Source organism: Odocoileus virginianus, chromosome 33, assembly GCF_023699985.2.
Source record: "Odocoileus virginianus isolate 20LAN1187 ecotype Illinois chromosome 33, Ovbor_1.2, whole genome shotgun sequence".
In the NCBI taxonomy this organism is placed as follows: domain Eukaryota; kingdom Metazoa; phylum Chordata; class Mammalia; order Artiodactyla; family Cervidae; genus Odocoileus; species Odocoileus virginianus.
Window position 1 is genome coordinate 17,384,049 of NC_069706.1, and position 72,089 is coordinate 17,456,137.

At 40.5% G+C, this 72,089-nt stretch overlaps 1 protein-coding gene across 4 annotated transcripts; it reads left to right on the top strand.

Annotated features, from left to right (window-relative positions):
• Window positions 1–27,555: 27,555 nt before the first annotated feature.
• LOC110150437 (acyl-coenzyme A synthetase ACSM2B, mitochondrial-like) lies at window positions 27,556–55,256 on the top strand. 4 transcript variants are annotated; one of them, XM_070460965.1, is made up of 15 exons: window positions 27,556–27,665; window positions 29,090–29,274; window positions 32,445–32,655; window positions 35,290–35,497; window positions 36,972–37,115; window positions 38,603–38,759; window positions 44,898–44,977; window positions 45,192–45,315; window positions 46,553–46,633; window positions 47,795–47,896; window positions 49,371–49,498; window positions 49,621–49,720; window positions 50,721–50,840; window positions 51,484–51,631; window positions 55,041–55,212. In XM_070460965.1, the coding sequence occupies exons 2-14, from the start codon at window positions 29,098–29,100 to the stop codon at window positions 51,604–51,606; spliced, it is 1,755 nt and encodes a 584-aa protein (XP_070317066.1). In that variant the 5' UTR covers window positions 27,556–27,665; window positions 29,090–29,097; the 3' UTR covers window positions 51,607–51,631; window positions 55,041–55,212. The 4 variants fall into 4 exon arrangements, with proteins under 4 accessions (XP_070317066.1, XP_070317067.1, XP_070317069.1 ...); XM_070460966.1 differs by lacking the exon at window positions 55,041–55,212 and adding an exon at window positions 54,860–55,015; XM_070460968.1 differs by lacking the exons at window positions 51,484–51,631; window positions 55,041–55,212 and adding an exon at window positions 54,860–55,015.
• The last annotated feature ends 16,833 nt before the right edge of the window (window positions 55,257–72,089 follow it).

The window sequence follows — 72,089 nt, forward strand, 5'->3', positions numbered from 1 at the left end:
AGAGCTGGCGGAGGAGCAGCAGCCGCTGCAGTAACTTCACCGGGCCCTGGATCGGGCATTAAGGCAGCCTCTGGTCCTGGCGGAGCACTGGGCAGCGGGGGCGTCATTATCCAGTATGGGGGAGGGGGCAGGTCATCTCCGTCCATATCCTGTAGAAATTCCTTTTCTATCATCAGTCAGTTCTTGTGCCATTAATATTTTTCCCTTTCCCTTCTGGATACAGAACCTTGTCCAAGTAAGAGGGTCTTGAGCTAACCCTAGCCATGAGTCGATATATGGATATTGATCCAGGTGTCCTTGCTCTCCTGTGACTACTGTATAGACGCTTCCACTATTTTTAAGTTCATGGTGTCCTCTGGTGGCCATCCAACTCCCATAGGGGCCCATTCAACCTCACAGAGTATGTGGAGGTGGTTAGGCATCATCTTCACCGCATCAGTTCAGTTCAGTTCAGTCGCTCAGTCGTGTCTGACTCTTTGCGACCCCATGAATCGCAGCCCGCCAGGCCTCCCTGTCCATCACCAACTCCTGGAGTTGACTCAAACTCATGCCCATCGAGTCAGTGATGCCATCCAGCCATCTCATCCTCTGTCGTCCCCTCCTCCTCCTGCCCCCAACCCCTCCCAGCATCAGGGTCTTCACCTCATAGTCTCCTCCAAATCCCTTCTTTAAATTTTTAATCATGCACTCCAATACAGTTGCCTTAGATTCACTTCCCCCCATCTTGCTTACCTTCTCAGACCTTCTTCTACTTCTCCTTTTCTTTCTGTCTACAAAGTTCTTGGTACCCTACGTACTTCTGATATTTCCACTCAATGAAACACTTATATTGCCATTCTGCCTCCTTCCTAATTGGGGTGAGAAGAGCCTTACCTGCCAGATCCCAGAGGGAGAAGGGGGATCGGCGTGTTGGCATGGCCGAACCAGAACACTACATGGTCCAAGACTGTTTCTCCCTTAACTTTTAAAGTCCGTTGTGCCTTGGTGGGTTTGATCAGGTCCGGATGAAAACACAGATGAGTTAAATACCCCATGGCCCAGGCCATCTCCGGAAAAGCCAATTCGTACTCACTTATGTATCCCCCACCTTCTAGCCTGACAATTCCAAGGAGATCAAGAGTTTCGCAGCAGATAGGACACCTCCTCAGGGAGGGCAGAATACGAGCACACAAAGACCAAATTTCTTCTCCTAACAATCCCCTGGCGATGGCTTGGTAATAATTTTCCTTGAGACGGCATGGACACCACCTCCTAAATGACATTCACAAATTTCCTTCCTAAGCCCTAACACACTCGTCAACCTGTGTACCAAGCAATCACTGCTGCCTGCCTATTCCAGGCTCCTATGGATCTATGCCCCTTCTAATCCCTCCCAGGGGGGTGATCAGGCCTTTTCTTCTACCCTGACGGGTGGGTTCCTCCTCACCTGAGTGCTCAGTTCCCCTGCTGCCATCCACTACCTCCTAGCATGAAAGGTCTGGGCATTGAGAAGCAGAATTCGTCCAGAAGGGCGAGGCACCATCCCCCTTCTAGAAGATTCGAGTTGCAAGGCCTCAGAGTAGTCCCAAATGGGAGTTGTCTCCCAAAGTGAGGAGTTTCCTGGCCAATGCATGAAATGTTGTAGCCACGCATTCTGGGAAACAAACTCACTCAGAAGGACAATGCAGATAGTGGAGTGTAGTTTATTACACCAGCGGGCCCAAGGCAGAGTTTTCTCTTAGCCAAGGATCCCAAGCAGTTTTTGTGAAAACCTTATATACCTTAAGTGTATGTGCCCAAACTCACTTCCCCAAATTCCCTGAAACTAGTCTGAACAAAAGAAAAGAAAGATACAATCAAAGATAACCCATGATTCATATGTCTTAGGCCTAGGCAGTTAACAGTGGACAATTATCAATAGCCTGTGGTCATACTCAGAAAAGCCTAATAGAATTTATGATTCTTTTCAGTTGCACAGACAATTAGGGTATTCTTTAACGTGATGGAGAGTCTAGGTATGAGCCCTGGGTCTCTTCCATCCGGGGGTCTGGTTTTCCAGTTGGTATGTCCTTTCCATAGATACTGGACATACAGCTCAAATTCCACTGTCTGGCCCAAGATGGAGTCCTGCTTTCAATATGGAGCCTGTTCTGTCTGTTTCCCCCTTCAACACTACCCTTGTGTCTAATGGTGATGTTGATATCATCCATCAAAGAATAATGCAAATAAGACATGGATGTGAAAAATGTCATGAAGCAAAGTGTACTGTTAAAACACAGATTGGGAGACTGATCAAGAATACAGAGGATTCAGGGTTTCGAGATCAGTTTCCATAAGGAAGTTCCCAGTGAGCTGGTATCAAAGGAAAAGTGGAAGTAAACTAAGAAAATTAGGAATGAGCTTTCTGAACACAGGATACAGTTTGTGCAAAGAGCTTGGTTTGGAAAAGACAGGTTTCGTGTTTCTAATAACAGCTCACACTCAGCTCAATTCTTAATTTTTAAATTCTCAACCATTCTGTTGGGCAGGTATTGATAATACTTTCATTTTATAGATATGTCAATTGGAATAAAAATACATGTAAAAACTGTAAATTTCAGTTTTATTTGGAGACTTACTGAGGACTATAGTCCAGGGGCAGTCTCTCAGATTGTTCTGAGGAACTGCTCAGAAGAGGTAGTGGGAAGGTAAAAGGATATGTGCACACAAGTGCACATTTCAGCATAAGATTGCTGCTAGTCATGAGGAAAAAATATCTCAGTTACTAAGTCACGATTGATTCAGGATAGCCTGATTTAGGAATTTTGTTCTTCTGTGAGTGCTAGAGAGACACTGAAGGTTTATGGCAGAGAAACATACCTCTTAAAATTTCAGTAATCCTTAAAAAAGAAAATAACTTGTTTTTATATCTTGTCTTTACAACATTCCTGGACTGGGCAAATTTGCTTTATTATTGTATGAAGGTGGAAATTCAGAGGACTTTGGCAATTTGCACAACAGCTAACGGGAGGGGTCACCAGAGGCAAAGAAAACATGCATGTCCAACTCACATCACCAATGCTCTAGTAATGAGGCTTGTAGTCTTGGTTGGGTGCTCCTGGAATTCCTAATTGTTTTGCCTGATGTCCCAATTCCCGAGCGGGAAGAGAGAAGGCTTCTAAGACAATGCAACTCGCAAAAAAGGGAAGTTTATTGCTGACTCGAGCCAGGGCTCCTGCCGCGCGTCCAACACAGTGGTACGGGGTCAGAGAGCCCTGAGCAGAGGCGGTTACCCAAATTTATAAGGTATGCATAAGCGGTTAGTAGCTGGCTTAAGCGGATTGGTTACATGTTTGCAAAGCAATTTTATTGGTACAAACTTTCGCGGGCTTTTGTTCAAACTTAGGCGACCGCGGGCTTTTTAGCTCTCCCTTTGTTTCTTACTGGGCGCATGTTGATTGGCTGGCTCCAGGTTACCTGATGAGGGCGGGGAATCCCACCATTTCAGGGGAAACCGAAACCCAGGTCCGGGCCGCCTGCCAGCCCCAGCAGCCCCACATTCCCCCCTGTCTTTGTTTCTATGGAAGGCCCAATCAAGGGTCTTTTATATCATCTGTGGGGACAGTCGAATATTGAGATCTGAGTAACATTAGGTGGACGGACAGGCAGTGTGTTTTTCCTAACAACTCCCCCTTGAGAGACTTTATACTCAAGATGCTTTTTGGGATTTGGGGTGGAGGTCTCTTTTTTCTGTAACTTTTTCCTGCTGTGCCTGGGCATAGGCCTGCCTAGCAGAGCAGAAGTCTCTCTATACCTGACCTAAGTTGGGGTGTTTTATATCTGAAACCAGCTTTTACTCTTGTAATAACTGCAACTTAGTTTGAAATTGTCGGCGCCTCTCAGAGGTAAAATAGACAGGGGCCAAACAGGAGACCTAACAGGATGGTCATCACTGGTCCCCAGAAACAGGAGGCACCGCTGGGATGATTGGCTGGTGGTCAAGCAACAGAGCTGTGTTTTAGGAATCTTATGTTTAGTCTGAAGTTACCATCTTCCACCTGGGTAGGGGCTCCAGTTCTGTAGAAGAACTCAAAAGACATTGTTATGTATATATATTTTTTTTAAGAAGAATAGGCCTGAAACCCAGTCTGGACCTGGCACTCCAGGAAGACTTGTAGCCAGGTGGCCAGTTGTCTAGTTTTATAAAAATTAAGGTAGAAGTTATTAGCTTTTAGCAGACATTGTTTTGAGAATGGTGTTATCTAAGCCTGACACGACTCAGAAAACTCAAGTGTTTAGCAATACAATGTCTAATCTGAAATTACACCCATAGTAACATCTGTTTATTTTTCAGGATGTCTGAACCATAGCTGAGTACTCTATTTTGACTTTTAATTGTATGTCAGTGTTTCTCTAGGTATGAGAAGATGCAAGAATTGGGACTCATAAAATCTCTTGAAAAGATCTAACTATCTGAAGGCCTGTTTTGCCAGTTTTTTTCCAGAGCACGGAAGGCCTCATTCTTGATCTTCACCCTGAACTCTTCAGGGCTGTTGAAAGTCAGCAGTTGCAGTGGCCATGATATAATCTCCATAGATGTAGATGGCAAGTGTCAATCTTCAGTTGGCAAAGCCCCTTTCTGCTCACAAACTTGACCAGGACTTTGAGGGGGGCATTTCATGACCATTTTATCCCATGGTGCTGAGAATGTCCTTTTTCAGGTTTGGCAAAGATTTTGTCGACCGACCTCTCAATGTGCTGTTATTGGACTAGGCCATAAAACAGTATCTAAAATTCTCTGGACCACCTGTCTTACTAGCCTCTTGGTCTAGGAAAACATTCCCTCTTGTTTCTTTTCATATCTAGAGTTACATTGTCATCATCGTCTATCTCATAGGGAACTATATATCATTTTATCAGAGGCCTCAGTCACACATTTGGCACTGTAAGAAATAGCAATTTTGTAAAACAGGTGAAATACAAAGAACATAGCCAGCAGTATTAGTAAAGTCACAAGTAAGACCTAAGAGCTTCTATTAGATGTAGCCCAGTATATCTCAGGTCATCTGACTTAGTCTACTCTGTATGAATCTTTATCTTTTAGGGAAATTATACATTGGCACCACCATCTATAAGGCACACAGCCCAGTTTTCTAGTGTTACTAGACTGATTATCTTTAGTATGATTTAACTGTTTTTAACACAGAGGAGACTTTAAACCTAAATTACCATAGCCTGGTGTTATCTATATAAATCTATCTCATAATTGTGGGAGATTTTTTTTTTTAACTTTTCTTGTTGCTGATTGTGCTTGAGGAATAGAAAAAGGCTCAAATTTATAGCCAGAGTCAGAGTAGGCATTATTAGTTGGTCCAGTGAGGGGATCCCATCTGGTAGTACCATAATAACCTGAATATGACTACAATTTTTTCAAGTAAATTTCCTCAGAGCCAACCAGTTAGAGTCTTGTAGTAGAGAAATTTACCAAGGTAACCCAGAGCTAGATACAGGTAATTGGCCACAAACCCAACAATTGGATTGATTTTTAAAACCAGCATAGTATCAAGCCTATGATAGAAAAGCATTTGATTTATATGTAAAGGTCTAAGAAGTCAAGAAAACACTATAAACGATCATACGAATCAGGTCCAGCATCTTGAACAGGATGTCTACCTCTGATGTCGTTGCCTTTTCATCCTGGTGTACTGTAGTTTCTCTTGTTTGAGCATCATTTTAAGGTGAGATCAGGTCAGTTGTCTTCTCCATAGACCAATCCAGTGTAGGGGCCTTTGGAAGTGGGAATTAATATAAGAGTTAATTTTTCTTTAGTTTCATTGTGCATGAGCTAGTTAATAGTACCTGATAAAAAGTCCTTCCATCCAGGTTGGAGACAGTCTTTTAAATTATGTCTTTTTCCAGTCCTGGTTGCAGGTCATGAGGCATCTGATCTTCGTCCAAAGATAGATTACTGAGATAAGCTTCAGAAACAAACTTTTACATTAATGTCACATAACAGAATTGATCTTAGACTTTTTATTTTGCTGAAACACTTATAGGATCTCAGACTGAACTTTTAATATAAAACAGGGCTGGGAAACACACCAAAGGCTTATCACAGATTTGTCTAACAAATCTAGGTGAAGTCTTTTTTTTTTTTAAGGTCTCAAAAATTTTTTGAGATTTTTGTACCTGTTAGTGAGATAACCTTTTTAGCTCATTTGATAAACTTATTGGAAACTTAAGAGTTTCAAATTTCTGGAGGAGTCAGATAGAGAGAAAATATAGTTGTTTTGTTTATAACGTGTAATTTTATCAATTTATTTTATAATTAGTTTAAGAGGAAGGTTTTCTCTACTCCCGGAAAACACGATTTAAACCTGTAATTTCTCAGATAGAAACCATAAAAGTTATAAGCATATTCGCTGGTTCATTCAGTCCTTTGTTAACTTTTGTGAAGTCATCAGGTTTTTTTTTTTATCATAATACCAAGACATATCAAAATGTTAAGAATTCTACATAATTTCTAGGATATCTGTATTAGTAATTTTTCATACATTATAACATGAGCGGATTTATTACTCATTTGATAATCTTTTATATGTAATTTAACCAACCAAATAAACAGTTTAATATTTCTCTTTGGGATGTTTCAGGGGCCCTCTGAAACACCCCAAAGTTAGCTAGATGTCAAAGGAACTTCAAAAGAATTCGATTCAGGAAGTTTTATTGAAAATATCAATTAAAAGCTTAAGAACATTTGGTCAGATTTAGTCAATGTTGGTGGGTGTATCATTTAGCTTGTTGATATGTCACAATGGGCGCAAATACCAAGGCTCAAGGTCTAGTGAAAGTCAGCTCTGCCACCTTGGACCTAATTGGCTCTAACCAGTTTTCTTATGACCGTGTCATTCTTAACAAAATTCATTTATCTAACTAATTGTAATCCAATTTTAGAAAATCCTGATCATGCATAACTCTTTTTAGTATTTTTCATATTTTTTTTTTTTTTTTTTTACTGAAAGCACACTTTTGCTTTTCTTTAGCAACTGAGAGCTAACTTTTATATTAGCATTTTATAGATTGGTGAGCATAAATACCAGTGATAATTTTTAAAACCCTTGCTTTCTTAAAACATTTTAGGATGGCATCAAACATTATTCATTTATAGTCCCAAATCTCTTTAGTTTTTCTGTAAAAGGAAATCAGTGTTTAGTAGTAAATGTTTCAAAATCTTGTTTTATTTGGAAATGACCTAATTATTTAATAGACTTTCAATACTTAGTTTAGCACAACTCTTAGAAATTCCAGTTACACCAATCTGGAGAGACTATTTTAAACAGATATTCTTAAAGAATAATTATTTTTAATAGAGTTTATATACAAACTCATACCTAATTTATACCTTTTAGAACATTTTTACTCTAGGTAATTTCTTTGTCTACAAACCTGTAACAGGCATAATATTTAACTTATATTAAACCTAGGTACAATGAAAATACTTTACTTGATGTTAATTACTCTAAGACATGTCTATATTAAATAGGTCAACAAACAAACATTAATATCAGATATTTAATACTGAATATCTCCGAGTTCACCTGAACCTGGAATTTATTGTTTAATTTAAAATTATTTGATTTGTAAGTGCTTACCCCTTCTTAAGCCAATTAAATAGAGCTCATTTACAAATTAACCTAAAAATATTTTCTAGAGATAAAGACATACCAAAACATATTTACACAAACACAGTGCAAGATCTGTCTTCATTTTCTTTTTCTTTTCTTTTTTTTTTTTGGTTCCTTTTAAAATCAGGTTTAGATTTTTTTTTTTTTTTTCATTTATTTTTATTAGTTGGAGGCTAATTACTTTACATCATTGCAGTGGTTTTTGTCATACATTGAAATGAATTAGCCATGGATTTACATGTATTCCCCATCCCGGTGCCCCCTCCCACCTCCCTCTCCACCCGATCCCTCTGGGTCTTCCCAGTGCACCAGGCCCAAGCACTTGTCTCATGCACCCAACCTGGGCTGGTGATCTGTTTCACCCTAGATAATATACATGTTTCAATGCTGTTCTCTTGAAACATCCCACCCCCGGGTTCTCCCATAGAGTCCACAAGTCTGTTCTATACATCTGAGTCTCTTTTTCTGTTTTGCATATAGGGTTATCGTTACCATCTTTCTAAATTCCATATATATATATGTTAGTATACTGTAATGGTCTTTATCTTTCTGGCTTCCTTCGCTCTGTATAATGGGCTCCAGTTTCATCCATCTCATTAGAACTGATTCAAATGAATTCTTTTTAATGGCTGAGTAATATTCCATGGTGTATATGTACCACAGCTTCCTCATCCATTCGTCTGCTGATGGGCATCTAGGTTGCTTCCATGTCCTGGCTATGATAAACAGTGCTGCGATGAACATTGGGGTGCACGTGTCTTTTTCAGATCTGGTTTCCTCGGTGTGTATGCCCAGAAGCGGTATTGCTGGGTCATATGGCAGTTCTATTTCCAGCTTTTTAAGAAACCTCCACACTGTTTTCCATAGTGGCTGTACTAATTTGCATTCCCACCAACAGTGTAAGAGGGTTCCCTTTTCTCCACACCCTCTCCAGCACTTATTGCTTGCAGACTTTTGGATAGCAGCCATCCTGACTGGCGTGTAATGGTACCTCATTGTGGTTTTGATTTGCATTTCTCTGATAATGAGTGATGTTGAGCATCTTTTCATGTGTTTGTTAGCCATCTGTACGTCTTCTTTGGAGAAATGCCTGTTTAGTTCTTTGGCCCATTTTTTGATTGGGTCATTTATTTTTCTGGAGTTGAGCTGGAGGAGTTGCTTGTATATTTTTGAGATTAATCCTTTGTCTGTTGCTTCGTTTGCTATTATTTTCTCCCAATCTGAGGGCTGTCTTTTCACCGTGCTTATAGTTTCCTTTGTTGTGCAAAAGCTTTTAAGTTTCATTAGGTCCCATTTGTTTATTTTTGCTTTTATTTCTAAAATTCTGGGATGTGGGTCATAGAGGATCCTGCTGTGATTTATGTCAGAGAATGTTTTGCCTATGTTCTCCTCTAGGAGTTTTATAGTTTCTGGTCTTACATTTAGATCTTTAATCCATTTTGGGTTTATTTTTGTGTATGGTGTTAGAAAGTGTTCTAGTTTCATTCTTTTACAGGTGGTTGACCAGTTTTCCCAGCACCGCTTGTTAAAAAGGTTGTCTTTTTTCCATTGTATATCCTTGCCTCCTTTGTCGAAGATAAGGTGACCATAGGTTTGTGGATTTATCTCTGGGCTTTCTATTCTGTTCCATTGATCTATATTTCTGTCTTTGTGCCAGTACCATACTGTCTTGATGACTGTGGCTTTGTAGTAGAGTCTGAAGTCAGGCATATTGATTCCTCCAGTTCCATTCTTCTTTCTCAGGATTACTTTGGCTATTTGAGGTTTTTTGTATTTCCATACAAATTGTGAAAATATTTGTTCTAGTTCTGTGAAAAATACCATTGGTAGTTTGATAGGGATTGCATTGAATCTATAGATTGCTTTGGGTAGTATAGCCATTTTGACAATATTGATTCTTCCAATCCATGAACACGGTATATTTCTCCATCTGTTTGTGTCCTCTTTGATTTCTTTCATCAGTGTTTTATAGTTTTCTATGTATAGGTCTTTTGTTTCTTTAGGTAGATATACTCCTAAGTATTTTATTCTTTTTGTTGCAATGGTGAATGGTATTGTTTCCTTAATTTCTCTTTCTGCTTTCTCATTGTTAGTGTATAGGAATGCAAGAGATTTCTGTGTGTTAACTTTATATCCTGCAACTTTACTGTATTCGTTGATTAGCTCTAGTAATTTTCTGGTAGAGTCTTTAGGGTTTTCTATGTAGAGGATCATGTCATCTGCAAACAGAGAGAGTTTCACTTCTTCTTTTCCTATCTGGATTCCTTTTACTTCTTTTTCTGCCCTGATTGCTGTGGCCAACACTTCCAAAACTATGTTGAATAGTAGTGGTGAGAGTGGGCACCCTTGTCTTATTCCTGATTTCAGGGGAAATGCTTTCAATTTTTCACCATTGAGGGTGATGCTTGCTGTGGGTTTGTCATATATAGCTTTTATTATGTTGAGGTATGTTCCTTCTATTCCTGCTTTCTGGAGAGTTTTAATCATAAATGGATGTTGAATTTTGTCAAAGGCTTTTTCTGCATCTATTGAGATAATCATATGGTTTTTATCTTTCAATTTGTTAATGTGGTGTATTACATTGATTGATTTGCGGATATTAAAGAATCCTTGCATTCCTGGGATAAAGCCCACTTGGTCATGATGTATGATTTTTTTAATATGTTGTTGGATTCTGTTTGCTAGAATTTTGTTAAGGATTTTTGCATCTATGTTCATCAGTGATATTGGCCTGTAGTTCTCTTTTTTTGTGGCATCTTTGTCTGGTTGTGGAATTAGGGTGATGGTGGCCTCATAGAATGAGTTTGGAAGTTTACCTTCTTCTGCAATTTTCTGGAAGAGTTTGAGTAAGATAGGTGTTAGCTCTTCTCTAAATTTTTGGTAGAATTCAGCTGTGAAGCCATCTGGTCCTGGGCTTTTGTTTGCTGGAAGATTTCTGATACAGTTTCGATTTCCTTGCTTGTGATGGTTTTGTTAAGATCTTCTATTTCTTCCTGGTTCAGTTTTGGAAAGTTATATTTCTCTAAGAACTTGTCCATTTCTTCCAAGTTGTCCATTTTATTGGCATAGAGCTGCTGGTAGTAGTCTCTTATGATCCTTTGTATTTCAGTGTTGTCTGTTGTGATCTCTCCATTTTCGTTTCTAATTTTGTTAATTTGGTTCTTCTCCCTTTGTTTCTTAATGATTCTTGCTAATGGTTTGTCAATTTTGTTTATTTTTTCAAAAAACCAGCTTTTAGCTTTGTTAATTTTTGCTATGATCTCTTTAGTTTCTTTTGCATTTATTTCTGCCCTAATTTTTAAGATTTCTTTCCTTCTACTAACCCTGGGGTTCTTCATTTCTTCTTCCTCTAGTTGCTTTAGGTGTAGAGTTGGGTTATTTATTTGACTTTTTTCTTGTTTCTTGAGGTAGGCCTGTAATGCTATGAATCTTCCCCTTAGCACTGCTTTTACAGTGTCCCATAGGTTTTTGGTTGCTGTGTTTTCACTTTCATTCATTTCTATGCATGTTTTGATTTCTTTTTTGATTTCTTCTATGATTTGTTGGTTATTCAGAAGCGTGTTGTTTAGCCTCCATATGTTTGAAATTTTAATAATTTTTTTCCTGTAATTGAGATCTAATCTTACTGCACTGTGGTCAGAAAAGATGACTGGAATGATTTCAATCTTTTTGAATTTACAAAGACTAGATTTATGGCCCAGGATGTGATCTATTCTGGAGAAGGTTCCGTGTGCACTTGAGAAAAAGGTGAAATTGATTGTTTTGGAGTGAAACGTCCTATAGATGTCAATTAGGTCTAGCTGGTCCATTGTGTCCTTTAAAGTTTGTGCTTCCTTGTTCATTTTCTGTTTAGCTGATCTATCCATAGTTGTGAGTGGGGTATTAAAGTCTCCTACTATTATTGTGTTACTATTAATTTCCTCTTTCATACTCATTAGCGTTTGCCTTACATATTGCGGTGCTCCTATGTTGGGTGCATATATATTTATAATTGTTCTATCTTCTTCTTGGATTGATCCTTTGATCATTATGTAGTGTCCATCTTTGTCTCTTTTCACAGCCTTTATTTGAAAGTCTATTTTATCTGATATGAGTATTGCGACTCCTGCTTTCTTTTGGTCTCCGTTTGCATGAAATATTTTTTTCCAGCCCTTCACTTTTAGTCTGTATGTGTCCCTTGCTTTGAGGTGGGTCTCTTGTAGACAGCACATATAGGGGTCTTGCTTTTGTATCCATTCAGCCAGCCTTTGTCTTTTGGTTGGGGCATTCAACCCATTTACATTTAAGGTAATTATTGATAGGTATGGTCCCGTTGCCATTTACTTTGTTGTTTGGGGTTCACGTTTATACCACCTTTCTGTGTTTCCTGTCTAGAGAAGATCCTTTAGCATTTGTTGAAGAGCTGGTTTGGTGGTGCTGAATTCTCTCAGCTTTTGCTTGTCTGTAAAGCTTTTGAGTTCTCCTTCATATCTGAATGAGATCCTTGCTGGGTACAGTAATCTAGGTTGTAGGTTATTCTCTTTCATTACTCTAGGTATGTCCTGCCATTCCCTTCTGGCCTGAAGGGTTTCTATTGATAGATCAGCTGTTATCCTTATGGGAATCCCTTTGTGTGTTATTTGTTGTTTCTCCCTTGCTGCTTTTAATATTTGTTCTTTGTGTTTGATCTTTGTTAATTTGTTTAATATGTGTCTTGGGGGTGTTTTGCCTTGGGTTTATCCTGTTTGGGACTCTCTGGGTTTCTTGGACTTGAGTGGCTATTTCCTTCCCCATTTTAGGGAAGTTTTCAGCTATTATCTCCTCGAGTATCTTCTCATGGCCTTTCGTTTTGTCTTCTTCTGGGACTCCTATGATTCAAATGTTGGGGTGTTTCACATTGTCCCAGAGGTCCCTGAGGTTATCCTAATTTCTTTTGATTCTTCTTTCTTTTTTTCCTCTCTGCTTCATTTATTTCCACCATTTTATCTTCTAACTCACTTATCCTATCTTCTGTCTCTGTTATTCTACTCATGGTTCCCTCCAGAGTGTTTTTGATCTCATTTATTTCATTATTAATTTTTAATTGACTTTTTTTTATTTCTTCTAGGTTCTTGTTAAACATTTCTTGCATCTTCTCAATCTTTGTCTCCAGGCTATTTATTCGTAACTCCATTTTGTTTTCAAGATTTTGGATCATTTTTATTATCATTATTCTAAATTCTTTTTCAGGTAGATTCCCTATTTCCTCCTCTTTTGTTTGACTTGGTGGGCTTTTTTCATGTTCCTTTAGCTGTTGGGTATTTCTCTACTTTTTCATCTTGTTTAGATTGCTGTGTGTGGAGTGGGCTTTCTGTATTCTTGTGGTCTGAGGTTCCTTTTTATTGTGGAGGTTTCACCCAGTGGGTGGGGTTGGACGATTGGTTTGTCAAGGTTTCCTGGTTAGGGAAGCTTGTGTCAGCGTTCTGGTGCATGGAATTGGATTTCTTCTCTCTGGAGTGCAATGGAGTGTCCAGTAATGAGTTTTGCGATGGGTCTATGTGTTAGGTGTGACTTTGGACAGCCTGTATGTTGACACTCAGGTCTATGTTCCTGCGTTGCTAAAGAATTTGCGTCGTATGTCTTGTACTGGAGCTTATTGGCTCTTGGGTGGTGGTTGGTTTTGATGTAGGTATGGAAGCTTTTGGCTGGTCTCTTATTCCTTAATGTTCCGTGTAGTCAGGAGTTTTCTGGTTTTCTCAGGATTTGGGCTTAAGTCTCCTGCCTCTGGATTTCAGTTTTATTCTTCCAATAGTCTCAAGACTTCTCCAACTATACAGCACTGATATTAAAACTTCTAGGTTAATGGTGAAAAGATTCTCCACCGTGAGAGACAACCAGAGAGGTTCACAGAGTTACATGAAGAATAGGAGAGGGAGGAAGGAGATAGAGGTGAGCAGGAGGAGAAAAAGGGGACTCAAGAGGAGAGAGACAGATCTACGCAGTTATCTGTTGCCAAAGTGTTCTCCGTAGCCCAGACACCCACAAAGATTCACAGAATTGGATTGGGAAGAGAAGGGGAAAGGAGGAAATAGAGGTGTTCTGAGGTAGAAAACAGAGAGTCAAAAGTGGGAGAGTAATCACCACACTCCTGAATAGAAATGGCAACTGAATATTGGATTCTTAAATGACCAAAATTTATATCACATACTACTGAAAAACAAAGATTAAAAATCTAGCGTAGAGGTTAGACTCTTTGAAATACAATATTTAAAAACAAAAACAAAAACACAAAAAAAAAATTTAGAAAGGTATATGAAGTTCGATTTAAAAATAGGGTTTCTCACTCTCTCTCTTTTTTTTTTGGCAAGGTTATAGTGAAATGAAAATGAAAATTAAGGAATAATAGAGGAGTATTAGAGGACTTTAAAAGGAAATAGGAGAGAAAAACAAGAAAAAGAAAGAAAAAGAAAAAAAAATTTTTTCCTAATTAAAAAAATCATAAAAATATATGAAAATGAAAGTTGAGGAGTAATGGGGAGTAATAGGGAATTTTAAAAGAAAATAAAAGAGAAAAAAATTTTTAAAAAAAGGAAAGAAAAAAAATTTTTTTTAATTAAAAAAAAAATATATATATATATATCTAGGAATTTCTCTGGAGTTGTTGCAGTCAGCATAGGTTCAATTCAATTTCAGATAGCTCCTCTTTTCAGCTTACACTTCTCGATATCTGTAGGCCCCTTCCGGTGTAGTCGGTGTTACCTTCAGGGATTTTCATCTGTTGCACCAGTCCTTTCTAAAGCGGTTCCCTTTGTTTATTTTGCTTCTGTTTGCCGTCTCTTTGGTGTCTAATTTCCGCCCTGACACAGGCGGGTGGAGTTGATCTCTTATTTAGGTTCGCTAGTTCAGTTCAGTCCTGCTACGGGGAGGGCGGGGCGCTGCAGACAGATACCGCTCTGTGTGGATAGCACTCACCGTGTTCCGGCCACACTGGGTTTGCCCCGCTCACGGGTGTCAGTGCTTTCGCCGTCTACACTGCTCAGGCTCCCGGCTGCTCTATATGGAGCGGGCCCTGCGTTGAGTGCAGTTCCGGTTTTTGGGTACTCCACAAAAGCGCAGATTCGGTTGCGCCTGCGTTTTGTGCCTTCCCCGGCCTGAGCAGTTCAGGCAGCCAGAGGCTTGGGCGCACTCTCCCCGGATGTGGCGCGCCTTTTCCCTCCACGGCGAGCGGCTCAGGCAGCCAGAGGCTTGGGTGCAATCTCCCCGGTTACCGCGCGCTTTTTCCCTCCGCGGCCCCAGCGCGCACCACCAGTCGGGTCTCAGGAAGTCTTTAGATAGGAACCGGAGGCCTGTTTGCAGTGTGGGAGGGGGTGGCTTCTCTGGGGCTGAGTTTGCCCTTTTCCCCTCCCCCCTGCCTCCTACCTCCAGCGGGGATGGGCCGGCTCTTCTCTGGAGTTTCTCAGTCCCTTTGTTTTGCGAACCGCTGGCAGTGTGTTCGGGCCGGTTAATTTTGACCCTTGCTATCCCACAGTTTAAAAAGCTCCCTCCGATTGCTCTCAGGGTCTTCGGGCCGGTCCTTACCCTAAGCAATGCCGCCCGCTCCTCTCCGTTCCGCCCCCGCTTGTTGCTGGCGGCTGCCTCCCAGCGCGTCCGCTGGCCTCGGGCTTACGCCAGCTCGCTCCCCTCTATAGAAAGTTTTCCCACGGTGTCGGCTGCCTCCCAGCGCGTCTGCTGGCCTCGGCCTTACGCCGGCTCTTTCCCCTTTATAGGAAGCTTTTTTTTCTGCGCCAGATACCTTCCTGCTTTCCAGCAGGGCCTCGGATTTACACTGGACTTTCCTGTTCTGCCTGATCACCGATGTTTTTATCTATTATTCCCCTCTGTCCTGGAAGTGTTCTCTTTCCCTGGGGTACTTTTCTGCTGGGAGTTGCTTTTAGGCACGTAATCTGTGGGCCTTGTTTAATATTTCCTCCCAGTTAGATTGCCAAAAACTTCCCCCAGTCCCGCCAGTGCGAGGGTTTCCTGGTGATTGGAAACTTCCTCTATTAAGACTCCCTTCCCGGGACGGGTCTCCATCCGTAGCTCTTTTGACTCCCTTTTTATCTTTTATATTTTGTCCTACCTCCCTTTGAAGACAATGGGCTGCTTTTCTGGGCGCCTGATATCCTCTGCTAGTGATCAGAAGTTGTTTCGTGAAATTTGCTCAGCATTCAAATGTTCTTTCGATGAATTTGTAGGGGAGAAAGTGGTCTCCCCATCCTATTCCTCCGCCATCTTGGCTCCTCCCTATCTTCATTTTCTAAGTTTGATCATGAATTTAGATATTACAATATAAAATTTAAATAAATAACATTTTTAAAGATTTCTAAAGGAGGAGGACCAGAGACAATGCCGGCATACACAAATACACAAACACGGAGAGCCGAAGACAGACACACAGACAGACAAACGTCGGCCGATAACATAGCGCTGGGTTTCAGGCCCCCTGAATTCTCTTGCCTCCAGGTAGCAGGTTCACCTTACCGAATGGCGTCCACTGTTCACCAGACTTGGGGTAACTTTTTTTCCCACAGAATTGGCTGCCTCCCAGCGCATCCGCTGGCCTCGGCCTTATGCCGGCTGGAACGTTTAATCCGTTTCCCCCTTTAGACAAAGCCTTTCCGCAGAGTCGGCTGCCTCCCAGCTAGTCCGCTGGCCTTGGCCTTACGCCGGCTCGCTCCCCTCTATAGAAAGTTTTCCCGCGGTGTCGGCTGCCTCCCAGCGCGTCTGCTGGCCTCGGCCTTACGCCGGCTCTTTCCCCTTTATAGGAAGCTTTTTTTTCTGCGCCAGATACCTTCCTGCTTTCCAGCAGGGCCTCGGATTTACACTGGACTTTCCTGTTCTGCCTGATCACCGATGTTTTTATCTATTATTCCCCTCTGTCCTGGAAGTGTTCTCTTTCCCTGGTCAAGGGATCCCGGACGAGCCCCCAAATGTTATGCCCGATGTCCGAATCCACGAGCGGGAAGAGAGAAGGCTTCTAAGACAATGCAACTCGCAAAAAAGGGAAGTTTATTACTGACTCAAATCAGGACTCCTGCCACGCGCCCAACACAGTGGTACGGGGTCAGAGAGCCCTGAGCAGAGGCGGTTACCCAAATTTATAAGCTATGCATAAGCAGTTAGAAGCTGGCCTAAGCAGATTGGTTACATGTTTGCAAAGCAATTTTATTGGTACAAACTTTCGCGGGCTTTTGTTCAAACTTAGGCGTCCGCGGGCTTTTTAGCTCTCCCTTTGTTTCTCACTGGGAGCATGTTGATTGGCTGGCTCCAGGTTACCTGATGGGGGCGGGGAATGCCACCATTTCACGGGAAACCGAAACCCAGGTCCGGGCCGCCTGCCAGCCCCGGCAGCCCCACATTGATTTGTTCTTACTTTCAACATATGTCATTTGTAACCAATCAGCTTAAAGGTCACAGTATTTAGCTAGACATTTTTACAACTTCTTCTGATCCTTGGAGTCTTAGTTTTCTTAGGCATTAAGTCACCATTCTGTGACCTTTTCTCATGACCCGCAGCCATTTTACAATGGACCAGATATATGGGGTAAAGATTAAAGATCACTAGTTGGTTTTTTTCCCTCAGGCATATGAAGCAGAAGTTAAGTACTACCCATTTCGGGATTTGAGTGCTGTTGATTTATCAGACCACCAACACATTCCTCTGAGAGACAGAAATTTGGGACAAAGGGTATAATTTTAGGTTAATGGAGTAGGATTTTTATTGAAACAGGCCGAGATCTCAGAGTTCCTACAGTAACTGCCTAATAATGTCTACCTCAGTAAGATGTATGTTTTCAATAAATGAAGGTGGGAGGAATTTTTAAAAACACAAAAAAAGTTGTGAATGATCAGGATTTTCTAAGATTGGGTTGAATTTATTTGGGTAAAGGGATTTTGTTGGGACTGGGCTGAGGTAAGACTGGGTTTGTTTTCTTCCAGAGTTTTATTGAAAGATTGCTTTTAATAACAGATAAGTATTGTCTCATAGTGACCCATGATTTTATTTGACCAAGTTTTAAAACTTTTTGGCAAATTTCCCACATGCCAAATTTTAATTAAGTTTCTTTTCATTTCCAGCTAATTTGGGGATGCTCTAGATGGCTCTTGCAGTAACTCAAAGAGAAATGTTTAACTCTGTTATTTGGTATGTTATGTTATACATCAGTTCAGTTCAGTTACTCAGTCGTGTCCACCTCTTTGTGACCCCATGAACTACAGCGTGCCAGGCTTCCCTCTCCATCACCAACTCCTGGAGATTGCTCAGACTCATGTCCATCAGTTGATGGATGCCATCCAACCATCTCATCCTCTGTTGTCCCCATTCTCCACCTGCCTTTAATCTTTCCCAGCATCAGGGCCTTTTCCAATGAGTCAGTTCTTCGAATCAGGTGGCCAAAGTATTGGAGTTTCAGCTTCAACATCAGCCCTTCCAATGAATATTCAGAACTGATTTCCTTTAGGATGGACTGGTTGGATCTCCTTGTAGTCCAAGAGACTCTCAAGAGTCTTCTCCAACACCACAGTTCAAAAGCATCAATTCTTTGGTTCTCAGCTTTCTTTATAGTCCAACTCTCACATCCATATATGACTACTGGAAAAACCTAGATGGACTAGATGGACCTTTGTTGGCAAAGTAATGTCTCTGCTTTTTAATATGCTGTCTAGGTTGGTCATAGCTTTACTTCCAAGGAGCAAGCATCTTATAATTTCATGGCTGCAGTCACCATCTTCAGTGAGTTTGGATGATTAAGATCATGTTATACATAATCATTTATAATTTTGGTTGTTGTAACCAAGTTTCATTATCAATTACACTATAATAGATGCTTAGCCATGTCTTTTAAGTCTGTTATCATTTATAGATATTTTTGTACTCTGGTGCAGTTACAAAAAAAAAGTGCTTTCTCATCAGAGATTCATAGAAAGGCTATGGAAGCAATTATCAAAGTTCCACATCAAGATGATGGCCGTGTGAGGATTCCAGCCCATTGTTGTTGTTTAGTCACTAAGTCATGTACAAATTTTTTGAGACCCCATGGACTACAGTCTGGCTCTACTGTCCATAAGATTTATCAGGCAAGAATACTAAAGTGGGTTGCTATTTCCTTCACCAGGGGATCTTCCTGACACTGGGATCTAACCTACAACTTCTGCTTTGGTAGTCAGATTAGTTACCACTGAGCCACCAGGGAAGACTCTTCCGGACCATACTGACTTAAAAAGCAAAAAGACCTGTCCTACCTCTGGGGTCCCTAGATCAGGAATTCAGAGATTTTTACTCCCTGACAAGTGAGAGAGCTAATTCTTATGTAGGTTGATAAGGAGTCTAGGGCCATTGAGGAAGAGGAAGGGACAAATGTTTTTTTCTACATTCCTCGTCTTAGTCATATAAGACATTTATTCTTAAGCTCTAAGTCGTTACAGTAAAGATCTATTTCACCTAAGACAAACTTTCTTTAAGCCCAGCACTAAATTGCCAACATCTGCTGGATCATTGAAAAAGCAAGAGAGTTCCAGAAAAACATCTATTTCTGCTTTACTGACTATGCCAAAACCTTTGACTGTGTGGATCACAATAAACTGTGGAAAATTCTGAAAGAGATGGGAATACCAGACCACCTGACCTGCCTCTTGAGAAACCTGTATGCAGGTCAGGAAGCAACAGTTAGAACTGGACATGGAACAACAGACTGGTTCCAAATAGGAAAAGGAGGACGTCAAGGCTGTATATTGTCACCCTGTTCATTTAACTTATATGCAGAGTACATCATGAGAAACAATGGGCTGGAGGAAGCACAAGCTGGAATCAAGATTGCTGGGAGAAATATCAATAACCTCAGATATGCAGATGACTCCACCCTTATGGCAGAAAGTAAAGAAGAACTAAAGAGCCTTTTGATGAAAGTGAAAGAGGACAGTGAAAAAGTTGGCTTAAAGCTCAACATGCAGAAAACTAAGATCATGGCATCTGGTCCCATCATGTCATGGGAAATAGATGGGGAAACAGTGGAAACAGTGGCTGACTTTATTTTTCTGGGCTCCAAAATCACTGTGGATGGTGATTACAACCATGAAATTAAAAGACGCTTGCTCCTTGGAAGGAAAGTTATGACCAACCTGGACAGCATATTAGAAAGCAGAGACATTACTTTACCAACAAATTCTAGTCAAGGCTATGGTTTTTCCAGTAGTCATGTATGGATGTGAGAGTTGGACCATAAAGAAAGCTGAGCGCAGAAGAATTGATGCTTTTGAACTGTGGTGTTGGAGAAGACTCTTGAAAGTCCCTTGAACTGCAAGGAGAGCCAACCAGTCCATCCTAAGGGAGATCATTCCTGGGTGTTCATTGGAGGGACTGATGTTGAAGCTGAAGCTCCAATACTTTGGCCACCTGATGCGGAGAGCTGACTCATTTGAAAAGACCCTGATGCTGGGAAAGATTGAAGGCAGGAGGAGAAGGGGACAACAGAAGATGAGATGGTTGGATGGCATCACAGACACAATGGACATGGGTTTGGGTGGACTCCAGGAGTTGATAATGGACAGGGAGGCCTGGCAAGCTGCAGTTCATGGGGCCACAGAGAGTCATACATGACTGAGTGACTGAACTGAACTACAAAACTACAAACTACACAGCAAAACTACATCTTGTTCAAGAGTATGTTTTTCCTTAAGCTATCTACTAGCAATCGTATAACAACAGTGCATCTTGCTCACGGACATGTTTCTCCTTCTTAACAGGAACCCTGTCCTTTGGCTAATCTTGTTAGCTTAAGATGTATGTTGTGGAAGTGGGTCTGGTAAGACCTTTAAGACTTTGAGACTTTTTTTGATCTATTATTAGTAACCAATTGAAAAAGTATATAAGGCCTTGCTAAGACTAGCAAGGAGGGCACTCTTTCTACCCCCTTCTGATGTCTGTCAGAAGCTTTCTCTATCCCTTCTCACTTTAATAAAACTTTTGCCACGCAAATCTCTGAGTGACTGAAGCTGTGTCTTTGATCCCAAAGTGAAATTTTCTCCTTCTGAGAGCACAAATTCAACATTGTTCAATGTAACCTATCATAAGCAAGGTCAATGCCCTTACTCAACCTTGAAACAGATGGATCATCACCCTTCTGCTTCCCATAAGAATATGAGAGTAAGATCTCTGAGGTGGAAATGAAACAGGAAAGAAAGGAGCAGGGCACAAACTTTAAAAGAATGATGTAGCTTGAGGATAGGAAATAAAACAATTAGGACCAAATGGGTCCAAAATAGCAGACAAAGAACTTGAGCCTCAGTACACACTCACTGACCTTGAGCCTCGGAACACAATCTCATTGTAACACATCAGAAAGCTAAATGACACACCCACAGGCACAGTGACACTTCCAAAATCGACTATCAAAAACCAAAAAATGAGTGGTGGGTGGCCAAATTCCTGGAAATTTCTGTCCCTTCCCTGAAGTGGTTGGAATAATCCTCCTACTCTTTAGTCTATGAAATTACCCAGCCCATAAAAGCTAACCATACCATATTTCAAGGCCACTCTTGCCCTTTGAGATGGCCCAAACTCTGTCTATGATGTATGGAAGTGGAAGTGTTAGTCACTCATTCGTATTCAACTCTTTGCGACCACAGGAACTATAGCTATCCAGGCTCCTATGTCCATGGACTTCTCCTGGTAAGAATACTGGAGTGGGTTGCCATTCCCTTCTCCAGGGGACTCTTCCTGAACCAGGGATCAAACCCAGGTCTATAGAGTGTTTCTCTCTAAATAAATCCTCTTCTAACTTATCTCTTTGTTTCTCACTGAATTCCTTCTGCAATGAGACATCAAGAACCTATGTTTCATTAAGTCCTGAAATCAGGTGAGTAAGCTCAGTTGGAAGACTTTAACAGGAGGCTTCCTGTGTGCTGTTTTGGATCTGTCAGGAAAACTTTGGCCCTTATTAATTCCTGAATATTCAGGAATTAAGAGGAGAGGCACACCTTTCCCGGGGCTGAGGAATCCAGGCATTGCCTTTGTTAGTTTCTCATTATGGTGATAAGTACCCTCTTCTCTATTTAATAGGGATCGCCTTGTGTTTTGTAAGTCTGGAATTTTAATCTTTATCTTTGCTGAGAATATCTACCTTGTAAGACAGTATATATGCCCACATCATGTTGATTAAAACACCTTTGCTCCATCAAAGCTTTGGTCCCTGTGTCTTTCTTTCTTTCTCTTCCTCTCTTTCTCTTTATCTCTCTATTTCTGGCTGATTCCCTGGAGCATGAAAGCCAGCTGCGTAACCCAGGGAATATTAGCCTCTTTCCTTCTTTCACTTTCTCATCGTTGACTCCGGACCACCAGGTTCTGGTCCATTAAAGGACCAATAGAAGACCGTGGGTTTTGGCTAGGTTCAAGACCAGCTACATGGGTTAGAGTCCCAAGCTGGATTTTGACCAGGTTTGCATCCTGGTACATGGGTTAAAGTACCAGTCTGAGGTGAATGGCTTCATACCAACTATACAGAAAGCTGGCTGACTGAGAAGATGGCAAACTAGTGTCTCAAAATAACCATTTCATTGGGGTGTGGATGTCAATTTCTTTCATAGAATCAGAGAGGGAGAAGAAATGAGAAAATGAAAAGGCCATTTATCTTGCAAAATATCTCATTGCTTAGTTAGCACTGGGGAGGGGATGTGTTAATTTCTTCTTTTCTGCAATCATTTACAAGTGGGCAGGGTCAGATTGCCTCTTTGTGAGCTGAGCAAAGGCACTTTAGTTTAATCATCAGGCAAAGGGGCATGGTTTCCTGATGGATGGTATAGTAAACACTGACATTTCTTCTGCATGAAATTGGAAATCACTGGTAGGTGCTGAGTAGAGGTGTGACCTATCAGACCTATGACCTACCTTTAACAGTATTTAAAATGAACCTAATCATTTTACATGTTATTAGTTGTTTCACATCCACACTGGGAGGGATCTGTTTAGATTACTCTGTGTCCATCTGAGAGCAGCAGTTAGTAAATATTTGTTGATTAATTGACAGGGACAGATATTTCCAAGGAAGACAGGGTTCAAATGGCTTATTTTGGGTAATTTAGTTTCACAAATGTCTGAACCAAATGATCCTGTAAGTCCTTTTGCCTCCATTTCTGGGAAGACAAATGACTTTTCTTACATTTCTTGAGAAATCTGTATGCAGGTCAAGAGGCAGAAGCTAGAACCAGGCATGGAACAATGGACTGGTTCAAAATAGGAAAAGGAGTACATCAAGGCTCTATATTATCCCCCTGTTTATTTTAACTTATAGGCAGAGTACATCAAGAGAACTGCCAGGCTGGAAGAAGCTCAAGCTGAAATCAGGATTGCCAGCAGAAATATCAATAACATCAAACACACCAATGACACCACTCTAATGGCAAAAAGTGAAGAGGAAATAAAGAGCCTCTTGATGAGGGTGAAAGAAGAGAGTGAAAAAGCTGGCTTAAAACTCAACTTTCAAAAAACTAAAATCATGGCATCTAGTCCCATCACTTCATGGCAAATAAAAGGGGGAAAAGTGGAAATAGTGACAGATTTTATTTTCTTAGCCTCCAAAATCACTGCAGATGGTGACTACAGCAATGAAATTAAAAGATGCTTGTTCCTTAGAAGAAAAGTTATGACAAAACTAGACAGCATATTAAAAAGCAGAGACATTACTTTGCTGATAAAAGTTAATATAGTCAAAGCAATGGTTTTTCCAGTCGTCATGTACAGATATGAGAGTTGGACCATAAAAGAAGGCTAAGCATCAAAAAAAATTGATACTTTTGAACTGTGGTGCTAGAGAAGACTTTTGAGAGTCCCTTGGACTGCAAGGAGATCAAACCAGTCAATTCTAAAGGAGATAAACCCCAAATATTCATTGGAAGGACTGGTGCTGAAGCTGAAACTCCAATACTTTGGCCACCTGATGTAAAGAGCTGACTCATTGGAAAAGGCCCTGATTCTGGGAAAGATTGAAGGCAAGAAGAGAAGGGGATGACTGACAAAGAGCTGGTTGTATGGCATCACCAATTCAATGGGCATGAGTTTGAGCAAACTTTGGGAGATAGTGAAGGACAGAGAAGCCTGGCATGCTGCAGTCCATGAGACCACAAAGAGGCAGATATGATTCAGGGACTGAACAACAACAACAATCACTGTTTCCAGGATCAAAACTCTCATTCTTCAATTGTGCTGCATCCAAGTATTCAGTAGGAAAGTTAATGCACCCAGGTGCCCTGCCCAGGCTGCTGTGTGAATTTAAAGACCCCCTCAAATCACTCCCATTGTGATTTACTAAGTGCATACTATGTGCTATGCATTTGGTTCATTTTTTAGCTATTGGAAATTTTTAATAAAAACTCAAATTTGAATATTTTTTTAAGGCCTACTTAGACTTGTTTCAAATCAGACTAACTCTCCTCTCCAGAAGCAGCTTAAGCTAGCGATTTCTGGTACTAGAAGTTTTGTAAACATGGTCATGTGCTAGGTGCTTGATGTGTATTATCAAATTCAATCCTTAGAGGTACTTTAGGCTTAGCCCCAGTTTTCAGATGAAAGACTGAGTCTTCTGGTGAGGAAGGGTAACATAACTACTTCAAGAGCACATAGTTCAGGAATGGAGGAGCCCAAATTCAAATCTAGGCATACTTTAGGCCCCTGACCCCTAATATTGAATCTTACTGTATAGTCATGAATGAAGAGATTGCCAACCACTGGAAATGAAGAGCCAGAGGGTATCTGTACACAGAAGAAAGGTTGACTGGTACAGAAGAAAGCATGAATCTGGTCTCAGGAAGAGAGGCATTCAAGTCACTGAAAGCAGCAGTGAGCAGGAATAGACGGGCTACGGTGAAGTCTGCATCCACTTCCCAGTACTCGGAAGTAAATGAGGCAGAGGTGAGAGGCCTCCATGCCTCTGATAGACATACAAGACAGTGAGGAGCCTTTAAAAGGTGAGAAGACAACAGGAGAAATATCTGATCATTTTGAGACTCTGGGTGGCTAGAGAGAGGCTGACATTCTCAGGAGACTTCCAGCACTGATGACAAGGTAATTCTTATGTCTGGTCATCAAATTCCTTCAGAAAGCCTTATCTCCCTTTCTAAGAATGTTCACCTATTTCTTCACAGAGCCAGCTGAGAGGTTAAAGCGTTTGCCTGCAATGCGGGAGACCTGGGTTCAATCCCTGGGTCAGGAAGATCCCCTAGAGAAGGAAATGGCAACCCACTCCAGTATTCTTGCCTGGAGAATCATATGGACGGAGGAACCTGGTGGGCTACAGTCCACGGGGTGGAAAAGAGTTGGACATGACTGAGCGACTTCACTTTCACTTTCACTTTTCAGTAGGGAGAACAACCCAGGTGTCTTACTCTGCAAGATCTAGGTCTCCACTCCAAGTATTTTCCTACTCTTTATAGCAAATAAGTCAAAATAAAGGGAGTGACTGGAAAGAAGGGAAGAACTTGCCCAGCTGTCCTCATGGTCTTGGTGCTCTGAAACGTCTCTGTTGGTAGGTCGTGAGAGGACACACAGCAGCGACAGTAAGAGGGATTTAGGGCATACAGTGAAGAACTCCTGGAAGAGAACTGAGTCTCCTGACTGTGATGCTAAAACCTTCAGAAATACTTTTTGCAGGGTATTTAAGAAAGGGTTGACATTTTCAGGACTGGGGTTGGGGGCTAGGTGGTGCAATTCAATGAATTTTTTCAGAAAGGGTATTTCTTCCCAGGATACAGCTGCTTCTCTATATCAGCAGGTTTTTGTACGTGAATTATTTCTAGGCTTTTTGAGAGAAAAGCAAATTGCTTTGTGTATCCTCTCAAGGTATATCTTCTCTCCCTGTTTTGCTGAAAGTTTTCACATTCATCTCAGGTTCAAAGAATTTGTTAACAAAATAAGCCATTTGTTATAGACAAATAAATAATGCCAATATTTATTAGAGACTTATCTAGCTTACTTGCAATATACTAGCATTAAAAGGAAAGAGAAACAGAAACAGCAGGGGACACATCACCAAATTGGGTTTTGACAACATTCAGACTCAAACAGTACTGGGAAATCCCGTGTCACAGCACATCTGGAATCCCAGTTGAGCAAAGGTCCCAGGCAGCGTGTCTGCTCCCTGAGTGAGATCTCAAAGATTGTAGTTCTGTTTTCCCATATATAATCCCAGGATGCAAACTGGTAACATCATCAATCTGTGAGCAAATTTCAGCTCTAGTTTCATGTTAATGCTATTTGTTTTGTTCTGTAAATCTTGGAATGTTGCTAAATCCAGGGAATGGTTGGCCAGACCTCCTCCAGGAACTTAACAAATTGCATGATCCACTTCCTATCTATCTATTGTGCCTCTCTTCTGACACTCACAGCAGGTGTGGCTGACACCCACAGCAGTAGTCAGGGCTGCGGCCAGGTAAGTCAGAAGCAAGGTCAGAGGTCTGCTCAGCTCTTTTGCCTCTGAAGCCTGAACAAGACTACTTCTATTTGATTTCCCTAACACTCCCCTGGTGGCCCAGAGAGTAAAGAATCTGCCCTCAATGTGGGAGACCTGGGTTCAATCCTTATGTTGGGAAGATCCCCTGGAAGAGGGCATGACAACCCACTCCAGCATTCTTGCCTGGAGAATCCCTATGGACAGAGGAGCCTGGTGGGCTATAGTCCATAAGGTGGTAAAGAGTTGGACATGACAGCAACTAAACATAGCACACAATGCTCCCCAGACTCTATACCCTAGCTTTGAGGGTATTTAAGCCCCTCTGGCTCTCCTAGTTGTCCCCTGATTTGGATCTCTGTCACTTGTGCCCTCAACATTGCCAGGTAACTGGCACCCTAGTCTTGCCCCTGGCCTGTTAGCCTCCAACAGAGACATCTGTATTTAGGGAACTCCCATCCCTGCCTGTCACAGGGTTCTTTTAGTAGATGAGTGGCTGGTGGCCAGCACATTGGAGGAATAACTCAGAGTGGGCATAGGATACAGGGAGCAGTTGAGAAAGCTCTGTGGCATCAGGGAAGATCTGAGAAGATACAGAAGCCAAGGTGGCTGGAGATAGTTTTCCTTTGGTGGGTATTCCTGGAAAACAGTCTGTCTCAGCATCTCAGAGCCCCCTGATTTCCAGGTCTAATCTCAGGCCCTGAGAATTCACTGTGAGTCAGCAGCCTGGGTGTGTTTGAGTTTAGGGTTCCAGACCTGTGTCTGAGACTGATTTTCTGCATAGCTTTAAGCAAACTACTGTTCTGCTCTGAGTTTTTATGTTATTTATTCAATGATCTGGGAAGGTCTTTGCTTTTCTGACCCTCTGACTCAAACAGAGCTGCATAAGCACTAACATTCACTGAGATGAACAAGGTAGCAGGCAGAGTGGGATACTTCACTGAGACAGAGAAATGAGGTGCTCAGCTCTGAACAAAGCATGTTTGACAGGCCTGTTAGGCAGCTGAGGAGACAGGTCAAGCTGATTAGTGTGCAGGACAGAGATCTAGGCTGGAGACACATGAATGGTCATCAGCAAGGCAATTGGGTTTCAAGTTATGATATCTGATATAATCATGCACCAAGTGTGAATAAAGGAGATGAGGAGGAATCATTAATAGAGACCAAAAATAAAAGGAAAATCAGGTGAAGGAAAGGACTAAAAGAAATGAGAGGACAGGATGTACATCAACTCTGTGTGAATTCTGCTCTTGCCTTCCTGTCGGAGCTCCTGTTCATGTTGGAGCATGAACCTGCTGCCAGTCTTGTGCATATATCTCCTTTTGATCTCCTGGATTGAAAGACTAGTTCCTGGCTGGCTCCAATGCTGTAGGACTGTGAAATCCATACACATAACTAGGAGGACTGGTGTTATCACAAGTTAGCCTCAGTTAATGATTAGCTGTGCCCTCTTTGGAGGCTGTAGGGATTCTCATACCATCTGCCTAATTAGCTGTGCCATCCTCCAAGGCGACAGGGTTCTGGTGCTGTCTATTCAGGAGGGAGTAGACCAAGAGATCTCCAAAGAGACTTCCTTGAAAGGACTTGGCAGGTGAGCACGTTCTGAGGAATGAACAGATGGGATCATGCTTCATGATGGTACTATCCAATCTTTAGAAGTCACAACTGGTGAGGAGAATAATAATCCACAGGGAAAAATAGTCTGCAATCTCTAGGGACCAAGAAAGGTCTGCCAGGTCTTAGTGAGGAGGCAGCAGTGGGCAAAGGAAAAGGGAGTGTTTAGCACAGCAAAGGGAAGGACTGGGGTGGCTGGGAGAAGGATGGTCAAAATGGGATGGGAGTTGGGTGGTAGTCAGGGAAGGAGACCTCTAAGAGAAGGTGAGGCCGGAAGAATGAGAATGAGTCAGATATGGAAAGAAAGAGGAATCAGCAGGTAGAAAAGCAAAAAAAATTTCCTGCCTAGGAGCTGGTAAGGAAATCTGAACTTTTTTTTTTTCTTTTAGAAAATAAGAGAGGAAGGTCTCTTAAGAGACCTTGACATTCTGACTGCTACTGCCCAAACAACAGGAAGTGGGAATCTGGCCAGCTGAAGGAAATACTAGCTAGATTCCTTGCGTCAAAGTTCATTACACTTAAATTCTGCAATCCTCATCAAGGTGCACATGTTGGAAATCAGAGACCAGTAGCTTTTTAACTACTTTGCCTGGAGTCAATGCAGAGACAGAAATCACAACAGTTATAATTTCTAAAGTGATTCTGTTTGTCAGGTCCTGTGTGCTGAATACATAGTACTCAAGATATCTCAGTCAAGAATCAGTTAAAGAAAACAAATGCTGGTTGTATTAGTCAATCTTTGCCATGATAGCAATCATCCTAAACATCTCAGATGCTCATATCCATACATATTTTCCTGTGAGTCTGGGAATTATCTGTGACTCTACTAAGCTCAGCTCAAGTCCATATGCGTTCTGGAACCCAGGCTGGAGGTAGGCTCACTTGGGGTATGCTGTTCTCGTGGCATTGGCAGGAGGATTCTTTACTGTCTGAGCTACCAGGGAAGCCATTTTTATGGCAGAGGGCAGAAATGCAAGAGTCTCTGACTAGCTCCATAAGCACATCCACTCATATCTCATTCTCCAAAGCATATCCTGTGAACAAGCCAAAGTCAACGAGAGGTGCATACACACTCTTCTCCAGAATGCACCCGGAGTTGCTGGTAACAACAATCCAATCTACCACACTGCTGTGTTTTAAGCACAAAAGGATTTATTATGTGGAATTGAGTCTTCACAAAACTGTCAGAGGTGCTGGAAAAACAGGATTTAGAGCAGGTGCTGTGTTTTCAGAGAATGGTGCATCAGAAGGTGACTGAGATAGATGCTGACTTCCCGTTCACTCATAACCACAGCAAATTAATTTCTGAAAGAACGCTCTAAGGTTGAAATGGGGCTCCTTAAGCAACTGCTGGCTGTACAGAGGTGAAAGACTCACCTCTGTCTTTTCTTTCCTTCATAGGTTTGAACATGCATTGGTGGCGGCAACTCCAGGCACTTCGCATCCTGTGGAGGTCTCAGATGTCCAATCACACCATCCGCATTCATACCAGGCAACTGGCATCCCTGCAGTGGGGACACCAGGAAGTTCCTGCCAAATTTAACTTTGCTACTGATGTGATAGATCACTGGGCTGGCATGGAGAAGGTAATAAGGTGGAGAAGAGGCACAGAGTTGGAAAACTTGGCTGAGTTCACTAGTTCATCCATTCATTCAATACGTATTTGTTGAGTACTCATGTGTAAGGCATTATAAGCTGTGAACAAGATGTCCATCTTCCATGAAGGTGCATAGGGTAGGAACAAGAGAACGTGAGCTTGGCAGAAAGAAGTGTTCAGGAATCTGATGCAGGGTGGAGCAGTCTGGGAACCGCCACACCTTAGGCAGCTGATACACACAGTAGGCCTGAACATACTCCACATTCTCTCTTGTGACCTCCCAGGGTGAAACAAGGACTAGTGAGTTGGAGTCATAGAGGAAGTAAATTTGTATTTAATAAATGAAAAATCAGCATTCTCTTGTTAAACCAGCATCAACCAAAGACTGAGTCAGTCTTCTCAGAAAGCTATGTGTCCTTGTCATTACGGATACACAAGTAGAATGATTATTAGGCAGGGAGTGTCAAAAGGATTCCAACATGAGACATCAGAGAAGGGAGTGATACGAAAATTCCTAAATTTTCTTTCCTAGCCTGGACTTCCAGAATTCTGTTCCATTCATTGTTGACACTGTGATGACTTTACCTGAGTTCAGTGTACCTTTATGGAAGATGAAAGGATTCATCCTGGTCAGGGTAGCAGAAGAGGTGGATCTGTTAGCATGGGCTTAAAAGAATGATGATCAAAGAGAATCATAGTTGTGATATTGGATTTTCTCAACACCATGACATAACTTTAGTACAGAAATGGCAAATGCCAGGCCTCTAGGCTAAACATGGCCCACGGTGAAGGGCTCTCTTAAAAAAAAAAAAAATTAGTAAACATTTTAAAGTTGAAATTTTTCAAATAAAAATTTAGATTTCTGGCTTTTCTTTTGAAGCTATACTTCTTTAGAATAATGAAGGAGGTCTTTACTACCATGACTTAAAATCCTGAATTCATAAAATAAGTGATTTACTAAATATACAAACATTTCAAAAAAACAAATTTGCATTGACGAACAACACTGTCAGCAAAATTTTAAAATAATGACAATCAGAGTAAAGATATGCAATTCATAAAACAGCCAGGAGTTAATATCTCTAATGCAAAAAGAACTCCTAGAAATCAAGAATAAAAAGATGCAATAAAAAATAGATATGGGCAAATATATAAACAGTTCACATAAAAGTGAACTTACAAGGCCCTTAAATATAAGAAAAAATGCTCAACCTCACTCATAGTTAATAGTTACACAAAAGAAAACTTCACTGAAATGATATATTTATCTATTAGTTATGTAAAAATTTTGTCAACATACTCTATTGACAAAGCTATGAGGAAATAGACAGGTACTGATCAAAGTGTAAAATGAGTCAACCCTTATAAAAAGGAATTTTGAAATATCTAATACAATTACAAATAAATTTTCTCTTTGACTTGACATTAGTGCTTTCAAACTATGATATGGAGACCCTGAGGATTCCTGAGACTTTTCCCAGGGGAATATGTAAAACAAAAACAGTTCAAAACAAAACTAAGACAAATTAGAACTCTTGTGCAACACTGGTGGGAATGTAAAATGGTCCAGCCTTTGTGGAAAACAATGTATTTCCTCAAAAAATTAAAAATACAGTTACTGTATAATCCAGTTTTTCCATTGTTGTGTATGTACCCCCAAAGAACCAGAAGCAGGGTTTTGAAGAGATATTTATATACCCATGTTCATAGTAGTATTATTCACAGTAGCCAAAATGTAGGAACAATCCAATGTCTATCAATGGACTAGTGGATAAATAAAATTGGCGTATCTACACAACATTTTTTAAAAAGAATGAAATTCTGATGTATGATACATCATAAGTGAACATTATAGATATCACATTAAGTGAAATAAGCCAGATACAGAAGGAAAAATATTGTGTGATTCCATTTGTATGAGGTACCTACAGTAGTCAAATTCAGAGACAAAAAGTAGAATAGTAGCTACCAGGGACTTGGGAGATGAGTGACTGGGGAGTCATTGTATAATGAATACACAGATTCAGTTTTAGACGACGAAAAAGCTCTAGAGACAAATGATGGTTGTGGTTACACAGCAGTATAAAAGCATGCCGCCAAATTGTGTACTTTAAAAATGGTAAATTTTATGTTATGTATATTTTACCATGGGCTTCCCTGGTAGCTCCACCTGCAATGTAGAAGACTCCAGTTGGATTCTTGGGTCGGGAAGATCCCCTGGAGGAGGACATGGCAACTCACTCCAGTATTCTTGCCTGGGGAATCCCCATGGACAGAAGAGCCTGGCAGGCTACAGTCTATGCAGTTGCAAGAGTTGGACATGACTGAGCAACTAAGCACAGCACATTTCACCACAATAAAAAATAAACAAATACACAAAGATAGATAAATAAATCTAAGATAATATTTGCCTTTTTAATTCTCATTCTGTCATAAGTATACTGTGTCACTTTCCAGAGTCTACAACGAAGTAAACACAGAAAAATAAAGGAATCCAAATGTCTTCTATTAAGGAAGATATTAAAAAGATTTGAAAAAATATAAAATGATGCCACTCTTCTCATTATATTTTGTTTGTTTCAGAAAGTATACTTACTTCTTCAATAAAACATATCTTATTTGTGTTAATATATGATGGACTTATTGCTGTTATATTTAAAACTGAAGCTCCAATACTTTGGCCACCAAATGTGAAGAGCCAATTCATTGGAAAAGATCTTGGTACAGGAAAAGATTGAGGGAAGAAGGAGAAGGGGATGACAGCAGGTGAGATGGTTGGATGGCATCACCAACTCTGCACATGACTTTGAGCAAGCTCCAGGAGATAATGAAGGACAGGGAAGCCGGGCTTGCTGCAGTCCATGGGGTCGCAAAGAGTTGGACGTGACTTAGCAACTGAGCAATAGCAACAATAATAATGGATTTATTCACACACACATATAATTTCTCAGATTAATTTCTAACATAATAAACATTGAGAGATATTAATAAAGTGCTTATAAATAAAGCTCTTTAGGATTGTAGTACTTTGTAAGAGTGTGTAGGAGTCCTGGAATCAAAAAGCCTATTAAGTACCACTGTGGCAGTTCCAAGATGGGAATTTATTCTACATGCTTGTGTACCAGCCTACCTTAATCATTAGGCCTTCTCTTCCTTCAGGCTGGCAAGCGACCTCCTGGCCCAGCCCTCTGGTGGGTGAATGACACTGGGGATGAGGTAAAGTGGAACTTCAGCCAACTGAGTGAACTCAGTCAACGAACAGCCAACGTCTTCTCAGGGCCATGTGAGCTGCAACATGGGGACCGTGTGACAGTGGTACTGCCCCGAGTGCCTGAGTGGTGGCTGGTGATCCTTGGCTGCATGCGGGCAGGTTGGTGATTGACCACCTGAGCTGGGCAATGGCTCCCTTGTGAAAGAAACTGGCAGCCGAGAAATGCAACCACTCCTCCCAAAGTTGCCCCCTTCACCTATCATGTGGTCCCTCCTCATATAGAGACACCACGCTTCTTCCATTTATTGAAGCAAGCTATGCCCTAAGCACTGTGCTAAGAGGTTGCTAGTACAGGGTATATGAAACCGAGTCTATGCGTGGGACTCACAGGTCTCTGGAGAAAGACAGCTGCTTTAAATTATTAATCACATATATAATTATTGAATCACAGTTTTGATAAGTGGCATGAGGTTCTATAAGAACCTATACAAAATATTTGTCAAACTATGACCTATTGGGCGAATCCAGCCCACAGCTTGTTTTTATAAATAAGAAGTTTTCTTGGAATCCAGTCATGCCCTATTTGTATATTATCTGTGATTGTTTTGGCACTATAATAACAGACTAATATAGTTTGGCAAGAGAGCCTCTGGCACATAAAGCCTAAGATATTTGATATTTGCTTGGCCTTTTGTAGAAAAACAATTGCTGATCTTTGCTATGAAAGGAGACCCAAACAGACTAATCTGAGGGGTATATAGAAGTCTTAGTAGAAGTAGTATTCAGTCTGAGAGCTGAAGGACAAGTAGGGTTTGACCAGGAATGGAGGAAGAGAGGAGTGCTCCAAGCAGAGGGAACAGTAGAGGTGAGGGAAGCCTGAAAATTATGAAAGAACCTGGAATGATGATTTGTGTGCCTACAGACCAGGCAGCAAAGAGAAAGTAATGGCAAATGGGTCTAGAGAGATGGATAGGTGCTAAACTGGCAGAATCTTGTAAGCCATGGCAAGGGAAGGCTACTGGGTCCTTATGCCGTGAGGAATGGAGATCATAAACTGATTGCATGACATGATTGTTTTCTGTGTATAGATGGTGACTCTGGATGGTACATGGATAATGGGATGAAGGAGGGAAAGAATGGGGTTGGGGAATTCAAATAGGAGACAAAGAATGATAGTGATTTCAATTTGGATGGAGACATAGAAATGGAGTTAAGTGGTTGGATTTGAGAAAACTGATCACAAGATTTTTTTGATGAATGACATAAGGTAGAGGAAGAAGTCATGGGAGATGAAAAAATCAGAGTCACTCGGGCTACTGGGTGGATGCAGTGGTCTTTTTCACAGTGAGAAGCAGCTATGGGGTATCAGGGAAAGATGACAAGTTCAATTTGTGAGCTGTTGAGTTAGAGGTACCCAAGTGATGTTCAAGAATGGGGAGAAGTTCTAGTTATAAGATAAACATCTCCTAGTATATAATGTAAAACATGATCACTGTAGTTAACAATATGTATTGTAAAGAGTAGATTCTAAACATTCTCATCACAAGATAAAAAAATAAGTGTAATCATGTATAGTGATAGTTGACATAAGGTCGTATTTATTGATTATTTGTTTTTATTATTAATTATTTATTAATTTATTGTGGTATTCATTTCTAGTATATAGATATATCAAATCATCAAGCTGTATATTTCAAATAAATAAATTATTGTATGTCAGTTATATCTCAATTTTTTAAATATATGGATAAAAAGAAGGGATGAGAAGTGACTAGCTGGGATTTAAGGGCATAACATCTGAGATGCAGATAGAAATTTAAGAATTATCAATTTTTAGATATAAGAGATGAGAAGTGAAAGAGCCTCAAGAAACACCAGTATCCCTCATTTACAACTTACCTTTCCTGGCCTTCTTCATACACACAAGCATTCTCATCAATAAGGAGAAAAATGTGATTGCGGTAAAGAAGTAAGAGTTATCAGAGGAATCTGAATGCAACTGTAGAAGCAGGTAGACCATGGGAGGAGTGAGCAGGCCATGAGAGAAAAGTGACATGAAGTGACATGCTGAGAGATAATGGTCTGAAGGGAAGGTGAACTCAGAGCGGGAGATGGAGGGACAGTTGAGGTGGTAACAGGTCTGCAGTGTGGATCCTGAAGTGTTGAGAGTGGGAGAGAGTAAGCCAGAGGTGGAAACTAATGACCAGGAAAAGCATGTGAGAGCAGCTTTATGAAAGGTGAGAAACAGTCTAATTATTCTCCAGAAGAATAAAGCAAAGTCATAAAAGTCTCATCAAGATAGAAAACAAAAACCTAAGAGTGCTCTTCCCAAAGAAAATTCAGTGTCCCATGCTTGAGATAGTCAGGACCTTGAGCACCGTGGTATCGCATGGACAATTCCAAGTTCTTTTAAGGCTCTATTATTTCAGTTACTATATATGAGTGTTTGGATATAGCAAACTTCTATAGGGCAGTGTGTGTGTGTGTGTGTGTGTGTGTGTGTGTGTGTGTGTCTGTATTAGTGGCCTTAGACTACCAATGGTGTAGCATCAGGCAGTTCGGTTTCTCTCAGTCTCAGTAGACTCCTTACAACTCTGACAACCCCAGGGACATCTGTGTTTAAATCACTCTCTGGTCCCCAGTTCCTTTATTACTGATAATCTCCATTGGTCATCACCACCCCAACCACCCCTAACCTAGCTGCTCCCCACTGACTGTTCATATCAGGATTCTCTAGGGGAGAAATCAACCATCCCTTCCAGTTCCCTCTCTAAGCCATTTGACATTTTCCAGGCCTTGTCTTCATGCCCGGGACCATCCAGATGAAAGCCAAAGACATTCTCTATAGGCTGCAGGTGTCTAAGGCCAGGGCTATTGTGGCTGGGGATGAGGTGGCCGAGATAGTGGACACTGTGGCACCTGAGTGCCCTTCTCTGAAAACGAAGCTACTGGTGTCTGAGAAAAGCCGGGATGGGTGGCTGGACTTCAAGACACTACTGTGGTGAGTATCTACATGTCTTGTTGTTTAGTCACTAAGTTGTGTGTAATTCTTTTGTGACCCCATGGACTGTAGCTCACCAGGTTCCTCTGTCCACTGGATTTCCCAGGCAAGAACACAGGAGTGGGTTGCCATTTCCTTCTCCAGGGGATCTTCCCAGCCCAGGGATTGAACCCACATCTCCTGCATTGGCAGGTAGATTCTGTATCACTGAGGCACCAGGGAAGCCCATCAACGTGTCTTAGCCTGAGCTTTTACCAAAGATGGAAACTGAACCAAGCACTTATGTGCAGGTTCTTTATTTGGGAAGTCTGAGGAGCAGTGTGTAAAATGTGGGAGAGTTAAGCAGGAAAGAAGTAAGTTAATACAGAGTTTGTTATCTTTATTATTGAGTCATCACACAGTGTAAGTGGGCCTTCATCTGCAGGGACCTTTTGAGGAACACACAGAATGCCTCTCAGGATTGTCTTCTAGCAGACTGACAAACATAGATCCATCAGCCCTTAACCTCCATGTATAGAGGGCTGCCCAGGGACGTTATTTACCCCACACTCCGGGCTGCACATACATGCATGCAGGATAGGCTCAGAGTCCCATGCCATGGTGGTGTCAGAGAATGAAGGCCAGAGTCACAGGGTGCCTCACCTGTGGCTCACAGTAGAAGCAACAGCAAGTGGGTTGGAACTCACCCAGAGATTTTGGCTGTGTGGAATAAGAGGTAAAGCTGAGAGGGTATGTGGTAAAACACATGAGATGGCTGATACACAGGATTTCCAGACTCCTTTTCCCATCTTCTGCATCCCTAAGTGAGGCTGCCAGCAGTCTATAACATGATTGGCCAGAAGAATGAGTCTCCCTTTCGTATGTCTGAAATCTCCACACTAGAGGCAATACCTTAGGAAATTTCTAGGGAGAATGTAAGCTTTTTCTTTCTAATGTTATAGTCTTTAATATAACTGTCAGGGAAATAGACATCATAACAGCAGCTTTGAGAGGCTCCAAAGAGGAGTAAATGCTTCTAGGGAATAGAAGAGGGTAGATTGGGAAAATTCACCCTAATTGAGCATCTCCTGTGTACATGCTGTCATGCTGTGTCTTCCAACAACAAGCAAATTAACATTCACTGAGTCCTCAAAGCAAGATGCCATTTCCTTTGTGTTAAAGTTAACTTTCTCAATAACTCTGAGATGGGTGTTATGTTGATCCTGTATCTCAGATATGGGAAATGAGACTCAGAGAAGTTAAGTAAATCACCTAGAGTGACATGGTTAACAAAGTATCAAACTTGAGTGGTGTTCAAACCTAAGTCTGACTGACTCAAAGTCTCATGATCTTATCCACTCATAAGCCTCCCTTCTAGAGTGGGTCAGCTGACTTGCCTCTCCAGTATGAGAGAAGATGGGAAGACATGAGTCACCAGTACGTCTGGGGTCCAGGGCAGATCTTATTAGGTGACAATCTGTGTCACTGTTGTCAGGAAAGCATCTACTACCCATTGCTTTGTGGAGACTGGGAGCCAAGAAGCAGCTGCCATCTACTTCACCAGTGGAACTAGTGGCCTTCCTAAGATGGCAGAACACTCCCACTCAAGCCTGGGAATAAAGGCCAAGATGGATGCTGGGTAAGAAGAGCCCTTTCTCTCTGGAAACTACATGACCAGGCCTTGAGATTTTTCTGATCTCAAGTTCAGTTCTCTTGGAATAAATAGGTTACCATGTGGCACTTCTGAGAAACAGAGTTGGGAAGGGGGGCAAGAGGGAACATGGCTTAGCAAGCTGGGTATTCAGTGACCTGTGGTAGAACATTTCTGTCGTAGATAACAAGGGATCATAAAACCTCTTCAGTGCTTTGAGCAGTGTATCTACTAGCTTGAGTGCTTAGCACAAGGTTTGATACACATTTTCCCCCGAGACAGATCTTTATCTTGTCCTTTGGAATATTAGTAATTTTCTTTGATGCTGTCCACATTCCAAGAGGTTGTTTTTGTCAGCAGCAAATTACTTTTCAAATTCATTACATAAGGATCTGTAACTGGATTGATAAGAAGAACTTAGATCTCAGAATTTCTGTATCTTGGATCTCATAATTTAGGCTTTTTTTTTTCACTCTACATCAATCCCATGAGTGAAGTCAGAAAATAGTGTGCTAAGTGTCATGCAATGATAACAAGAGATCTGGGTTTTTTCAGTAGATCCTGCTTGCCATGTTAATCTTATTATTAGAACTAGAAAAATGCTTTAATGCAAAAAACCTCAAAAACTTAAATGTCCTATCTATGAGCCTATGGCATTAGAAAATTAAATTTCATAGAAATTATTTAATAGAAGAGCTATGGTAAGTAAAACATAGTTTCAAAAGATGGAAAGATAAATAAATGTAGCTATTATATTAAATTCCCACTCACCCTCCAAAATTTGATTCCATTTGGCTAAGACCTAATTTCTCTACCTAGCTGGCTATGGGAGAAAGTAGCAATCATCTTTAGGATGGAACATATCCTATGATAATTCTCAGCCACAAGGAAGTTCTTTCTATGCAGCTTAAATTATTTTTGCTTTAAGACAAGCTTAATACTTTAAATTCTGGCTTAAAAAGAGAAAGGGTACAAGTGTCACTCTGTGTGAGACCCTCAGTTGTGCTCAGGCAATTCATGATGCTCAAAAAAAAAGAACCAACCAAGGTCTATGCAGCCAAAGTTCAACTTGCAGGGAAGGCCACTTTTTAGAATACCCACTTAGGTGTCTTTTGTTAGTAAACATTTCCTAAGTGGTTACCACAGGCCAAAAGCTGTATTCAATACTGGAGTTAAAATGAAAAGAGAAAAAAATAAAAACAAAAATAAATGGAAAAGAGACCCAATTAGCTGTTCAGTCAAGGGAGCTGGAGTCACAGCTTCTGAATAGGCACCTGCTCTTGAGATAGGACGTATGGATAGAACAATTCTCCTTTCCCCTGCTCGCTTCTACCTTAACATACCTACACATATATGCAAACATTTAGGTACACATGCTCCTCTGCACACACACATACATCTACCAATGTATACACATACTCATGCTCCATCCACACTCACATGCACTTGCATATGTTTTTCTTCTATGTTCTCAGGCAATGGACAGACCTGCAAGCCTCTGACATAATATGGCCTATATCAGACACAGCTTGGATAGTGAACATTTTGGGCTCACTTCTGGAACCCTGGACATCAGGAGCATGCACATTTATCCATCTCTTGCCAAAGTTTGATCCAGTGATCATTCTAAAGGTAAAAGAAGATCCAGTTTGCACCAGATGGTCAGAGTGAGCCCATTTTGAAGTTTCCTTCAATCCATCTAATTTTTACTAAGCTTGGCCATGTGGATACAAAGTGTTCAGTAGGCAAGATGGAAATGGTTCCTGCCCGCATGCAATTCATGGTCTGGGAAAGGAGACAGACACATACAAAATTAAAAGGACTATATTCAGGAGACAAGCATCATGGGTCACTCCTTCATTTAATACATATTTAATGGGCCCTTGCTCTGGTATCAAGTATCAGATAGATGACCGTAAACTGAGTGTTAAACAGAGGGATGGACGACTAAAGATGATGCCATCTTTGTGCATGTGTGTATGTGTGTGCCTAGAGTGTAACCATTTTAAGTGTCTAGCTTGAAAATGATTTACCTGTGTTAGATATTTTATTAGTCACTCATGCTGCTATACAGAATTCCACAGAATGGGTGGTTTAAACAACAAACATTTATTTCCTCATTGTCCTGGGAATCTGAGATCAAAGTACCAGTTTAGTTGGGTTCTTGGTAAGAACTCTCTTCCTGGCTGCTTCTTGCTATATCCTCATATGGTAAAGAGAGTGAGCCCTGGTATTTCTTCCTTTTCTTATAAGGACAATAATCTCACAATGAGGGACCCACCCTCATGACTGCATCTAAACCTAATTGTCTTCTAAAGGACTTACTTGTAAATACCATCACACTGGGGGTTAGGGCTTCAACATATGGATTGTGGGGGCACACAACATTCAGTCCATAACAGATACCCATGTAATCACCATCAGATCAAGATATAAAACATTACCTGCATTGCAGAAAGAGGCCATACCCCTCATGTCATTGTTCACACTCCATAGATTATTTATTGTTAACCTCTATCACCGTAGATTTACTTTGCCTCTTCTTGAACTTCATGTAATCTTTTGTGTCTGCCTTCTTTCACTCAATATATTCTCTGTGAATACTGTCCATATTACTGCACATATTAGAAGTTTGTATAGTGTTCCATTCTGTGGATCTATCACAGTTTCTCTTACCATCCTATTGTTGATGGACACTAGGGTCATTTTCAGTCTGGGATTATTATCTATGAGGAATTTTGAAGAATAAATAAGAGTTCTTCCTGTGGAACTTGATGGGGGTAACCATTAAATAAAATCTACAAACTGCATGATCCTGGAGCAACAAAGCAATGGAAATAGGTTCATTTTGTTTGCAAAGGTACACCCTATTTGGACTTCATTTGTGATAGAGAGTGGGAAATTAACACCCTGGGCCCTCCAGATCTCTGTAGCGGTTAATGACTCAGATTTCTGTTCGGCTAGCAGTAGAGATACCAGGAGCAAACTGAGGCATAGATGACATCTTCACAGGTCAAGAGACCAGGCAAGCTCTGCAGTCTCTCAAGAGATTTCCTTTATATGATTCTGTCATTTTCTGTTTTTTTCTTTTTTTTTCTTTTTTTTATCAATAACCTTCCAAATTATTATACATTTACCAAAAAAGAACCCGGGCCTATTGTGTTTCTCCCTTGCTTATAAGCCTTTCCTGTGCTCTACAAACAGGAATATTCTTCCGTTGTAGAAAAATCAAAACTCCCACCACGGCTTTCAAAGTTCTACAGAACCTCGACCCCCCATCCTGTATTATCTTACATGCCTGAACTTCCAGCTCACTACCTTGGTCACCTCTCTACAGCTCCCACCTCAGGGACGCAGCTCAAGCCACTGCTTCTGCTGAAGGTAGCTTTCCCTGAACCTCCAGATTTCAGGGTTGCCTCTAGCCACGCTCTGCGTCTCGGCTTAAAGATCACTTCCTTAGACTCCCCTATCCTTTATCTCGGCACCCAGTTCGTTTCTTTCCAGCGCTTACCACTTGCAACTGTACATTCCGATTGCAAACGGGGTACCTGGCCCTGAGCGGGCGCAGAGTGAGTGTCAAACATACAACAGAAAGGCTGAAAGCGAACTAGCCCAGACCCGGACTTTAGAGGCTGAAGGTAATAAAAGCTAACCCAGCACTCTCTAGGCAGCGTGGTAGGGACACGCGTTGTGCACTCGCCCTTGTCCCCAGGCTCCCGTCAATCCCCAAATTCCCACAACAGAATCGGCCACAGAAAGCCGCCCGGCGGGTGACAGGGGTGAAACCTCAGAAACCCTCCGACTCCAGCACCGGGCAGGGAGCGAGGCCCTCCCGAAGCAGCCGCGGAGTCCCCATCACTCACCGCACACGTGTGGCCCTGGCAGGCCTCATTTTCTGTTTTAAACAAATTCTTATTCTGCCTCCTTCCACAAAAAGATTTGAAGTGGCTTTTGTAAAGAGTCACAAACAGAAGAAAAGCATGGAACAAATGTAAAATTATAAAGTTTATTAGGAAAAATATAGGCTGAAGATGTGGGGTAAGTAAGTGGGAAGACTAAGGAAAGGAAGCAAATAAGTAATTGCAAATAAGTGGGTAAAGCAAATAAGTAGATAATTGCATGTTGAGCTTCCTGTAAGGAAAGGCAATAAGGGAAGTGAGATAATTTCCATCTCTTATACCAGTACGTCAAAAGCACTCAGAGGAAATAATTACATGATGTGTTAACATTAGCAATTTTTTTAGATGTTTTGTCTAAACCATTCTTTGTAACAAATTCTGTACAAAGAAAAGCGTGGGGGAAAGGTAGTATTATTGTTGTTGTTTAGTCCCTCAGTTGTGTCTAACTCTTTTTCAACCCCACAGACTATAGCCCACCAGACTCCTCTGTCTATGGGATCTCCCAGGCAAAAATACCAGAGTGGGTTGCCACTTCCTTCTGCAGGGTATCTTCCAGACCCAGGGATCAAACCTGTGTCTCCTACATTACAGGTGGATTCTTTACCATTGAGCCACCAGGGAAATCCATGAAGGTGGTATTACTAAAAAGTATAGCCTACAAACATTAGTGCTGCTATTTACTGATTGTGTGACTTTGGGCATGTTACTCAATTCTCTGTAAAGTGGGGACAATAATACAAACTCCATCAGGTTATACTGGAAATTAAATGAGAGAGCACAGCGCCTGGCAAGCACTCAGTAGTAGCTTATTTTTCGTAGCAAGTCCAAAATGTCTATAGGTGCGTTTAACTTTTAATAGCACTTTCTACCTGAATTGTGTCCCAAAAATATTTGGGGGAAAATAAGGCTGGGATTCAGTTCAGTTCAGTTGCTCAGTCGTGTCTGACTTTTTGTGACCTCATGGACTGCAGCACGCCAGGCTTCCCTGTCCATCACCAATTCCTGGAGTTTACACAAAATTATGTCCAATGAGCCGGTGATGAGATCCAACCATCTCATTGTCTGTCATCCCCTTCTCCTCTTGCCTTCAATCTTTCAGAGTCTTTTGAAATGAGTCAACTCTTCGCATCAGGTAGCCAAAGTACTGGAGTCTCAGCATCAACATCAGTCCTTCCAGTGAATATTCAGGACTGATTTCCTTTAGGATGGGCTGGTTGGATCTCCTTGCAGTCCAAGAGACTCTCAACAGTGTCCTCCAACACCACAGTTCAAAGCATCAATTCTTCAGTGCTCAGCTTTCTTTATAGTCCAACTGTCACATCCATACATGACCACTGGAAAAACCATACCCTTGACTAGATGGACCTTTATTGGCAAAGTAATATCTCTGCTTTTGACTATGCTGTTTAGGTTGGTCATAACTTTTCTTCGAAGGAGTAAGCTTCTCTTTATTTCATGGCTGCAATCACCATCTGAAGTGATTTTAGAGCCCCCCAAAATTAAGTCTGCTACTGTTTCTGCTGTTTCTCCATCTATTTGCCACGAAGTGATGGGACTGGATGCCATAATCTGTTTTCTGAATGTTGAACTTTAAGCCAACTTTTTCACTCTCCTCCTTCACTTTCATCAAGAGGCTCTCTAGTTCTTCTTCATTTCTGCCCTAAGGGTGGTGTCATTTGCATATCTGAGGTTATTGATATTTCTCCAGGCAATCCTGATGCCAGCTTGTACTTCATCCAGCCCAGCGTTTCTCATGATGTACTCTACATATAAGTTAAATAAGCAGGGTGACAATATACAGCCTTGATGTACTCCTTTTCCTATTTGGAACTAGTCTGTTGTTCCATGTCCAGTTCTAACTGTTGCTTTCTGACCTGCATACAGATTTCTCAAGAGGCAGGTCAGGTGGTCTGGTATTCCCATCTCTTTCAGAATTTTCCACAGTTTATTGTGATCCACACAGTCAAAGGCTTTGGCATAGTTAATAAAGTAGAAATAGATATTTTTCTGGAACTCTCTTGTTTTTTTGATGATACAGCAGATGTTGGCAACTTGATCTCTGCCTTTTCTAAAACCAGCTTGAACATCTGGAAGTTCACAGTTCATGTAATGCTGAAGCCTGGCTTGGAGAATTTTCAGTATTACTTAGCTAGCGTGTCAGGTGAGTGCAACTGTGCGGTAGTTTGAGCATTCTTTGGCTTTGCCTTTCTTATGGATTGGAATGAAAACTGACATTTTCCAGTCCTGTGGCCACAGCTGAGTTTCCCAAATGTGTTGGCGTATTGAGTGTAGCACTTTCACAGCATCATCTTTTAGGATTTGAAATAGCTCAACTGGAATTCTATCACCTCCATTAACTTTGTTCATAGTGATGCTTCCTAAGGCCCACTTGATTTCACATTCCAGGATGTCTGGCTCCAGGTGAGTGATCACACCATCATGATTATCTGGGTCATGAAAATCTTTTTTTGTACAGTTCTTCTGTGTATTCTTGCCACCTCTTCTTAATATCTTCCACTTCTGTTAGGTCCATACCATTTCTGTCCTTTATTGTGCCCATCTTAGCATGAAATGCTCTCTTGGTATTCCTGATTTTCTTGAAGAGATCTCTAGTCTTTCCCATTCTATTGTTTTTCTCTATTTCTTTGCACTGATCACTGAGGAAGGCTTTCTTATCTCTCCTTGATATTCTTTGGAGCTCTGCATTCAAATTGGCATTTCTTTCCTTTTCTCCTTTGCTTTTGGTTTCTCTTCTTTTCACAATTATTCATAAGGCCTCCTCAGACAGCCATTTTGCTTTTTTTACATTTCTTTTTCTTGGGGATAGTCTTGCTTCCTGTCTCCTGTACAATGTCACAAAACTCCTTCCATAGTTCATCAGGCACTCTGTCTTATCAGATCTAGTCCCTTAAATCTATTTCTTACTTCCACTGTATAATCGTAAGGGATTTGATTTAGGTCATACTGAATGGTCTAGTGGTTTTCCCTACTTTCTTCAATTTAAGCCTGAATTTGGCAATAGGAGTTCATGATCTGAGCCACAGTCAGCTCCCAGTCTTGTTTTCATTGACTGTATAGAGCTTCTCCATCTTTGGCTGCAAAGAATATAATCAATCTGATTTCGGTGTTGACCATCTGGTGTTGTCCATGTGTAGGTAGAGTCTTCTCTTGTGTTGTTGGAAGAGAGTGTTTGCTATGACCAGTGCATTCTCTTGGCAGCACTCTATTAGCCTTTGCCCTGCTTCATTCTGTACTCCAAGGCCAAATTTGCCTGTTACTCCAGGTGTTTCTTGACTTCCTACTTTTGCATTCCAGTCCCCTATAATGAAAAGGACATGTTTTTCTGGATGTTAATTCTAGAAGGTCTTGTAGGTCTTCATAGAATCGTTCAACTTCAGCTTCTTCTGCATTACTGGTTGGGGCATAGACTTGGATTACTGTGATATTGAATGGTTTGCCTTGGAAACAAACAGAGATTATTAACCTATTGTAAAACTGGTTTAAGCAGGTTAAAGACTTAACCTCCACCAGTTAAGACCACACAGTTGGTTTACAATACCAGCTGATCTCTCATTGGTGACTGGGGGTTTATATAAATCAAAATGTGAGTTCATAGGGACAAGTCAGTCAGTTGGCAGGAAGAAGCAGCCTGACTTGACCAAAAAAAAAAAAAAAACCAAAACTGTCCTCGACCTTTTTTCTGTAATAAAAACTGATCATTTATCTGTCATTTTGGTTTGAGGGTTCATGAAAATTGGGCTCATTTGACCTGAAGTAGACCCAGTAAAGAAGCTAAGGTTTAAGTCTGCAGCTTCATAGCCCATACCCATAACCACTGTGCTACTGACTAAGTTCAACTCTCTTCTTCCAGGTTCTGTCCAGCTATCCAATTAACTACATGGTAGGCGCACCCCTTGTTTACCGGATGTTGCTACTACAGGACCTTTCCAGGTGATGGGGATTTTGGGGTTAAGAGCCACTGGTCTATTGGCCATGCCTTGCCTCTGTGACATACACATGTGCTTATTTATGTGACCCTCTGAGCATGCATAACTCCTATAAAGTCAACCTCATTGTCAAAGCACCTAGAATCCAACTCTAGGCTTAGGCAGAGTCTGGTTCAAGGGAGGCTCAGGAGAACACTGATCTCTCTTCTCTTCCTCAGTTACAAGTTCCCACATCTAAAGTGTTGCTTCAGTGGCGGGGAGTCCCTCCTTCCAGACACTCTGGAAAAATGGAAGGCTCAAACAGGACTGGACATCCTGGAATTCTATGGCCAGACAGAAACGGTAGGAAACTTACTCTAGGAAAGCATGGGCTGGTGAAACTCGTGGGTTTCAAAGGCTCTTTGATAGTAAAGATATGAGCCATCATTTATCTTATACTTATTCAATAAATATAAATATTTATTAAGCACCTACTATGGGGGAGATATTGGCAATTCAGCAGAAATAAAACAAACAAAGCTCCTGCTCTCATGAAGATCACATTCTAGTGGTCATGGGGGAGAAAGACATAAATAAATCAGATGAGGAAAAGTTCTACAGAGACAAGTGAAGCAGGTATGGTGAAAAGAGGTGGGATAATGGCCTAGTGTTTCAGGTGGTGTCATCAGGAGAGTCCTCTGTAGTGGGGAAATGTTTTGGCAGAGACCTGAGTTTATTACATGTGTCCGGCACATGTCAAGCTGCTCAGACTGAAGTAAGGGATGGAGAAGAGAACCCACTAAGCCCCCCATCCCACCTCATCTGCTGAGATCTGCTCAGACTGAAGTAAGGGATGGAGAAGAGAACCCACTAAGCCCCCCATCCCACCTCATCTGCTGAGATATCTTCTTGGAACTTTTGGGGTCCCTTGACCACAATGTGGACTCATATTGCTCCATACTATGTCAATGATCAAACAACCAGGGGACTACTTCCCCCAACTCTTTTCCCCAGTGTTCTTACTTTGACTTTCAGTAATTATTGCCTCCTCCTCTATACTCTTCTATCCACATCCTTTTATGGTAGTGGGTCCCCTGACCCATCAGAGCTCCTGAGAGGGCTCATGGCAGCACTGTGATGTGGAAGAACATTGCAAGTGTGGGTGAGGACAATGGAGTTATGGCTGGACTTCTAGCCATTCACAGGAGACCATGTCTAGGGATGCTCCTTTGGACACCAAGATCTCCATAGCAGAATTCATTTCAGGATTCAAGCAGAGCTCTCCTTCTTATGGGAGAGAATTTAATCCCACACTGTATTAAAGGACTTTTGGTATCCATAGTTCCTTTGTTAAAGTATGGCCCCTCTAAAGAGATCGCAATGCATTAATTAATAGTTGTTAGTTCCTCTTCCCTGGGGCAAGGTCAATCAGAAGCTTTTCAAACACTTCAGTGAAACCTCTAGGATGGAGGTTCCAGGAAGAGGGAACAAGCCAGGGAAAAGGGAGAGAGGGAGCTGCCAAACATGAACCAACTACAGCACTGTGTCAGGACCTGCTCTGCTGAATCTTTTTTACCAATCTGTCTACTACTTTCCACAGGGACTTACTTGCAGGGTTTCCAAGACAATGAAAATCAAACCTGGCTACCTGGGAACTGCAATTCCCCATTATGATGTGCAGGTTTGTTAGGGGTATTAAGAAGGGAGGGTATATATATATATATATTTTCCCAGCAATTTACTTATTACATTGTCCAAAAATAATAAGTATAAAGATATTAAAATAATATTTTAAAAGGAGGGTGGGAGGAGGGAGGAAGGGAGGGATGGGGGAGAAAGGAGCTTACTCATATTCAAAGTAGAAAAACTACTTTGAATAGCTGGAAAATTAGTTAGCTAGTTAGTTAGTTATATAAATATACACATTTTAAAGCAAAATTAGGGGTGAATTTTGACATGCCATTTTGTAACTTAATTTTATCACTGAGTAATCTTGGGTGGCCATCTTTTCAGGTCAATTAATACCTATCCACAGCATAATTTTTAATTACTAGCAATAGATAGTATGGTTCCACCATTCTTTATGCCTTTTGTTAGTTAATAGATGATTTCTAAAATTTTCACCAGTAAAATCAACACTACAATGAATATGCCATAGCTAAAATTTTGTTCCTGTCCTTTTATTATTTCTTTGGGCTAAATTCCAAGATATAGAGCTTATCTGTATGTGTCTATGTTTATATATATGTATATATATATATATATGTATATATATATGTATATATATATGTATATATATATATGTATTTAAAGTATAACAATTTACATTCTAGTCAGTGTTATGTGTAATTACCTGATCCCTGATATATATGATAATCATTTATGAAGACTGCTTTTTAGTATACTAATTAATTCTCTCACAATTTGGTGAAATAAGGTATTATTAACTCTGTTTCACAGATGAAGACACTGAGACATAGAACTTAAGTAACCCAAAGTCAACTAATAAAGTATCAGAGTCATAATTTGAACTTTAATCTATCTGATGTCAAAGTCTGTGAGCCTCAGAAATAATGGGGTGCTATTATACTTCATGAAGTCCTACAACTACAAGAATCTTCCCAAGATCATCTGGTCCAGTCTCACTAAGGGGTTGCACCTAAACCATTTCAGACAAATGGATTAAAGATTTGGGCTTAAAGCTCTTGGCTTCTCTTGGTTTCCAACTCTTTTCAGTCACCCCTAGAATAAGAGGATCTTGTATTTGATCAGCTCTTTCATGTTGCCTTTCAAGCTGTCTACTGTTATGCAGACCATTCTTCCAATCTGCTTCTTCCTCCAGGTAATAGATGAGAAGGGCAATGTCCTGCCACCTGGCACAGAAGGAGACGTGGGCATCAGAGTCAAACCCATCAGACCTATAGGCATCTTTTCTGGCTATGTGGTGAGGAAAGCTTGCTCATACCCCTCTGTCTCCCAGTGGAAATAGTGGGTTCTGAGGGGCATGAGGGGAGTTCCCACCTCCCAAGAGGCATTGGTAAGAAATTGGGACAAAGGGACAAAGGACAAAAAGTGTCTAGGAATGGGCACTTTGCCTAGCAAAAAGCCTGGTTATTCACTCCTGCTTTTCTTAGCCTATGGTTAAGATTCCACTTGATGAATTGTTTTTCTCACAGTAACCCTTTTTCACTCCCAAGAGCTGTTTTATGACAGAAAGTTTATTGCCCCTGAATTATACAGAGCAGCATTCTTCCAAGGGCAGTACTGTCCCCTCTCTCAAGTACCATGCCCCTTCTCTATGCCACTGATGTCCTCTAGAGCCTTGCAAGATGCTTTACACTAAGACTTCACCATAAGTTAGAAGCATTCTTATCTTCAGATCTTGGAATACTAAAAATAGGTGACCCTCAAATCCAACTGCCCCACTATATGGGTGAGAATGGTAAAGTCAGAGTTTACAAGATGCATTCAAGTCCACCACAGTGAACAATGGGCAGGGAAGACCTCAAACACATACCTTCTGACACCAAGATGATTAAATAATAAAGTAAATAATAAACCCAATAGTTATAGGTGCTGCCTTTTATTGCAAGCTTACCACGTGGCAAGCACTTTCCTAAAGCAGTTTATATACTTTAAACTTGTCTAATCCTTTCAATTTCCCCTTGAAGTCCTTGGGCCCAAATTACTCGAGTTTAAAACCCTGATCTACTAATTGCTGTGTGATCTTGGGCAAGTTACTGATCTCTCACACCTCAGTTTCTCAGATTCCTCTTGCTTTTTCAGATCTTCAATACCCCTAACTTCCAAATGAAAGAGCTAGGCTACGAATTCCCTATATCACATTTTAACCCAGAGATGGAACATCTACTCTAAAGCTCACACTCCTACCCTTGAACAAAATATAGAGATGCTCTGCAAGGGGCAAACCTCAATCCTTCTCTCTGCTCATAAACAAGTACTTCAACTGAACAGAGGGGTTCAGCTATTACAGAAATATGCACACTGACCCAAGCCCAGGCAGATTGCTGGTGTATCTCTAGGACTTTCATATCTAACAATCTGGACCCAAGAAAAATGTCTAATAAATCTTGGTGCCCTTGAACAGTGTCATGGGGTGGAGCAGGAGTTAGGCTGAGCAGTAAAGGAAAGGTTGAATCCATTGGGACAAAGCCCCTAGAGCATGGGTGAATGAATTCATTGATATTAACCATCAAACTTGACCCCAGAGGAGTAAGTGAGAGACTCTGGGTAGAATAAATAAAAGGGGAAGTGTGAATTCCACCTGTTCAGGGAAGTCTTACCATGAGTAGTAATTCAAGCTATAAAATGAACAATCTGCACATCTGGTGATGGCAAGCCTAGGGGAGAGGATTTAGGCTCTGCAGGTATAATGACTGTTTTTCTGTGATCACCAGGACAATCTTGAGAAGACAGAAGCCAACATCAGAGGGGATTTTTGGGTCCTGGGAGACCGGGCAATCAAGGATCAAGATGGATATTTCCAATTCATGGGAAGAACAGATGATATCATTAACTCCAGTGGGTAAGCTTGGTTTCTGGGCAGGAAAAGGGTAATCCAGTTCTTTATTCTGTCTGATTCTAGACTTCTGAGCTGAGCTAGAGGTGGAGTGTCCAGTCTTCTCTGAAAGACAGGTTTTTCTACAGGTACCGGATTGGGCCCTCAGAAGTGGAGAACGCACTGATGGAGCACCCTGCTGTGGTTGAGACAGCTGTAGTAAGCAGCCCGGATCCCATTCGAGGAGAGGTGATGGCGGATCTGTAGCCTGGGGGGTGTACAGATGGTAGTTAAGAGCATGAACTCTGGGGCTAGACAGTCTGGCCCCAAACCTTAGCCCTGCTGCTTACTAGCTATGTGTCCCTGGACAAGTTATTTAGCCTTTCTGTCTTAGTTTAACCATATGCAAGATGCAAAGCTGTTGTGGGGATTAAATGTGTTAATATTTGTAAAGTGCTTGAAACAAAGTCTGACCTGTAATAAGTACTATACAAAGTCTATCATTTGGGGCTGCTGGTAATCTATCCTGTTTGGCATTTGAATCAGAATCTATTCCCTGACTAGAACAGAGGAGGAATTTAAGCCAAGATAGAGCCTTTGAGGCATGTGGTTTTTAGTGAGAGGAAGAGAGGAAGAAGGGCCCCTATAATGCCAAGGTTAATGAAATAAGCCCAGATGAAATCTAGAAGAGCTTGTGTATGTGAAGGAAAATTTAAGGTGGAAAGACGTGGGTTGATGTCTAGGGTGAAAATTGATAATATCATACACCTGGCAGGTGTGGGAAATATCATAGGCTCAAAACCCTGGGTGCCAAGCACTGAGCTAAGCCATACTGTATATGATTTCCTTTTATTTCCCATGAATTAAATATGGAAGTTGGACCTCTCTTTTATAGGTTGGCAAACTAGTTTGGAGAGGTTAAGCAAATCTTTTAGGTTTATTGTTCCCAGCCTTTATTTTCCTCTCTTCTAATTAGTTTTTTCCCATCACACTCTACTGTCCCTGGGATATGAGGTAATCCTGGTCTCAATCTATAGTCCTATATGCTCATCAATAAACAGTTTGAGAGAAAGTTGGAATCTTGGCAATAATTGTCCCTAGGTCCTACTTTTTCCTTGCCTCAGATATCTGAAGGTGCAAATGAGGGGGTTTAAAGGTGGTGGCTGTGGTAGAAGTCTTGACACTGATTATCCCAGGGGGATGACGATGCACTCTGGTCACTCTCTCTGGGCCCTCCTCCTTGCTGTAGGTGGTGAAGGCATTTGTGGTCTTGGCCCCACACTTTCAGTCCCATGACCCAGATGAGCTTACCAAGGAGCTGCAGCAGCATGTGAAGTCAGTGACAGCCCCATACAAGTACCCAAGGAAGGTAAGACCTCTGAATTCCCATATCCTTCCCCCTCTACTTAGGGATGGAGATATGGTTTTCCTCTTGTAGTTCTCTTTTTCATGGTGAAGACCAAGCCTCTAGTCTAAAGTTCTGCCTGATTATGACCAAGAAAATCCAAAAAGACAATCCAGTAACTGCCTAGGTGCCTGAAAATTGGCCTTAAATTTACCCTGAATTGAAACTTAGATTCTCCCATGGAACAACTTCGAGACAATATCTGGCCCATATCCCCACTCTTGGCATTCAGGTATTGCTATTACTCAAGATTCTCTCATTTGCAAGTGACAGAAATTCAATCTGAGGTGTATTGCTCACACAGTTGAAAAGTCCAAGGTTGGGGAAGCTTTGCTGTGGCTGATACCAATCATTCAGATGGTGTGGTCAGGGATGTCTTTTTTCATCCCTTAACTCTCCTTCTTTTTGTATTGGCTTCATTTATTGAATTGTGCTCCCTGTGAGAGAGTCCCCAGGAGCTCCAAACAAACAGTTTTAGTAGCTTAGATAATCTCAGTAGAAGAAAAAGCATCTTTTCCCTCAAAGGCACCAGCAAAAGTCTTCAAGTTCATTCTCATTGGACCAGTTTAGGTCATGTGCCCATGATTAAGCCAATCTTTGTAACCAGGGGAATGGACACTCTGATTTGCCAGTTCTGAGTCGTGTAATCAGCCCTGAACAAGTACAGGAAGGATGGGAGAGAGGGCTGCCCTACACCCCTGACATGGACTCAGTGAGCTCACCACAATAAAAAGGAACTGCTCTTACCAGAAAAGGTAAAGAACACAGAATACACTCTCCCTGTTTTCAGCTATGTTTAGACTGGGGCAAGAAACTAAGGCATGGAGATTAATGTAGAGGTAGGTATCCCAGGTTTTGGAGCTGAGTACAAGATAGAAACTTGCTGGAAGGAATGAAAGAAGCATTTTTGTGTCTGGGGTAGACACACACACACACACACACACACACAAAGACACTATACTTTTTAAGTGGTAAGCCTTACACACCTCAGATTCTTAGGTAACCCAGATTTTCACTGACGCTTTATCAACACAGGCTAATTATCATGGATGGGTTTTCGGAGAGGCAAACTCTGGGAAGGAAATTAACATGCAGAGGTTTATTAGGGAGTGTGTTGGAATCAACAAGGGGAAGGAAACAGAAGGGAAGAGAGAGGTGTTTGCTGTTGTTCAGTCACTCAGTCATGTCCGACTCTTTATGACCCCATGGACTACAGCACACCAGGCTTCCCTGTCCTTCACCATCTCCCAGAGTTTGCTCAAACTCACGTCCACTGAGTCGGTGATGCCATCCAACCATCTCATCCTCTGATATCCCCTTCTCCTCTTGCTTTCAATCTTTCCCACAATCAGGGTATTTTCCAATGAGTCAGTTCTTTGCATCAGGTAGCCAAAGTGTTGGAGCTTCAGCTTCAGCATCAGTCCTTCCAATGAATATTCAGGAATGATCTACTTTAGGGTTGACTGGTTTGATCTTCTTGCAGTCCAAGGGACTCTAAAGAGTTTTCTCCATCACCACAGTTCAAAAGCAACATTTCTTCGGTGCTCAGCTTTCTTTATGGTTCAACTCTTATATCCATACATGACTATTGGAAAAACCATAGCTTTGACTAGATGGAGCTTTGTTGGCAAAGTAATGGCTCTGGTTTTAATATGCTGTCTAAGTTGTTCATAACTTTCTTCCAAGGAGCAAGCATCTTTTAATTTCATAGCTGCAGTCATCAGCTGCAGTGATTTTGGAGCCCAAGAAAATAAAGTCTCTCACTGTTTCCATTGTTTCCCCATCTGTTTGCCATGAAGTAATGGGACCGGATGACATGATCTTAGTTTTCTGAATGTTGAGCTTTAAGCCGACTTTTTCACTCTCCTCTTTCACTTTTATCAAGAGGCTATTTTGTTCTTATTTGCTTTCTGCCAATATGGTAGTGTTGCCTACATATCTGAGGTTATTTATATTTCTCCTGGCAACCATGATTTCAGCTTGTTCTTCATCCAGCCTGGCACTTCACATGATGTACTCTGCATATAAGTTAAATAAGCAGGGTGACAATATATAGCCTTGACCTACTCCTTTCCCAATTTGGAATCAGTCCATTGTTCCATGTCCAGTTCTAACTGTTGCTTCTTGACCTGCATACAGATTTCTCAGGAGGCAGGTCAGCTGGTCTGGTATTCCCATCTCTTTTAGAATTTTCCAGAGTTTGTTGTGGTCCAAACAGTCAAAGGCTTTGGCATAGTCAATAAAGCAGAAGTAGATGTTTTCTGGAACTCTCTTGCTTTTTTGATGATCCAACAGATGTTGGCAATTTGATCTCTGGCTCCTCTGCCTTTTCTAAATCCAGCTTGAACATCTGGAAGTTCATGGTTCATGTACTGTTGAAGCCTGGTTTGGAGAATTTTGAGCATTACTTGCATTATCTGGGTTGTGAAGATCTTTTTTGTACAGTCCTTCTGTGTATTCTTGCCACCTCTTAATATCTTCTGCTTCTGTTAGATCCATATCATTTCTGTCCTTTATTGAGCCCATCTTTGCATGAAATATTCTCTTGGTATCTCTAATTTTTTTAAGAGATCTCTAGACTTTCCCATTATTGTTTTCCTCTATTTCTTTGCATTGATCACTGAGGAAGGCTTTCTTATCTCTCCTTGCAATTCTTTGTAACTCTGCATTCAAATGGGAATGTCTTTCCTTTTCTCCTTTGCCTTTCACATCTCTTCTATTCACAGCTATCTGTAAGGCCTCCTCAGACAACCATTTCCCCTTTTCCAAGGACAGACAAATAGGAAATGACTGAGATGGAATTCAAAACCAGACCTTGTAGCTCTTAGATACCTGTTCTCTCTGGTCTACACAATGCTGCTGCTGCTGCTGCTGCTAAGTCGCTTCAGCCGTGTCCGACTCTGTGCGACCCCATAGACAGCAGCCCACCAGGCTCTGCCGTCCCTGGGATTCTCCAGGCAAGAACACTGGAGTGGGTTGCCATTTCCTTCTCCAATGCATGAAAGTGAAAAGTGAAAGTGAAGTCACTCAGTCATGTCTGACTCTTCGTGACCCCATGGACTGCAGCCCACCAGGCTCCTCCGTCCATGGGATTTTCCAGGCAAGAGCACTGGAGTGGGGTGCCATTGCCTTCTACACAATAGACACACCTAATATTTTTGAGTGTTTACCCGGTTGGAGAGGAAGAAATTTTCCTCTACCTTTCTAGGTTCTTCCTGCTGGTCTAAGTATTAAATCAGTATGAGACAAATTAATAGGAGAAATCAAACACAAGTTTAGTCATGTCTTCTTGAGAGAGACCCAGGAAAATTCAATAACTCACCAAAAGAGTCAGAACCTTCACCTTAAAGACCATGTTCAGCAAACATGATTTTGGCAGTAGTGGTTTTGGGACCTCACAAGGGTATTAGGCAATTCTAATGGAAATAATATTTTCTGAGCTCTTCAGATATAGTAGGTCACAGATGGACATTGATGTCTAAGCCCTGCTGAATCTTCCCCACACCCTAGACCATATTCTTTGTATACATATCTGGGGAACAAACTATTTAAAAAATTTAAGCAGTTAAGGGGTAAGTAACAAGAAAAGCATCCTGAGTCTCATATTTCTTAAAAATAATCAGCCTAAATTAATCCTCACACCCAAGAGGCACATTTTGAGCTGGCAAATTTTCTTCTCCTACAACCTCATGCAAGAATTTAATCTATGTAATTGCACTTTTTTTTTTTAATCACAATAACTCAATGAAGTTGTTATCGTTCAGTCTACTCAGTGGGAATACTGAGTCTCAGAAAAACTAAGTGACCTGACCAAAGCCAGGCACATGGTAAAGGAAAGGCTGGAGCCCAGAGAGTCTGAGGTAAAAACTCAGATGGCCCTTTCCTGTGTCGTGTTGCGTTCATCATGCTCGTCTTCACTCTTCCAGAGAATGTCAGAGACCAGCTGACTAATCTTTATGTTTAATCTCTTGTCCTTGTCCCAGAACACGTTCTGAAGATTTTTATCACACAAGGGATTTCCCGAGGGACTTATCAGGAGCTGTCCCCGCTCACCTGGAACCTTCGGCCTCAAGAGTTTCCTCTCACTTTACAGCGATTCCTCTGAAAAGTCCAACCCATTGGGGGTGACAAATAACCCATTTTGGACTGGTTTTTTCTCAACAGATAGAGTTCATCTTAGATCTGCCCAAGACCGACACAGGGAAAATTCAGCGGGCAAAGCTTCGAGAAAAGGAGTGGAAAAAGTCTGAGCAGGTCGGAGTCTAGTGATACCTGCAAAGTGCTTTACTTCGGATCCTGCCCTTCTTCCCCTTTAATTCTATTTGGGTCATCTGCCTTCCTCTTGGGATATGAGATTCTTTATGACAAAATATGATCTGATTTTTGTCTTTCCTCGGTTATTATTTCAAAATCTTGCCATGTTATATATTGAAAAAAGAAAAAGAAAGGAGGAATGAGAAAGAGAGGAAAGGAGAGGAGAACAGAGAAAAAGGTGGGGAAAGAAGAAAGAGAAATTAAAATAGCAATAGAAAGAAACTGAGAAATAAGAAAAGGAGGGAAGGATTGTAAGATGGAGACCAGGAGGAAAGATGGAAATAATTAGAGGGAAGAAGAAAATAAGAAAGAAGGGAAAGGAAGAAATGAAGGAAAGAAAGAAGGTGGAAAGGTAGAAAGGGGAAAAAAGAAAAGACATAACTCAAGAAAACATTAATAGTAAGAGAAAATGATAAAGAAAAATGATGAGAGATAGGAAGAATGGGAGAAAGGGAGGAGAGAAGGAGACTTTCAGTTTTCTCCCACAAATAGATAGTGACAAGAATCATGAAGAAAACTGGATTTTAGCTAGGAAACAAAAGGCTATGACACCCCCATCACACTCCTAGGACAAAATCTCCATACAGAGAGGCTTGTGAGTGTGGTTGGAAAATTAGAATCACCCACAAATAACTTCAAATTTGGGAGCAATCATGACCAGATGAGGGGAAACACCATTTATTGAGCATTTGCCACATGCAAAGCACTGTTCATGCAAGTCATTTCATAAATACTATCATGTCTTATCTCTACATGGCATCTACAGATTTCACATCATGGCTATGAGAATAGTGCAGGCACCTCAAAAAGGTGGCCCTTCTCCCATGGCTTTTCTCTCTCTTTTTGTTATCTACTCTTCCTAGAATCAATAATAAAATCATTTTAAAGTTAAGACCCCAAAGATTATCTTTGGGGAAAACAAAGGAGTGTTGTTGAAGAATAAACCACAGAGTCAGTTCCTGAGACTTCTGGATCCCAGAGCCAGGGATCCAGGAGAGGGGTAAGGACTATGAGGGCTTTACCTACAACCAAGAGATGGAAGGTGAATCTTCCTAGCAGATTTAAAGTTTAAAGTGAGTTTAAGAAGAAAGCAAAGGGTCTCTGAGAGTCTATGACTCTTCTTCTTAAGAATACTTAGTAATAATAACAACAACAGTAATAATAATATCAATTATTTATAAAGTACTTGCCAAGTGTCAGGTCCTATGGCAAGATACACATATACTAATCTCACTTTTCAATTCAAGTTCTAGTATTTTTTCCCATTTTACAGTGGGAAAAGCCTAAGACTTGGAGAGATTCAGTGATATTCTCCAAAGTCACATAGCTAGTAAATGACAGCATCAGGTTCAAACACGGGCCTATCTGCTTACAATGTCTATGCATCACTTTGCTTGCTTTCTTCTCTAACCCTTACTTCTCTAATCGTTTAAATATTCCCGAGAGAGAGGGGGTAGCAGTGTAGGAAGATCTTGAGCTCACATCCTCCCAGGGACACACCAAATATATACCTACATATATAACAATTCCTCTTGAAGAATACTTCAGGACTGATTGAATAACTACTGCACATAGGTGGACTACATAGAAATAGATAAGAGAGATGGAGACATGGTATATACAGGAATCCCATCCCTATCACAGCAATCTTCAGTAGGAAGCAATATTGCTGAAGAGTCTGACTGCAAACTTATATACCCTGGGACACAGTGAAAATAGTTTAAAGGACTCCTAGATCATACAAGAAGAAAACCCATTTGCTAACCCTAGTGAAAAGTGAAAGTGTTAGTATCTCAGTCATGTCTGACTCTTAGTGACCCCATGAAATGTAGCCCACCAGGCTCCTCTGTTCATGGAATTCTCCAGGCAAGAATACTGGAGTGGGTAGCCGTTCCCTTCTCCAGGGGATCTTCCTGATCCAGGGATTAAACCTGAGTCTCCTTTATTGCAGGTGGATTCTTTAATCATCTGAGCCACCAGCCAAAATGACAGGAAACAGCTGGAGCCCTCTCCAGGGTCAGAGGTGCTGATAAGCACCACTGGTCCTATGACCGCCTGTGACCCATGCCTGCTCCAGCTCCAGCCACTTGCCAAGGCAGCCTTGACCCAAGAACTATACTTAACCAGGCTCTGCCACAGCTCTAGTCACCTTACCAAGGTGACGTTGGGTTTAGCATTCCCCAGTGACTTTTCTGGCATAGGTCTAATATAGCTCCAGCTGGCCCATGAAAGGTGCTGAAAGTAGTCTACACAAGGGGTATTCCCACATGAGGCCACTCCTTAAAGAACAAGAGAGGTATGTCTTTTGTTTAACTGACAGAAACAAAAGTCAAACAAAATGAGGAGACAGAGGAATATGTCCCAAATGAAAGAACAAAATAAAACCCCAGAAAAACTTAAATAAAACAGAGACGAGTTATTTACCTGTTAAGTGTTCAAAGAAATCATCATGAGGATGCTCACTGAACTCAGGAAAGATTGCAGAACCTCAGTGAGGACTTCAGCAAAGACTTAGAAAATATAAGAAAGAATCAATCAGAAACAATGAATACAATAATTGAAATTTAAAATACACTAGAGGTAATTAATAGCAAAGTAGATGATACAAAAGAATGAATAAAAAATTAGGAAGATGGAATAGTGGAAATTCCTCAATTAGAACATGAAAAAGAAGAAAGAAAATTTTAAATGATGAGAGTTTAAGGGATCTCTAAGATAGCTTCAAGCATTCTAACATTTGTTTTATAGGGGCCCCAGAAGAAAAATGGAGAGGGACAGAAAACTTATGTGAAAAGATAATGACTGGAAGCTTTCATAACCTGGAGAAGGAAATATACATCCAGATATAGGAAGAACAGAGAGTCCCAAACAAAATGAATCCAAAAAAATCCATAGCAAGACATATTAAAATGACAAAAATCAAACATAAAGAGAGAATCTTAAAGACAGTGAAAGAAAAACACATGATGATAAAGAAGTTGGTCCAACAAAAGGATGTAACCTTTATAAATCTTCATGCACCTAACATGGGAACACTGAGACATAATGAACAGACTTCTGGACTCAGAGGGTGGAATGATTTGAGAGAATAGCACTGAAGCATATACACTTCCATATGTAAAACAGATAGCCAGTGGGAGTTTGATGTATGACACAGGGTACCCAAAACCAATGTCCTGTGACAACCTAGAGGGATGAGGTGGGGGGAAGAAGGGGGAGGGGCATTCAGAAAGGAGGGGACACATGTATGCTTAAGACAATTCATGTTGATGTATGGTAAAAACCATCACAATATTGTAATTAATAAGTAAAAAATATTAATAGCAATAAGGGAGAAATAGATAACAATGCAATAATAGTGGGGATTTTAATATCCAACATACATCAATGGATAGATCATTCTGACAGAAAATAAGTAAGTAAATACTGGTCTTAAATGACACATTAGACCTTGACCTATAAAACATTCCTTCTAAAACCAGAAAAATACATATTCAAGTGCACATGGAACATTCTCAAGGACATGACAGACCACACACACACACAATACCGCACTACTTTTAAGAAGATTTAGATCATATCAAGCATATTTTTTGGCTATAAATGTATGAAACTAGATATCAACTACAGAAAATATTGGAAAAAAAATAACCACACAGACAATAAATGACATGCCTGTAAACAATCAATGTGTTAATGAAGAGATCTAAATGAACTAAAAACACCTGGAGATAAATGAAAATAGAAACAGTAAAAGAAGTTCATAGTGATACTGGACTTCTTCAAGAAATAAAAATGCTGAATAAGGAATGTAAATATACATTCGAAGGAATAGAAAAACAAGAAACAAAGACCAAAGTCAAGAGAAAGAAGGAATTAAGAAAGATTAGAATAGCAGTAAATCCAACAGAGACTAAAAACACAATAGAAATGGTCAATGAAACTACAAGTTGATTCTTGGAAAAGATAAACAAACTAAAAAAATATTCAGCCAGACTTATTAAGAAAAAAAAAAAGAGAGTCCAAATAAATAATGTTAGAAATGAAAGAGGAGAAATTACAACTGACACCACAGAAATACAAAGGATCGTAAAATAATGCTAAAATAATAATATGCCAACAGATTAGACAGTCTAGAAGAAATGGATAAATTCCTAGAAACATTCAATTTTCCAGGATTAAATCATGATGAAATAGAAAAAACTGATTAGACTGATTATTAATAAAAAAATTGAATCAGTAATTTTTTTAAAAATCCAAAAACAAAAAGTTCAGATCTAGATGACTTCAAGGGGAATTCTATAAACTGTTTCAAGAAGGGTTAAAGCCTATGTCTCTCATTGCTGCAAAAAAATTGAAGAGGAAGGCATAATTCCAAGCTCATTTTATGAAGCCAGCATTACCCTAAAACAAAAACCTGGCAAAGAAGACCTCCCCGTTGACGCAATGGTAAAGAATCCATCTGCCAATGCAGGAAACACAGGTTCAATCCCTGGTCTGGGAAGATCCCACATGCTAGAGCAACTAGGTCTGCATGCAACTATATAACTATTGAACCTATGCTCTAAGAGCCTGGGACCTGCAACTACTGAACCACCATGCCACAACTACTGAAGCCTGTGCACACTACAGCCCATGCTGCACAAGAAGGGAAGCCATCACAACAAGAAACCCACGCACTGTATCTAGAGAGTAGCCCCCGCTCTCTCTCTCTCTCTATATATATATATATATATCAGAAAGAAAAAGAAAATTACAGGCCCAAATCCCTGATAAACAGAAACGCAAAATCCTCAACAAAATATTAGTGAGTAAAATTCAATAGCCCATTATAAGGATCACATGCCATGATCAAGTGAGAGTCATTCCACAATGCAAAGGTAGTTTAACATGCATAAGTCCATCCATGTGATAAAACATGTTAATGAATTGAGAATAAAAAATATATAATTATCTCAATAGATGCAAAAAAGGCATCCACAAAATTCAACATTAATTTATAATTAAAAAAAAAAACTTTTCAGAAAGTGGATATAGAAATCTCAGGTTGGTTTATTTCTCTTCCTCAGTTCTTGTCTCATCACAATAAAAATTTGGAGTGATGGAATAAAGGGTTTAAAACAACAGATAAGATACAGCTCAGCTCAGCTCAAGCAAACATCTTTTATTAGACTGATACCCCCAAGACATGGGAGCAGGCTGACCCCAAAGAAGTCCCCCCTCTCTCTCTTGGTTTTCCCCTTATTATATTTCCAGTCTCCTCCTTTTGGTTATGTCCTGTGCAAAATAAGGCTTGTACCCACCACCAATCAATGAAAAAGAAAGTAAACGGGCATAGGCTCAAGGCTGATTGACAAGCTATATAACAGCAGGCTGTGTTGTTTATGTCTTCCCATAATTCGGTCTGTTATAATCAGATGTAGAATATTTGTGAACCCTTAATGGGCTCTGGTGACTGTGGTTTTTCAGTCTGTCTGCCCCCTGATGAAGAAGGATAAGAGGTTTATGGAAGCTTCCAGATGGGAAATACTGACTGAGGAGGAAACTGGGTCTTGTTCTGATGGGTGGATCCATGCTCAGTAAAACTCTAATTCAATTTTCTGTTGATGGGTGGGGCTGGAAAAGGTCAGTTTTCATTCCAGTCCCTAAGAAAGGCTCACACTACCACACAACTGCACACCTCTCACAGGCTGGCAAAGTAATGCTCAAAATTCTCCAAGCCAGGCTTCAACAGTACATGAACTGTGAACTTCCAGATGTTTGAGCTGGATTTAGAAAAGGCAGAGGACCAGAGATCAAACTGCCAACATCCACTGGATCATCAAAAAAGCAAAAGAGTTCCAGAAAAACATCTACTTTTGCTTTATTGACTATGCCAAAGCCTTTGACTCTGTGGATCACAATAAACTGTGAAAAATTCTGAAAGACATGGGAATACCAGAACACATGACTTGCCTCCTGAGAAATCTGTGTGCAGGTCAGGAAGCAACAGATAGAACTGGACATGGAACAACAGACTGGTTCCAAATAAGGAAAGGAGTACGTTAAGTCTGTATATTGTCACCCTGCTTATTTAACTTATATGCAGAGTGTGTCATGAGAAATGCTGGACTGGATGAAGCACAAGCTGGAATCAAGATTGCCAGGAGAAATTATATCAATAACCTCAGATATGCAGATGACACCACCCTTATGGCAGAAAGTGAAGAACTAAAGAGCCTCTTGATGAAAATGAAAGAGGAGAGTGAAAAATTGGCTTAAAGCTCAACATTCAGAAAACTAAGATCATGGCATCAATTCCCATCACTTCATGGAAAATAGATGGGGAAACAGTGGAAACAGTGACAGACTTTATTATTTGGCACTCCAAAATCACTGTGAAAGGTGAATGTAGCCATGAAATTAAAGGTCCTTGCTCCTTGGGAAAAAGCTATGACCAACCTAGACAGCATCTTAAAAAGCAGGGACATAACAACAAAGGTCCATCTAGTCAAAGCTATGGTTTTTCCAGTAGTCATGTATGGATAAGAGAGTTGGACTGTAAAGAAAGCTGAGTGCTATAGAATTGATGCCTTTGAACTGTGGTGTTGGAGAAGACTCTTGAGAGTCCTTGGACAGCAAGGAGATCTAATCAGTCCATCCTAAAGGAGATCAGTCCTGAAAATTCACTGGAAGGGCTGATGCTGAAGCTGAAACTCCAGTACTTTGGCCACCTGCTGCAAGAACTGACTGACTGGAAAAGACCCTGATTCTGGGAAAGATTGAAGGCAGGAGAAGGGGACAACAGAAGATGAGATGATTGGATGGCATCACCAACCCAAATGGACATGAGTTTGAGTAAATCCTGGGAGTTGGTGATGGACAGGGAGGCATGGCATGCTGCAGACCATGGAGACACAGAGTTGGACACAGCTGAATGACTGGACTGAACTGAACTGAACTGAACTGAAATGGGCTCCTAGATGCCTAAAGTTACTTGGAGAAGGCCCTGTGGTCATTTTTTATCTACTGTGTGCCTAGGTGCATGTGCAGGATTTGGAAAAGTCTCTATGGTTACTTTGTAGCATATCTGTGATCTCTCCCAGGTGTGTCTGGAATGGGTTTTAGAGATCAGTTTGCATTCCTTTCAGCTAGGGTACCCCTCATTGCTCATACCTAACTTCCTACCACATTTTATTTTTTTGGACTCCAAAATCACTGCTGATGGTGATTGCAGCCATGAAATTCAAAGACTCTTACTCCTTGGAAGGAAAGTTATGACCAACCTAGATAACATACTAAAAGCAGAGAAATTACTTTGCCAACAAAGGTCCATCTAATCAAGGCTATAGTTTTTCCAGTGGTCATGTATGGATGTGAGAGTTGGACTGTGAAGAAAGCTGAGCGCCAAAAAATTTGTGCTTTTGAACTGTGGTGTTGGAGAAGACTCTTGAGAGTCCCTTGGACTGCAAGGAGATCCAACCAGTCCATCCTAAGGGAAATCGGTCCTGGGTGTTCATTGGAACGACTGATGCTGAAGCTGAAACTCCAATAGTTTGGCCACCTCATACGAAGAGTTGACTCAATGGAAAAGACCCTGATGCTGGGAGGGATTGGGAGCAGGAGGAGAAGGGGACGACAGAAGATGAGACGGTTGGGTGGCATCACCGACTTGATGGTGATGACTTGATGGTGGTCACCAACTCCGGGAGTTGGTGATGGACAGGGAGGCCTGGCGTGCTGTGATTCATGGGGTCACAAAGAGTTGGACACGACTGAGTGACTGAATTGAACTGACTGAACTTCCTACCTAACAGAAGGAGCATACCTTAACATAATAAAGGCCATATGCAGTTCATAGCTGATATACAATGCAATGGTGAAAATCTGAAAGCGTTTCCTTTGAAGGAAAAGCTTAAAATCAGGAACAAGCCAAACATACATATACCCACCACTTGTATTCAACATAGTATTGGAAATCCTAGTTGCAACAATTAGGAAAATAAAAGGAATAAAAATATCCAAACTGGAAAGGAAGAAATAAAACTTAACCACTTGTGGATGATGAAACTGAATGTAGAAAACTTCAAAGATGCCATCAAAAAACTATTAGAACTAATAAATGAATTCAGTAAAGTTACAACATACAAACAATACACCAAAATCTCTTGATTTTCTATACACTAGTAACAAAGTTTCAGTAAAAAAAAAAGAGCAATCTTGCTTATAATTTCATGAATTTATATTATAATATTTATTATATATATTTATAAATATAATAAATTCATTAAATTATATTAAATCTACTTAATAAATTTAATAAAGGAGGTGAAAGACCTGTTTTCTGAAAACTATATTTGACAAAGAAATTAAAGATGTCTGAAAAAAAATAGAAAGATATACCATGCTCATTGATTGAAAGTATCAGTGTTGTTAAAAACTCTATACTATCCAGAGCAATCTACAGATTCAATACAGTCCTTAACAAAATACCAATAGCATTTTTCACAGAACTAGAATAAATAAGTTAAAATGTTTATGGAAACACAAAAGACCCCAACTAGCCAGAGCAATCTTGAGGAAAAAAAGTTGCTACAGACATTATACTCCAAGACTTGAAACTTTATTGCAAAGTTACCATAATTAAGATAGTATGATACTGGCACAAAAAAAGAGGTCAATAGAAGAGACATAGAGTCAAGAAATAAAGCCACTCTTATGTGGTCAATTAATCTATGACAAAGGAGGCAAGAATATACAATACAGGAAAAGACAATCCTCAATAAATGACATTGGGAAAACTGGACAGAACAAAAGAATAAACTCAATAGCTTTCATACACCATAATAGAAAAATATACTCAAAATATATTAAAGACTCAAATGTAAGATCAGAAACCATAAAACTCTTAGAAGAAAACATAGGCAGTAGCCTCTTTGACTTTGGCCTTAGCAATGTTTTTAGAACCTCTCTCCTCAGGCAAGTGCAATTGAAGCAAAAACAAACAATTGGGACTACATCAAACTATAAAACTTTTGCACAGGAAAGGGAACCACCAGCAAAATTAGAAAGGCAGTTTACTGAATGGGAGAAAATATTTGCAAATGATATATGCAGTAAAGGGTTAACGAGTAAAATATATAAAGAACTCATAAAACTCAACATAAAAAAGTTTAAACCTGATTTTAAAATGGGATGAAGAATTTAATATACATCTAACCTTCTTTTCAAAGAAGACTTAAAGATGTTCAATGGTACTCAATATCACTAATCATCAGGGAAATGAAAACAAATTCTCCAATGAAACATCACCTAACACCTGTTAGAAAGGCTATTTTCAAATAAACAAGAAACAGGCAAAAAAAAAAAAAAAACCGTGGAGAGAAGGGTACGTTCAGGAACTGCTGGTGGGAATGTAAATTGGTAGAGCCACTATGGAGAAACAACATGGTGGTTCCCCAAAGAGCTAAAAATAGAAAGACCGTTGTTGTTGATTTTGTTCAGTTGCTCAGTTGTCTGACTGTTTGGGACCCCATGGACTGAAGCACTCTAGGTTTCCCTGGGCTTCACTGTCTCCCAGAGCTCACTCAAACTCATGTCCATTGAGTTGGTGATGCCATCCAACCACCTCATCTGCTGTCATCCCCTTTTTCTCCTGCTTCAATCTTTTCCAGCTTCAGGGTTTTTTCTAATGAGTCAGCTCTTTGAATGAGGTGGCCAAAGTACTGGATCTTCAGCTTCAGCATCAGTCCTTCCAATGAATATTCAGGACTGATTTCCTTTAGGATGGACTGGTAGGATCTCCTTGCAGTCCAAGGGACTCTTAAAGGTCTCCTCCAACACTGCAGCTTGAAACCATCAGTTCTTTAGCACTCAGCCTTCTTTATGGTCCAATTCTCACATCTATAACTGACTACTGGAAAAACCATAGCTTTGACTAGACAGACCTTTGTCAGCAAAGTAATGTCTCTGCTTTTTAAGATGCTGTCTAGGTTGGTCATAGCTTTTCCCAAAGGAGTAAGGACCTTTAATTTCATGGCTGCATCCACCATTCACAATGATTTTGGAGCCCAAGAAAATAGAGTTTGTCACTGTTTCCATTGTTTTCCTGTCTATTTGCCAGTAAGTGATGAGATAAGAGGCCATGACCTTCGTCTTTTGAATGTTGAATTTTAACCAGCTTTTTAACTCTTCTCTTTTACCCTCATGAAGAGGCTCTTTAGTTCATGTTCACTTTCTGCCATAAGGGTGGTATCATCTACATATCTGAGGTTATTGATATTTCTCCTGGCAATCTTGATTCTAGCTTGTGATTCATCCAGCTTGGCATCCAACATTCGTTAGGTCATAGAAAAAGCAAGGGAATTCCAGGAAAACATCTGTTATGCCCGATGTCCGAATCCCCGAGCGGGAAGAGAGAAAGCTACCAAGAGACAATGCAAAACGCAAGAAGGAAGTTTATTGCTAGCTCGAGCTAGGGCCCCCGCTGTGTCCAACGCAGTGGCGCACAGGCTGAGAGCCCCGAGCCCGGTTTTCTACCCATATTTATAGAACATCCAATTTCAAACATAAGCAGGGGTCATTTAGCGAAGCGGATTGGTTACATGTTCGCGGGGGTCTTTTCATTGGTCAGACATTCGCGAGCGCGGGATCTTTCTGTAAACAAGTTCTGATTGGCTGTATCTGGGTGGCCTGATAGTCTCTGACTGGTTGTGTCTTGGTGACCTGATAGTCGCCTTAGTTGCCAGGGTGAGGGCCTGGTCTTCCTGCTTTTGCCTCCTATCATGGCGTTATTTGCTCTTCCTACAACATCTACTTCTGCTACATTGACTATGCTAAGGCCTTTGACTGTGTGAATCACAACAAACTGTAGAAAATTCTTAAAGAGATGGGAATACCAGGCCACCTTACCTGCTTCTTGAGAAAACTGTATGCAGGTTAAGAAGCAACAGTTAGAATTGGCTGTAGAACAAATGACTTGTTCAAAATTGGGAAAGGAGTACATCAAGGCTGTATATTGTCACCCTACTTATTTAACTTATATTCAGAGTACATCATGCAAGATTCTGGGCTGGGTGAATCACAAGCTGGAATCGGAGAACAACTATGCAACCCAACAATTCCACATCTGGGTATTTATCTGAAGAAAACAACACTGATTCAAGAAGACAGATACAAAAATCCTCAACAAAATTCTAGCAAACAGAATTCAGCAGCATATTAAAAAGATTATACATCATGATTAAGTGTGCTTTATTCCAGGGGTGCCAGGATTCCTCAATATTTGCAAATCAGTCAATGTGATACACCATATTAACAAATTGAAAGATAAAAACCATATGATTATTTCAATAGATGCAGAAAAAGCCATTGACAAATTTCAACACCCATTTATGATTAAAACTCCAGAAAGTAGGCATAGAAGGAACATGCCTCAACATAATAAAAGCCATATACAACAAACCCACAGCAAACATTATCCTCAGTGGTGAAAAACTGAAAGCATTTCCTCTAAAATAAAGAACAAGAGAAGGATGCCCACTCCGACCACTACTATTCAACATAGTTTTGGAAGTCCTAGCCACAGCAGTCAGAGAAGAAAAAGAAATAAAAGGAATCCAGATTGGAAAAGAAGAAGTAACTCACTGCAGATGACATTGAGAGGGTAACAGGCAAGAAGGCCAGGGGCCTCCAAATGGAAAAAAGAAGCTGCAGGTGCCAGACATTTTTATCTCTCTTAAGCGGCAGGAAGAAACAAACCAGCGATATGTCTTTCCTTCTCTATACAAATTTAAAAGAGATTTCTCTTAAAATGCTGTGTTGCCATGACACCTGGTCTCACCTGAAGCTAACTATTCTCAAACCTTGAGTTGACCAATACATTTCTTTTTCGTATGGAAATGTCTTAAGCTATGTTAATGAACCCCAGACTCTATCTTCAAGTTGGTTCCGCCAAATGGCCTAAATTTACTTACTCAGGTATTGTTCCCCTAATCTATGTAAATGAAGCTATTTGTTGGTATTCTGCCCTTCTACAAGATTCAAGTCAATCATTTTATGGCCAGGGATGAATTATCTGGTGTCATTCTAAATTTTATGACATCCTTTTCATTAACGGACTGTGAGTGACTATATAACAGACAGCTAAAGACTAGGAGGGAGGTACTCTTTTGCCCCCTTCTGATGCCTATGTCAGAAGCTTTCTCTATCTCCTTTATACTTTAATAAAACTTTATTACACAAAAGCTCTGAGCAATCCAGCCTCGTCTCTGGCCCCGGATTGAATTCGTCTCCTCTGGAGGCCAAGAATCCCGCGTCTAATCGTTCAGCAACAACCTTTCAACATGATCCTCTATATAGAAAACCCTAAAGATGCCACCAGAAAATTACTGGAACTAATCAATGAATATTCATGAATCAATAAATGTAGTAAAGTTGCAGGATATAAAAATTAATATGCAGAAATCCCTTGCATTCCTATACATTAACAATAAAAAATCAGAAAGCAAAATTAAAGAAACAATCCCATTCACCATGGCAATGAAAAGAATAAAATACTTAGGAATAAACTTGCCTAAAGGAAATAAAAGAACTATATACACAAAACTATAAAACACTGATGAAAGAAATCAAAGATGACACAGATAGAGAAATGATGGAGAACACAAATATTATGCTCTCTGATTGGAAGAATCAATAGAGTGAAAATGAGTATACTAACCAAAGCAATCCATAGAGTCAATGCAATTCCTTCCAAATAACAAACAGTATTTTCCACACAACTAGAACAAGTAATTTCACAATCTGTATGAAAACACAAAAGACCCCAAATAACCAAAGCAATCTTGAGAAAGAAGAATGGAACTGGGGAGAATCAAGCTTCCTGATTTCCAACTATACTACAAAGCTACAGTCATCAAGAGTATAGTGCTGGTACAAAGACAGAAATATAGATCAGTGGAACAAAACAGAATGTCCAGAGATAAATCTATGGACACCTTATCTTTGATAAAGGAAGTAAAAATACACAATGGAGAAAAGATAGTGTCTTCAACATGTGGTGCTGGGAAAACTGGTCAACTATGTGTAAAAGAATGAAACCAAAACATTTTCTAACACCATACACAAAAATAAACTCAAAATGGATTAAAGATCTACACGTAAGACCAGAAACTATAAAACTCTTAGAGCAAAACACAGGTAGAACAATCTCTGACATAAATCACAGCAAGATCCTCTATGACCCAACTCCCAGAGGATTGGAAATAAAAACAAAAATAAACAAATGGGACCTAGTTAAACTTAAAAACTTTTGCACAATGAAGGAAACTAAAAGCAAGGTGGAAAGACTGCTCTCAGAATGGAAAGAAATAATAGCAAATGAAACAACTGACAAAGATTTAATCTCCAAAATATATAAGCAGCTCATGCAACTCAATATAATAAAAAAACCCAATCAAAAAGTGAGTAAAAGACCTAGACAGACGTTTCTCCAAAGAAGACATACAGATGGCTAATAAACTCATAATAAGATTCTTACCATCACTCATTACTAGGGAAATGCAAATCAAAACCATGATGAGATATCATCTCACACCAGTCAGAATGGCCAGCATCAAAAAATCTACAAACAATAAATGCTGGAGAGGTTGTGGAGAAAAGGGAACCCTGTTTTACACTGTTGGTTGGAATGCAAACTAGTACAGTCACTATAGAGAGCAGTGCGGAGATTCCTTAAGAAATGGAATAAAACTGCCATATGACCTGGCAACTCCACTGTTGGGCATACACCCAGAAGAAACCAGAATTGAAAAGACACATGTACCCCAATGCTCATTGCAGCACTATTTACAATAGCTAGGACACGGAAGCAACCTAGATGTCCACCAGCAGATGAATAGATAAGGATGTTGACACAATGGAATATTACTTAGCTATAAAAAGGAACACATTTGAGTCAGGTCTAATGAGGTGGATGAACCTGGAGCCTCTTATACAGACTGAAATAAGTCAGAAAGAGAAAGACAAATACTGTATATTAACTCCACATATACGGAATTTAGAAAGATGGTACCGATGATACTACATACAGGGCAGCAAAGGAGACACAGATGTAAGAAACAGACTTTTGGATTCATCAGGAGAATGCAAGTGTGGGATGATTTGAGAGAATAGCATTGAGACATGTGCATTACCACATATAAAATAGATGACCAATGCAAGTTCAATGCATGAAGCAGGGCACACAAAGTTCATGCTCTGGGATAACCCAGAGGGATAGGGTCTGGAGGGAGGTGGAAAATGGGTTCAGGACATGAGGGACACATGTATACCTGTGACTGACTCATGTTGATGTATGGCAAAAACCATCACAATATTGTTAAAAAATTATCTTCTAACTAAAGTACTTTAATTAATTTTTTAAAAGATATATGTACTCCCTATGTTCTTTGCAGCATTATTTATAATAGCCAAGATATGGAAGCGACCTAAATGTCCACTGATAGATGAATAGATAAAGTGGATGTGATATATATATATACATACATATGTATATAGTCACAAACCAAAAGGCTTGATCAAACTGTATTTTCTCTCTTTCTTAGTTACAATTATCAGTTACAATATATTATCATATATATATGAAATATTACTCACCATAAAAAGCACAAAAGCATATCATTTGTGGCAACAAGGATGGATCTAGAGGGTATTAGGCTAAGTGCAATAAGTCATAGAAAAACAGACTCCACATGATCTCACTTACATGTGGAATCTAGAAAACAAAACAAATGAACAAACAAAGCGAAGCAGAAACAGACACGTACATACAGAGGAGAAACTGATGGTTACCAGAGGGGATGGGGATTGGTGGGGGATGAACAAAACAGGTGAAGAGAATTATAGGTACAAACGTCCAGGTATAAAATAAATAAGTCACAAGGATGTAATGTACATATAGGAAACAGAGTCAATATAGTGTAACAGTGTGGTAGGTTGATGATGTTAACTGGTTTTATTCTGCTGATCACTTTATAATGAATAAAAATATCAATTCACTGTTGTACACCTGAAACTAATATTATGTTTTAATTACAACTTGATAATAAAATATTCACCAGAATGTGAATATACTGTGACTTACTCCTTTCCTAGAGTGCCCTAAAATTCAGTTTTATGTTTGCCCTAGTAGAGAAACACAACCTAATAATCAAAGAGTAAAAGGGAATATCATTTAGCTTCCAAAAATTTTAAATCCAGTAGATTGATCATTCTGACACTTTTGCTGTTCTTTATCCTATTGTGAGAATGATTTTGATCATATCTCCTTACTCAGTGCATGTACCATGCCTCTCCAGGCTCTGGAATAAGTGATGTTGAGATCTCATACTATTAGGGAAAATCTATGACTTATCCAAAGTACAGAATCTGCCTCTCCTCCTTCCACATCATCTCCTTCTCCATTTGGCTTGTATATAGAAATCACAATATTAAGCCAGTACTTTCAGATTGGCTCACTGTAACTACAAGCATATCTCATTTTATTGTTTCACTTCACTGTGCTTCACAGATATTGTGGTTTTTAAAATTGAGGGGATTGGGCAACTCTGAGTTGTCAGATGATGGTTAGCTGTTATAGCAATAAAGTATTATTAAATTGGATCTTCCCTGGTGGCGCAGTGGTAAAGAATCCACCTGCCAATGCAGGAGACACAAACGATGCGGGTTTGATCCCTGAGTTGGGACGATCCCCTGGAGGAGGAAACGGTAATCTACTCTAGTACTCTTGCCTGGGAAATTCCATGAGCAGAAGAGCTTAGCAGGCAACAGTCCATGGGGTTGCAAACAGTTGGGCACAACTGAGCACACACATACGCACACACACATTTTTATAAATTATGTACTTTTTTTAAGACATATTGCTACTGCATGCAATAGCTTACAGTATAGTATAAATGTAACTTTTATATGGACTGGGAAACCAAGAAAAATTTGTGTGACTCACTTTATTGCAATATTTACTTTATTGCGGTAGTCTGGAACTGAACTTGCAATATCTTCAAGATGTGCCTGCACAAGAACATCACAGTCTCTTGTTTTGTTCAAGATGAGATAAAAATATATTACCTCATCCTTCATGTCTTTGTCTAGTCAAAGTCCTTAAGATGCCCCAGTAACCCTCAGAACCAAGAAGTAATGACTATCAAGTCCCTGTGACCCAGTACAGATTATGCATAACTTTCCTGGACAATCATCAGCTTTATAGAATACACAGAGTATTCTTGTGCGTGTGTTGATGGCATAAGTTGCCCCCAGATTGCTGCAATTATCTGTTCTGTGGATAGAAGGAAGAACTTGCCTGAAAAAGGATAGGGTCACCTCACTTAAATTCAATATTATTTCAACATCAGGTTCAGGTTGCAAAATAGCAAAAGCGGTGATCATTATATCACGTGGTAAGAAGTTTGGACTTTTTCTTGCCAGTAATGAACTCAGTCAGCAATTTATTTCTAAATGATTACCTTGGTAGCTGAATGGTAAATGTATCAAAGGAGAATTTAAGAAATGCTTAGAAGAAAAGTTCCTTCTTCGTGGAACTTGGTAACTTGGTGACTAAATAAGGCAGATAGGGTTAAGGGTAAGGCAGCACAGAAGGATGATGTCTAAGCTTTTGATTAAGTAAACTGGAGTAGGTTGTTGTAAGGTTTTCTGAGAGGAATGGTTTGGAGGTGGGGACCCAGAATTCAGTTGGGGTCATATTAATTTATCCATGCTATCTATGAAATACTGAGGTTAAGACATATTTTAGTAGTCAGCTGGATATGTAAATTTGAACTAGGCGGAAGTAAACATTTTCATGTGTTTAGGAAATTATTGAGAGACAGCGAGAGAGAGAGAATAAATAGAATGAGAAGAACT

Coding starts and splice junctions, on each gene's coding strand:
- LOC110150437 (XM_070460965.1), top strand. CDS start 29,098: ATGCATTGGTGGCGGCAACTCCAGGCACTTCGCATCCTGTGGAGGTCT. Junction 47,897..49,370: donor GCATCTTTTCTGGCTATGTG/GTGAGGAAAGCT, acceptor TGTGATCACCAG/GACAATCTTGAGAAGACAGA. Junction 49,721..50,720: donor CGGATCCCATTCGAGGAGAG/GTGATGGCGGAT, acceptor TCCTTGCTGTAG/GTGGTGAAGGCATTTGTGGT.